At 42.1% G+C, this 72,089-nt stretch overlaps 4 protein-coding genes and 1 non-coding gene across 12 annotated transcripts in view; 1 reads left to right on the top strand and 4 right to left on the bottom strand.

Annotated features, from left to right (window-relative positions):
- LOC111952569 (vesicle transport protein GOT1B) overlaps window positions 1-12,920 on the top strand; it is a 13,329-nt gene extending 409 nt beyond the window's left edge. The window contains exons 2-5 of the mRNA XM_023971389.2: window positions 3,676-3,767; window positions 11,944-12,122; window positions 12,401-12,482; window positions 12,777-12,920. Of these exons, the coding sequence (XP_023827157.1) occupies window positions 3,676-3,767; window positions 11,944-12,122; window positions 12,401-12,482; window positions 12,777-12,815 (392 nt within the window). The 3' untranslated portion in view covers window positions 12,816-12,920. The remainder of the gene's footprint in view (window positions 1-3,675; window positions 3,768-11,943; window positions 12,123-12,400; window positions 12,483-12,776) is intronic.
- An 8,741-nt stretch (window positions 12,921-21,661) lies between these two features.
- ldhbb (lactate dehydrogenase Bb) lies at window positions 21,662-30,933 on the bottom strand. 3 transcript variants are annotated; one of them, XM_023972052.2, is made up of 8 exons: window positions 30,850-30,933; window positions 27,681-27,817; window positions 26,932-27,049; window positions 26,549-26,722; window positions 25,740-25,913; window positions 23,482-23,599; window positions 22,142-22,265; window positions 21,662-21,929 (listed from the first exon to the last, which is right to left on the bottom strand). In XM_023972052.2, exons 2-8 carry the CDS (start codon window positions 27,807-27,809, stop codon window positions 21,762-21,764), a joined length of 1,005 nt encoding a protein of 334 aa, XP_023827820.1. In that variant the 5' UTR covers window positions 27,810-27,817; window positions 30,850-30,933; the 3' UTR covers window positions 21,662-21,761. The 3 variants fall into 3 exon arrangements, with proteins under 3 accessions (XP_023827820.1, XP_023827821.1, XP_023827819.1); XM_023972053.2 differs by having other exon boundaries at window positions 30,838-30,894; XM_023972051.2 differs by lacking the exon at window positions 30,850-30,933 and adding an exon at window positions 28,369-28,509.
- Window positions 30,934-31,509: 576 nt separating this feature from the next.
- Window positions 31,510-49,645, bottom strand: slc25a3b (solute carrier family 25 member 3b). Of its 6 annotated transcripts, none has more exons than XM_023971260.3 (8): window positions 49,429-49,645; window positions 48,927-49,090; window positions 44,174-44,301; window positions 43,626-43,805; window positions 39,362-39,543; window positions 38,608-38,780; window positions 33,142-33,252; window positions 31,510-32,176 (listed from the first exon to the last, which is right to left on the bottom strand). In XM_023971260.3, exons 2-8 carry the CDS (start codon window positions 49,072-49,074, stop codon window positions 32,016-32,018), a joined length of 1,083 nt encoding a protein of 360 aa, XP_023827028.1. In that variant the 5' UTR covers window positions 49,075-49,090; window positions 49,429-49,645; the 3' UTR covers window positions 31,510-32,015. The 6 variants fall into 6 exon arrangements, with proteins under 6 accessions (XP_023827028.1, XP_023827030.1, XP_023827027.1 ...); XM_023971262.2 differs by lacking the exon at window positions 44,174-44,301 and adding an exon at window positions 46,621-46,745 and having other exon boundaries at window positions 49,354-49,442; XM_023971259.2 differs by having other exon boundaries at window positions 49,354-49,442.
- LOC111953123 (small nucleolar RNA SNORA53) lies at window positions 32,340-32,535 on the bottom strand. Its single transcript, XR_002875820.1, has one exon. It is a non-coding gene; the product is annotated as a small nucleolar RNA SNORA53 (small nucleolar RNA).
- Window positions 49,646-67,369: 17,724 nt separating the features above from the next.
- LOC111952808 (lamina-associated polypeptide 2, isoforms beta/gamma) overlaps window positions 67,370-72,089 on the bottom strand; it is a 6,542-nt gene continuing 1,822 nt past the window's right edge. The window contains exons 2-6 of the mRNA XM_023971723.3: window positions 71,091-71,208; window positions 70,656-70,826; window positions 70,279-70,391; window positions 69,991-70,094; window positions 67,370-69,795 (exon numbers count right to left, since the gene is read on the bottom strand). Of these exons, the coding sequence (XP_023827491.1) occupies window positions 69,402-69,795; window positions 69,991-70,094; window positions 70,279-70,391; window positions 70,656-70,826; window positions 71,091-71,208 (900 nt within the window). The 3' untranslated portion in view covers window positions 67,370-69,401. The remainder of the gene's footprint in view (window positions 69,796-69,990; window positions 70,095-70,278; window positions 70,392-70,655; window positions 70,827-71,090; window positions 71,209-72,089) is intronic.

Genomic DNA, 72,089 nt, shown 5'->3' with positions numbered 1-72,089 from the left:
ATCAATGTCAATGGAAACAATGTAGCTAGTTAGACTTTAATGTATAACATGTAAATAACATGATTAAGCCTACCTCTGATAAGCTTCCCAGTAAAGCATTAAAAACAATCAAGCAACCCAGAAAAGTGCTAAAAATAGCCCATATTAACATATGTAGCCTAAGAAACAAGGTCCATGAAGTCAACAACTTGCTTGTAACAGATGACATTCATATTCTGACTATCTCTGAAACTCACTTAGGTAACACCTTTGATACAGTGGTAGCAATACATGGTTATAACATCTACCGAAAAGACAGAAATGCCAACGGATGCGGTATTGCGGTCTATATTCACTATATTCAGAACCACATTCCTGTAAAGCTTAGAGACGATCTAATGTTAAATAATGTTGAAGTAATATGGCTACAGGTTCATCTGCATCACCTAAAGCCCATTCTTGCGGGAAGCTGCTATAGACCACCAAGTGCTAACAATCAGTATCTGGATAATATGTGTGAAATGCTTGATAATGTATGTGATATCAACAGAGAAGTATATTTTCTGGGTGATTAAAATATTGACTGGCTATCATCAAGCTGCACACCCAGGAAAAAACGTTGAACTGTAACCAGTGCCTGCAACCAGGATCAGGTTGTCAGTCAACCTACCAGGGTAGTTACAAACGGCACAGGAATCAAATCATCAACATGTATTGATCACATTTTTACTAATGCTGCAGATATTTGCTTTAAAGCAGTATCCAAATCCATAGGATGTAGTGATCACAATATAATAGCCATATCTAGGAAAACCAAAGTTTCAAAGGCTGGGCCTAATATAGTGTATAAGAGGTCAATACAAGAGGTTTTGTAGTGATTCATATGTTGATGATGTAAAGAATATTTGCTGGTCTGTGGTGTGTAATGAGGAGCAACCAGACGCTGCACTTGACGCATTTATGGAACAACTTATTCCAGTTACTAATAAGCATGCACCCATTAAGAAAATTACTGTAAAAACGGTTAAATTCCCTTGGATTGATGAGGAATTTAAAAATTGTATGGTTGAGAGGGATGAGGCAAACAGTATGGCAATTAAGTCTGGCAGCCCAACTGATTTGCAAATGTACTGCAAATTAAGAAATCATGTGACTAAACTAAATAAAAATAAACTACACTATGAAACAAAGATAAATTATATAAAGAATGATAGCAAAAGCTTTGGGGCACCTTAAATTACATTTCGGTAAAAAAAAGCCAACTCGGCTCCTTCATTTATTGAATCAGATGGTTCATTCATCACAAAGCCCACTGATATTGCAAACTACTTCAATGACTTTTTCATTGGCAAAATAATAACATTTAGGGATGACATGCCAGCAACAAACGCTGACACTACACATCCAAGTATATCGGACCAAATTCTGAAAGACGGGAATTGTACTTTTTGATTCCGTAAAGTCAGTGTGGAAGAGGTGAAAAAAGGATTGTTGTCTATCAACAATGACAAGCCACCGGGGTCTGACAATCTAGATGGAAAATTACTGAGGATAATAGCAGATGATATTGTCGCTCCTATTTGCCACATATTAAATTTAATCCTACGAGAGAGCGTGTGCCCTCAGGCCTGGAGGGAAGCTAAAGTCATTCCGCTACCCAAGAATAGTAAAGCCCCCTTTACTGGCTCAAATAGCCGACCAATCAGCCTGTTACCAGCATTTAGTAAACTTCTGGGAAAAAATTGTTTGACCAGATACAATGCTATTTCACAGTAAACAAATTGACAACAGAATTTCAGCATGCTTACAGGGAAGGGCACTCAACAAGCACAGCACTTAGACAAATTACTGATGATTGGCTGAGAGAAATTGATGATAAATAGATTGTGGGGGCTGTCTTGTTAGACTTCAGTGCAGCTTTTGACATTATTGATCATAGCCTGCTGCTGGAATAACGTATGTGTTATAACTTTACACCCCCTGCTATAATGTGGATAAAAAGTTACTTGTCTAACAGAACACAGAGGGTGTTCTTTAATGGAAGCCTATCAAATATAATACAGTTAGAATCAGGAATTCCCAGGGTAGCTGTTTATGCCCCTTGCTTTTTTWAAATGTATTTTTTACTAACGACATGCCACTGACTTTGAGTAAAGCCCGAGTGCCTATGTATGCGGATGACTCAACACTACACGTCAGCTACTACAGCGACTGAAATGACTGCAACACTCAACAAAGAGCTGCAGTTAGTTTCAGAGTGGGTGGCAAGGAATAAGTTAGCCCTAAATATTTCTAAAACTAAAAGCATTGTAATTGGAACGAAACACTCACTAAACCCTAAACCTCAACTAAATCTTGTAATAACTAATGTGGAAATTATAAACTGCTTGGAGTACTGTCATGGTCAACTGTCATGGTCAAAACATATTGATTCAGTAGTAGCTAAGATGGGGAGAAGTCTGCCTGTAATAAAGCGATGCTCTGCCTTCTTAACAACATTATCAACAAGGCAGGTCCTACAGGCCCTAGTTTTGTCGCACCTTGACTACTGTTCAGTCGTGTGGTCAGGTGCCACAAAAAAGGACTTATGAAAATTGCAATTGGCTCAGAACAGGGCAGCACGGCTGGCCCTTGGCTGTACACAGAGAGCTAATATTAATAATATGCATGTCAATCTCTCCTGGCTGAAAGTGGAGGAGAGATTGACTTCATCACTACTTTTATTTATGAGAGGTATTGCCTTGTTGAATGCACCGAGCTGTCTGTCTAAACTACTGGCACACAGCTCGGACACCCATGCATACCCCACAAGACATGCCACCAGAGGTCTCTTCACAGTCCCTAAGTCCAGAACAGACTATGGGAGGCACACAGTACTACATAGAGCCATGACTACATGGAACTCTATTCCACATCAAGTAACTGACGCAAGCAGTAAAATTAGATTTAAAAAACAGATAAAAAACACCTTATGGAACAGCGGGGACTGTGAAGCAACACAAACATTGGCCCAGACACATGCATACACACACACACATTTTTTACATTACATTTTAGTCATTTAGCAGACGCTCTTATCCAGAGCGACTTACAGTAGAGTGCATACATTTTATTACATTTTTACATACTGAGACAAGGATATCCCTACCGGCCAAGAGCAGACGCTCTTATCCAGAGCGACTTACAGTAGAGTGCATACATTTTATTATTATTTTTTTTATTTTTTTTTTATTTTTTTACATACTGAGACAAGGATATCCCTACCGGCCAAACCCTCCCTACCGGCCAAACCCTCCCTAACCCGGACGACACTATGCCAATTGTGCGTCGCCCCACGGATCTCCCGGTTGCGGCCGGCTGCGACAGAGCCTGGGCGCGAACCCAGAGACTCTGGTGGCGCAGCTAGCACTGCGATGCAGTGCCCTAGACCACTGCGCCACCCGGGAGATGTGGCGTGTTATCGCCACATACGATAACATACGCACTATACATACACATGGATTTAGTACTGTAGATATGTGGTAGTGGTGTAGGGGCCTGAGGGCACACAGTGTGTTGTGAAATCTGTGAATGTATTGTAATGTTTTAAAATTGTATAAACTGCCTTAATTTTGCTGGACCCCAGGAAGATTAGGCAGCAGCTAATGGGGATCCATAACAAATACAAATGTATTGACTTCTCTTTTGGCTCCACAGAAATCGGGATGGGGTTGACAGGCTTTGGCGTGTTCTTCCTCTTCTTTGGGATGATCCTGTTTTTTGACAAAGCTCTTCTTGCCATTGGAAATGTGAGTTGTAGCCTACTACATAATCATAAAGTTTGCGATAGATGCCCTGCTACGTGTATGTGCACCTCCCTTATTTACGAGAATGATCCCAAATGTACCTCTTACCGGCTGTTTACATTTTACTCATTTAGCAGACGCCCTTCTCCAGAGCGATTTACAGTAGTGACTGCATACTTTTTCTTACATTTTTTCCCCTCATACTGGTCCCCCGCGGGAATTGAACCCACAACCCTGGCGTTGCAAGCGCCATGCTCTACGGGACTGGCGTTTACACCATACAAGCAGCCAAACCCTAACGACGCTGGGGCAATTGTGCGCCGCCCTATGGGACCAATCACGTCCGGTTGTGATACAAATTGGAATCGAACCAGGGTCTGTAGTGAGGCCTCTAGCACTGAGATGCAGTGCCTTAGAGTGCTGTGCCACTCAAATCAAATTGTATTTGTCACATGCGCCGAATACAACCTTACAGTGAAATGCTTACTTACAAGCCCTTAACCAACAATGCAGTTTTAAGAAAATACAAAAAAAAGTAAGAGATAAGAATAACAAATAATTAAAGAGCAGCAGTAAATAACAATAGCGGGGCTATATACAGGGGGTACCGGTACAGAGTCGATGTGCGGGAGCATCGGTGTCGAGGTAATATGTACATGTAGGTAGAGTTATTAAAGTGACTTATGCATAGTTAATAACAGAGAGTAGCAGCAGTGTAGAAGAGAGGGGGGTGTAATGCAAATAGTCTGGGTAGCCATTTGATTAGATGTTCAGGACTCTTATGGCTTGGGGGTAGAAGCTGTTTAGAAGCATCTTGGACCTAGACTTGGTGCTCCGGTACCGCTTGCCATGCGGTAGCAGAGAGAACAGTCTATGACTAGGGTGGCTGGAGTCTTTGACAATTCCAACCCCTACTCGGGATCCCCAGTATGGGTTGGAAGCTATGGTGAGCTTCAATTGGTCACTTGAGTTGTGATATCGTGGATGATTTTATTTTATTTCACCTTTATTTAACCAGGTAGGCCAGTTGAGAACAAGTTCTCATTTACAACTGCGACCTGGCCAAGATAAAGCAAAGCAGTGCAACAAAATCAAACAACACAGAGTTACACATAAACAAACGTACAGTCAATAACACAATAGAAAATAAATATAGCGTGTGCAAATGTAGAAGAGTAGGGAGGTAGGCAATAAATAGGCCATAGAGACGAAATAATTACAATTTAGCATTAACACTGGAGTGATAAATGTGCAGATGTGATGTGCAAGTAGAGATACTGGGGTGCAAAAGAGCAAGAGGGTAAGTAATAGTATGGGAATGAAGTAGTTGGGTGTGCTATTTACAGATTGGCTGTGTACAGGTACAGTGATCGGTAAGCTGCTCTGACAGTTGATGCTTAAAGTTAGAGAGGGAGATATAAGACTTCAGCTTCAGTGATTTTTGCAATTCATTCCAGTCATTGGCAGCAGAGAACTGGAAGGAAAGGTGGCCAAAGGAAGTGTTGGCTTTGGGGATGACCAGTGAAATATACCTGCTGGAGCGCGTGGTATGGGTGGTGTTGCTATGGTGACCAGTGAGCTGAGATAAGGCGGGGCTTTACCTAGCAAAGACTTATAGATGACCTAGAGCTAGTGAGTTTGGCGATGAATATGTAGTGTGGGTCGGCCAACGAGAGCACACAGGTCGCAGTGGTGGGTAGTATATGGGGCTTTGGTGACAAAACGGATGGCACTGTGATAAACTACATCCAATTTGCTGAGTAGAGTGTTGGGGGCTATTTTGTAAATGACATCACCGAAGTCAAGGATCGGTAGGATAGTCAGTTTTACGAGGGTATGTTTGGCAGCATGAGTGAAGGAGTCTTTGTTGCGAAATAGGAAGCCAATTCTAGATTTAATTTTGGATTGGAGATGCTTAATGTAAGTCTGGAAGGAGAGTGTACAGTCTAACCAGACACCTAGGTATTTGTAGTTGTCCACATGTTCTCGGTCAGAACCGTCCAGAGTAGTGATGCTAGTCGGGCGGGAGGGTGTGGGCAGCAATTGGTTGAAGAGCATGCACTTAGTTTTACTAGCAATTAAAAGCAGTTGGAGGCCACGGAAGGAGTGTTGTATGATGTTGAAGCTCGTTTGGAGGTTTGTTAGCACAGTGTCCAAAGAAGGGCCAGATGTATGCAGAATGGTGTCGTCTGCCTAGAGGTGGATCAGAGAATCACCAGCAGCAAGAGCGACATCATTGGTATATACAGAGAAAAGAGTCGGCCCGAGAATTGAACCCTGTGGCACCCCCATAGAGACTGGCAGAGGTCCGGACAACAGGCCCTCCGATTTGACACATTGAACTCTATCTGAGAAGTAGTTGGTGAACCAGGCAAGGCAGTCATTTGAGAAGCCAATGCTATTGAGTCTGCCGGTCGAATAGCAGTTTCTGGATTATTTTGGTGGCATTCCAAAGCTAGAGTTCAGGACACGGCTAGGACATCCGGAGTTGCGGAGTGTGCTAAAGCAGTGAATAAAGCAAACTTAGGGGGAGGCTTCTTAATGTTAACATGCATGAAACCAAGGCTTTTACGGTTACAGAAGTCAACAATGAGAGCGCCTGGAGAATGGAGTGGATGCTGGGGCTGCAGGCCTGGTTAACCTCTACATCACCAGAGGAACAGAGGAGGAGTAGGATAAGAGTACGGCTAAAGGCTATAAGAACTGGGTTGTCTAGTGCGTTCGGAACAGAGAGTAAAGAGCAGGTTTCTGGCGCGGAAGAATAAGATTCAAGGTATATAATGTACAGACAAGGGTATGGTAGAATGTGAGTACAGTGGAGGTAAACCTAAGCATTGAGTACGATGAGAGAGGTTTTGTCTCTAGAGGCACCATTTAAGCCAGGTGAGGTCACCGCATCTGTGGGGGGTGGAACAAAAGGGCTAGCTAAGGCATATTGAGCAGGGCTGGAGGCCTCTACAGTGAAATAAGACAAAAATCACTAACCAAAACAAGCAATAGACAAGGCATATTGACATTTGGGAGAGCAGTCCGATATGCTCTGGGTTTGATATCGCTCTGTGCAGACTGGCAGGAATTGGCCAGGCTGAGGTTGGCTGATGTCTGAGTTAACCACTGCTAGCGGTCATCACTGTTAACCTCTAACGAGCCTCTACCCCGGGTCCGGGAGCACCCCCATCCCCCCACACACTGATTAGCATAGCTAGCATAGCTTCACAAGTAGATAGTAGCACTAAATATCATTAAATCACAAGTCCAAGACACCAGATGAAAGATACAGATCTTGTGAATAAAGCCACCATTTCAGATTTTTAAAATGTTTACAGGGAAGACAAAAATATGTAAATCTATTAGCTAAAACACGTTAGCAAAATACACCACTATTCTAACTCCATCAGTTCTTACTCCTTCAGGTGCTATCACCAATTGCGCTCAACTAAGATATTGATATCCACTAACCAAGAAAAAACCTCTTCAGATGACAGCTCTGATAACATATTCATGGTATAGGATATTTTTGTTTAGAAAAAAGTGCATGATTTCAGGTAGAAATCACAGTTTACAATATGCAGCAGCCATAACAAATCGACTAGAGAGTAGCTAAGATGCGAACGTGTATGACCCAATTTACTCATCATAAAGACATTCATAAAATAGACAAGCATGAGCAATGGAAAGACCCGAGTCTGTGGATTTCAGACCATATTTCAGATTCTAAGGCGTTTTTCAGCGAAAACACAATAATCGATAAGTTAGCATACCACATGTGCAAACGTTACCAGAGCATCGATTCCAGCCCAAAGAGCGCTATAACGTAATCACCGCCAAAATATATTAATTTTCACTAACCTTCTCAGAATTCTCTCGATGACATCTCCTGTAACATCATTTTACAAATATACATATACAGTTTGTTTCGAAAAGGGCATATTTAGCGCATACAAAACCGTGGTTACACAATAAAATACTAGGAAATCAAGCCTCAATATGTGCTGACGTCATCTATCAGAGTGATCTAGTTATTGAAAGCTAATCATATACTTGACTAAAAAAATACAGGGTTGACAGCAATCGAAAGACAAATTAGTTCTTAATGCAACCGCTGATTTACATTTTTAAAATTATCCTTACTTTTCAATACAGGGTGGCCAAGTGAAGCTATACCAAACAAAATGGCGAAATATGCGTTTAAAATATTTCGACAGAAACACGATTATCATATTAAATATTGCTTACTTTGAGCTGTTCTTCCATCAGATTCTTGGCAATGTATCCTTTCTATGTTTATAACGTTCTTTGGTCGATAGATGTCCTCTTCCTTCGAAATATCCACAACGATCGAACGGGACCCCAAAACGTGTCCAAACTTTCAGAGTGCCAACAAAGAAATTCCTCAAAATCGCACTAACGGATATAAATTGCTATATAAACGGTTCAAATTAACTACATTATGATGTTTTTAACAACATAACGACTGAAAACATGACCGGAGAAATATTGCTGTGTGAGACAACGATTTGGAACGAGGCGAGGCCGATGGCCTTCACGCTTCAGGCGCACGACGAGAAAGGGCGGTCCCTAAACATTTTTGTTTTTATAATGGCTGGGATTGTGCAATAGGTATTCATTCAAAACGGATGACGTACAGACACCAGAGGGAAGACGTAGCAGTGTCGGTTTCTTCATAGCATTCACTGTCGCCTTAAAAAAGACCCCAGATCAGGGGTAAAAATTTCTGAAATCTGAACCCTGTCATGGAAAATGTGCTGTAGAAATTGTTCTGTACCACTCAGAGACAAAATTCCAACTTCTTATAGAACTAGAAGGTGTTTTCTATCCAATAATAACAATAATATGCATATTGTACGATCAAGAATTTAGCACGAGGCAGTTTAATTTGGAGACCCAAATATGCTAATGCGGAACAGCACCCCCTATAGTTGCAAGAAGTTAACTGACTACTAGCTAGTAGCTAGTTAGCTGGCTAGCTGCTGAAGTGGGTTCCGGTTCAAAGTATGAAAAATAGCAGATCCATACCACATTGGGTGAGGCGGGTTGCAGGAGAGTATGTTCAGTCCGTAGTTGGAAATTAAAAATATAAAAAATATGTACGAATTATATACAAAGAAAACGATATATACACGGGACAAGACAAACAAAACAGACCCCGACTGCTACGCCATCTTGGAACATGGTAAATACGATGAATTATGTTCATCTTTCATTTCTATTCAAGGGGCTTTATTGGCACGGGAAATATATGTTTATATTGCCAAAGCTTTCCCCAACTTTAGTCCTGCACTGTTCAGTTCCCTCGCCCATGTTCGTATCCCTCAACAGTTCCGACAGAGAACAACGAGACAGATATTTCACTGGAAGACCAGTGGCCGGCAGTGGGAGAAGATGGCACGAGAGGGATTTTGGCTGAAATTCTGCACCTTTTCTCATAAATGAAACATTTGATATCAACGCAGTTTTCTGTTCCCAAAACTAAAATCTGTTTTGAACAGAGTGGAYAAAGTTTTGTAGACTTTACCCTTTGTCAAAGATTTTTTTAAATTGCGTTGTTTAGGAGTGCAAAGGCGAATGGAGTTATTAGACAAGCACACTTCACAGAGTAGGTGTTCCATCGCGGAAAAATGCAAATGTACGCTAGAAAAATGCAAATGTACGCTAGAACGTGCCAATAGGATCTCGCTAGCTTGTGCTTGGCTCTGCCCACCTCCTTGCTTGTTCTGCCCACTATGACTCATTTGTTCCCATTGGAAACTACAGGCTGTGGTCTATCCTAGTTCTAAAAATCTTTGGTTCAAATGTTTCAATGGTGGTGCCACTTCCTTAAACGCAGAGTTACTGTGGGAAAAAAACGTTTTAGCTAGAGTTGTGGACAGGGCCCAAAACAAACCTTTTTATCTACCAGCCAATGTAGCAGGTAGGTTAGATATTTTACTAGGGCTGGGGCGATACCAGTATCGCAATACTTGTTAGTATCCGTGGCAAGGAAACAAAACACGAAACGGATTTAACATCTTGTTGGAAACAAACATCATTATGTTGTCATCCCAAGTAACATGTATTTATTTTCCAAGTTATAGCACGCAATATTGTACGTACAGCAAGAGATTGCTCTGCTTTGTGCTTTTTCATTTTTGCCATGGAAAGAATATTGCCATGGTATCATCACAGCCCTATTTACACACAAGACAAAAAACGGATGTGTATGCATAGTAATGTTTGTAAAACAAGAACTGTATTACTTGTAAGAAATGTGGAATGTTGCGCAATGTCATTTAAATATTTTGTCACCGGAGTCTTTTAACCAAAATATCACAGGTTAGACATTTTCAGCTGCCCCTTTAAGGTTACTGTGGTAACGGGGCCATTCCAATCATCACGTGCAGTGCCTGTGAGAATCTGAGGGACGGGGCAAGTTCAAGCGGATCACTTTTGTCAAGTAATTGACCATCGTTGGTCACCACCTTTCAAAGTGTGTTGCATTATGGTTATAAAAAATGTAGACTCCATGAACTTTACAAAAATCATGTGATCAAAGGTCATGCCGTTTTTGAAGTCGCTTCTCACCGACGGCACCATGCAGCAGCCATCACCTGCATTGTGTGGGGCACAATTTGCCAACCAGTCATTATGGTGTACTTTTGTTTGACTCACGTGAGTGTGGCAAAATACACGACTAAAACAGGAACCAACTTTGTCATATCTTAAAGCTACAGGTGATACAAATAAAGTGATATTTGAGACCTTTCTAGTCTAACCAATGAATTATACACACGTTATGTTTCCAGTGTGTGATATGGGGGTATAGAAAAGTTCATTTTGACATTTATAAAGACAGACATTGATAAACAATAGCAGCTATGTTGACACTGTCATGTTGATCTGAGCCTAGCTGTTTGAAAATCACTACAGTGTCCGATTTTCGGCTGTGGCAGATGCACCTCCCCTGACTTCACTCCTTGACTTTCATCTACAGTGGGTTACTTTCGCCTTACCACTCAAATGAGCCCACACTCTTTTCACGCCACTTTGATTACAAAGGGATTTTTATAGCCGGTTAGTAGAGCATTTCCCCTAACCTTAACCTCAGTCTCCTAACCTGCTATGTTAATTCTCCTAATCTGTTATGAAAAAGTGGCGTGAAAAGAGCGTTTCCCGAGAACCTGACTAGTAGCTGAGGACGTTTCTTCTTCGCTAGCACTAGAAGCAAACATTAAAAACTAGTATGTAAAGAAAATGTAAATAGCCAAGAAACAAGAGGACAAAGTCTCACTTTAGTAAGCTTTTGAGTAAATTAGACAAATTTTATGGCTGTGTGCATTTCTTCTAGGCAGCATTTCAGCCAGGCAGTGTTGCTGGGCGAGGTGAGAGATAGGGGCGGCAGGGTAGCCTAGTGTTTAGAGCGTTGGACTAGTAACCAAAAGGTTGCAAGTTCAAATCCCCGAGCTGACAACGTACAAATCTGTCGTTCTGCCCCTGAACAAGGCAGTTAACCCACTGTTCCTAGGCCGTCATTGAAAATAAGAATTTGTTCTTAACTGACTTGCCTAGTTAAATAAAGGTTAAAAAAAATATAACATTAGGATTCATAGTTCTTTGTGTAATTACCAGATAATAAAACAAAATGGCAAAAATACTTTGAAAACAGCTACTGCAGCATTTCTTTTGCTACAGTATAAATCACAACTCGCATGTGCTCATATTTGACTTTTGAATATTCTCATGAAATGCTCACACTATACGATCCCTTAGTGTGACCACCTGCCAATGTGGCTGGTGAATTAGATATTCTACCTGCCAATGACAAAATCTGTTAATTTTAGGCCCTGGTTTGTGGAGGGCTTTGATGATTCTCTGTTGTATTGCACTGCCTACTAATCTACAGCACTGGTACTATCAGTGTCTCTGATCAGACCACTGTGTTAGTGACTTGTCTAGCTGGTATGTGTCCTCCTGTTGTTTACATAGATAAATTAAGTGAAATGACATACTGTACTGCACTAGTCTTGCATCCAAAATGCTTTCACTACTACGTTTCACTGTTGAAGTGAAATGTAGCTAAATCAATTTGGATGCCACCAGGCTAGTAGTGCAGTWGTATACTGTCATGGGATTCGAAAAATCCTCTAACCTTTTATTTCTCACCCCTGTGTTTGTGTGTCAGATATTGTTTGTAGCAGGCCTATCCTTTGTCATCGGCTTGGAGCGTACCTTCAAATTCTTCTTCCAGAGRCACAAATTTAAAGCCACGAGTTTCTTCCTGGGGGGTGTGCTGGTGGTTCTGATTGGCTGGCCTATCATTGGAGTGGTGCTGGAGATCTATGGCTTCTTCCTCTTATTCCGGTCAGTTGGTCTGAAATGGACCGTTAGCCAAATATTTTAACCAACTTATTTTTTGGCCGTGTTTTTTTCTTGGTTCCCTGCTTCCTCTCTCTCTCTCCTCCTTTCTCAAAACCTCAGAGAAGCAAGGAGAACATTGGAGGAGACGGAACTTCTCAGATCTTCTCCAATGCTCTCCTCGCTTCCCTCTAACRTTTTGCGAAGTAGGTGAGGGAGCAGGATTTGAAAAATCAAGAAATACTTTTGAGATTCACCCCAAATGTCTCTCTTCTCTTTTCCAGGGGCTTCTTCCCAGTGGCAGTAGGCTTCATCAGGAGGGTGCCTGTCCTYGGGTCCATACTGAACCTCCCAGGGATTAGTGGAGTAAGTATCACGTTTCAAGTTTATTTGCCATGTGTATTGTGATAAAGTTCACAGAATTGCCAAAGTCAGCTGTTTCCGGCTCTTTGCGCCTTGCACCATTGCCCTTTGTCTCTAGGGGCAAGTTTTCTAGACACAAATTAAGCCTAGTCCTGAACAACAAAAAAACACTTTCAGTTAAGATTATTAATTGAGCTTGCTTYTTAGTCCAGGACTAGGCTTAATCTGTGTCCGGCGAACCACCCTTAAATGACAAAGATTGTGGTTTACTGATAATACATTTGTATCTTTTTTCAGTTTGTGGACAAAGTCGGCGAGAGCAACAATATGGTATAACAGTGAACATCTTTGGATTGGAGGATATGAAATCGCTTGACTCTATTTATAATAGTTTATATTGGTGACTTTTCTCTACTGGTCAACTATTGGCCAAGACTACCCCCATGTCAAAGGTCAAAGCTGTGAATCAGAAACCTCTTTCTGGTCAAAGGAAAATAATGTTTCTTTGGGCAGGCGTATGAATACAACTGGTATCGTAAAGTTTCCTTTGACGGAAACGGCCTCATAACCTGGTTGCCATCGATGGACATTGTTACTAAGGGACTACTTTATTTCAAGGCCCAATGGGTGAATTGGGYCCTTTGTGTCACTGCCCGTTCCTGATCGACTGATTATGATGATTGACATGTGACTGGACCAACCACTGGATTGGACATCGCTCTGGRGGAGAAGTGTTGAATCTGTTACAGCAGTCTTTCTTCTAGAATGTTGTTCTGGAATGTTATCTGTACAGTCAGAGAAGTGTTTTGGTTACTTGATGGTGAAGAGTTTCTGGAATTTTTGTATGGCTGTTTAGAGTACAGTTGTGTTACACCTGTGTGCTGTTCAGGAGGATGTAGCTTTACAGAACATTCAGATAGAAATGTATTGTGTAGAACAGATATGATTGTCAGATAGGGAATTATGTCAGCTCTATTTATTCTATCTGCAATGTTCAGAATGTTTTGCATCACTAAATACTAAGCTGTTGAAGATGACTTGCCCTGTGCGCACAACGGGTCACAAATGGGTACATTCATTTAAGCTTGTCCAGGACACTGGGTGAGTTGAATTTACACATTTTAAACTATTCCTTCCTAAAAATGAAAATTTCCACCCACCTGGGGCACTGGGCGAGCTAAAACGAATGCATCCAATGCTACAGATGTGTCTCTACAACCCAGATATTGATGGTCTCACAGCAGCTGGGCTTTGTCACTTTCTACTTAATGTATTAAGAGGTTTGTCAGAGAGATGTTTTACTCAATGTATCTTTTGTAAATACATACTTGAAGTAGTGTGTTTTTAAAAACAAATGTGCCTGACCATTTTTTTTTTTTTTTTTACACAAAATTCAGATTACTAATGTAGATTAAAAGAACAGGCAATGCTGCTTTAAAAAAGAAGTGATGTACACGTAACTGTCAAAATCAAGGAAACACTTGAGTAAATGAGGGATACCAAGTATATTGAAAGCAGGTGCTTCCACACAGGTGTGGTTCCTAAGTTAATTAAGCAATTAACAGCCCATCATGCTTTGTCATGTATTTTAAAAAGCCCAGTTGCCCATTATTTTGGCTACCATGACTAAAATAAAATATTTGTGACTTAGGAAGAGGGGTTTAAAGTGTGTCAGTCCCCAGATCTCAACCCATTTCAACACATATGGGAGATTCCGGGGCGGCGCCTGAGACAGTTTTCCCCACCATCAATAAAACACAACATTTGGAGTTTCTTGTGGAAGAATAGTGTCGCATCCCTCCAATAGAGTTCCAGACACTTGTAGAATCTATACTAGCCTCTGGTTTTCAGGGGAAATGGAAGAGCGAGGCAGTGACATGACTTCCACTTTTGGATGTTAACAAACCAACACTCTTTCATTTACTGGATTGGTTGAACAGTGCAGAAGAGAACCTCAAACTTTTTTATTTTTTTACATTTTTTATTCGCGTCAAGACCAGAATGTGGGGGATTTCGTTTCAGGCTTCTTYTCTTTTTTTCACCTGGCTACGTTAAGCATTGAAGCGGTTCTGGCGACACGTGGTGGCTCAAACGCACTATTAAGACACTTGATGTTTCCTTTATTTTGGCAGTTACCTGTCATTTGAAATTGGACATTCAAGGAATTGTCAAGATTTGCAAATTGAACACAGACAACCTGTCAAAACAATCATCCACCTGCCTCAATGCCAATGTATAATAATAATGTATTCATTCTGAGAAAATACGAATAGGAAATTAAATTGTGGGGGGGGGGGGATCTGACAAAACATAGGCTACATTGATCAACCGCCCTTAGGTCCACATTCTCAAACAGAAGCGTGTCTGCCTCATCAAACTAACAATGTCTTCGGGGTCAACTAACAGGCATTCACACCAAGCGAGTAGGAAGTGTCACATTTTCTGGTCTCGTGCACCAGTGTACAGCGCGGTTAGAATACACCCCCGGGATCATTAGGAAGAACACACTGTAATCAGGTGAACACGGGTTATACATGCTGTGAAAGAGAGCGACCCGGCTCTACGTATTTGCTGACCTRGAGTTGACACACATTGACGAAGTATATGGGGATGAAAAATGGCAAAGGTTATGTAGAAGGAAATTAAAGGCAATGAATATACTGTACCTATCACAAGAGCAGTAATAAAGGACTGTATAAATATCTGATCTCTGAACGTTTACAGGTCACAAGCTATACAGAGGCAACATGCATAATGCAACCACAAACTATTAAGAACAATATATACATGTCACACAACTCACTTTGGGCATGCAAACCATCCCACAAGTCCAGAGATATGAGTGAGTCCAGTTGTTGATGGGCAGAGACAGAGATGTTGCTCTGCCACTGCTTGACTGCATTGATTGTGTAAACTGTATAGTCAAGAGGATCGGCAGATGTCTGTCCCCCTAGTAACATCCCCTAGCAACCTACCAGGGCACGGTCACACAGGTCAGTAGCCCCATTTGTACCTGGTTCTAATTTGCATAATTTGTCGACATTCTGATTGTCTACTCCTGTGTAAAAATGTGGACACAATCAAAGGACACATTGTGATGAGAACATCCTGCCCACCTTTCCCGAGGTAGTTAAGACACATTATGTCTGGATATCTTGGTAGTGTAGACTGATCTACACAGAGAAAGAATTTATATCCTCATTATTCCGCCCCCTAATTATTGACAGGTGGCACCATTGACTGACTACATCAATATGTCTTACAATAAATACATATTATTTCAAAAGAATAGCTGTGAAATAATTTGYGTAATGGAAAGGACCAGAATCTGGTCACGATGCAGACACGGTGGATGGATAAGACATTTTAATACCATGTGTTGACATATTTATGGAAATGTGGGCACAATCCGAATGTAGACAAGATCAGGACAAAGGACCCATGTTAGCACCAGGTACAAACAGGGCTAGAGAGTTTAAGGCAGGTTTATGGTACCCCCTAAACTCGAAGGCTCTGGTTGTGAGGGATAGGGAGTGGAGTGGGCAGCTCACGATTGTGAGGTGCTGAAAACAGTCACCAACCTTCAGGGAATTCGTAACATGCTCTGTTTTCTATGTAATGAAACTCCTGTGTTCAGCGAGGTCGAAACGTCACATCTTAGTGCCTTTCCATGATGCAGGGAAGAGTTGGTCCGGAAGAGAAAAAAACATATTTGTAAACTTTTAACTCTGAATCAGATATTTCGACCCGGTGGATGAACTTTGTGTCTGGAGTGATGACAGTTTGAACAGCACCTCGCTGTTACGCACAAGGTGCGAAGGAATGTCCCCGTATAATACCCAGTTCATGACTAATGGGGACCAGGGACAGTTAAGACAGTTAATAAGAAGCCATCGACTTGTTGTACAGTCGTGGCCAAAAGTTTTGAGAATGACAAATTAATTTCCACAAAGTTTGCTGCTTCAGTGTCTTTAGATATTTTTGKCAGATGTTACTATGGAATACTGAAGTATAATTACAAGCATTTCATAAGTGTCAAAGGCTTTTATTGACAATTACATGAAGTTGATGCAAAGAGTMAATATTTGCAGTGTTGACCCTTCTTTTTCAAGACCTCTGCAATCCGCCCTGGCATGCTGTCATTAACAATCTGGGCCACATCCTGACTGATGGCAGCCCATTCTTGCATAATCAATGCTTGGAGTTTGTCAGAATTTGTGGCTTTTTGTTTGTCCACCCGCCTCTTGAGGATTGACCACAAGTTCTCAATGGGATTAAGGTCTGGGAGTTTTCCTGGCCATGGACCCAAAATATATGTTTTGTTCCCCGAGCCACTTAGTTACACTTTTGCCTTATGGCAAGGTGCTCCATCATGCTGGAAAAGGCATTGTTCATCACCAAACTGTTCCTGGATGGTTGGGAGAAGTTGCTCTCGGAGGATGTGTTGGTACCATTCTTTATTCATGTCTGTGTTCTTAGGCAAAGTTGTGAGTGAGCCCACTCCCTTGGCTGAGAAGCAACCCCACACATGAAGGTCTCAGATGCTTTACTGTTGGCATGACACAGGACGATGGTAAGCGCTCACCTTGTCTTCTCCGGACAAGCTTTTTTCCGGATGCCCCAAACAATCGATTCATCAGAGAAAAGGATTTTACCCCAGTCCTCAGCAGTCCAATCCCTGTACCTTTTGCAGAATATTAGTCTGTCCCTAATGTTTTTCCTGGAGAGAAGTGGCTTCTTTGCTGCCCTTCTTGACACCAGGCCATCCTCCAAAAGTCTTCGCCTCACTGTGCGTGCAGATGCACTCACACCTGCCTGCTGCCATTCCTGAGCAAGCTCTTTACTGGTGGTGCCCCGATCCCACAGCTGAATCAACTTTAGGAGACGGTCCTGGCGCTTGGACTTTCTTGGGCACCCTGAAGCCTTCTTCACAACAATTGAACCGCTCTCCTTGAAGTTCTTGATGATCCGATAAATGATTGATTTAGGTGCAATCTTACTGGCAGCAATATCCTTGCCTGTGAAGCCCTTTTTGTGCAAAGCAATGATGATGGCACGTGTTTCCTTGCAGGTAACCATGGTTGACAGAGGAAGAACAATTATTCCAAGCACCACCCTCCTTTTGAAGCTTCCAGTCTGTTATTCGAACTCAATCAGCATGACAGAGTGATTTCCAGCCTTGACCTCGTCAACACTCACACCTGTGTTAATGAGAGAATCACTGACATGATGTCAGCTGGTCCTTTTGTGGCAGGGCTGAAATGCAGTGGAAATGTTTTTGGGGGATTCAGTTCATTTGCATGGCAAAGAGGGACTTTGCAATTAATTGCAATTCRTCTGATCACTCTTCATAACATTCTGGAGTATATGCAAATTGCCATCATACAAACTGAGGCAGCAGACTTTGAAAATTAATATTTGTGTCATTCTCAACTTTTGGCCACGACTGTAGATGCAAATACAATATTTAGTAGCGAGCAACTGAAGACATCCTATAGAAATTCAAGTAAGTAAACTATTTGCCTAAATATAGGGATAATGATGTGCTTTGATATACTGTATCGGAGAACTCTTCTATGCTTAATGCATTATTGAATGTTATTTTCATTAATAACCGGTGGTTGAAAGAGTAACAATGGCATGATTATTCTAATTCTCATTTTGTAGGAACATGTACCCTTTTACGCATGTATATTGGTTTGCTGTGGTGCTTTTACAGTAGCATAAAAATATTTTTCTCAAAATACTTAATGATATAAAGACGACATTTTATTGTTAGTTTTCAGACCTCAACGACTCTTTTGCTCGCGCTACTCTTGGTTACATTAATGTCTCATCCTTGGAGCTCGCCCCAGGTAACCACATTTTACGCATCCTACAGACCGCTCAAAACTAGAATTTGGGTTGATTAAAAGTGCATTGAATAGAAGTTACAATAACATCTATTGCCTGTACTTGGTTTCAGCGGAGAAACTGGACTCCTTGGGCGATACTGTACTTAAAAGGCGCGCGTAAGAAAGATCTTTCTCTTTTTATGCATACAGTTGTGTAACGGCTACGGTTGTCCTTATGTAACAGTTTAACTTTACGTCGTCCCCTCGCCCCGACACGGGCGCGAACCAGGGACCTTCTGCACACATCAACAACAGTCACCCACGAAGCATCGTTACCCATCNCGAACCAGGGACCTTCTGCACACATCAACAACAGTCACCCACGAAGCATCGTTACCCATCGCTCCACAAAAGCCGCGGCCCTTGCAGAGCAAGGGGCAACACTACATCTAGGTTTCAGAGCAAGTGACGTAACTGATTGAAACRCTAGTAGCGCGTACCCGCTAACTAGCTAGCCATTTCACATCCGTTACACTTATCGTTAGGCAATACAATTATGTGTGCATTTGTTCCATATTGTGAATATTTAATTAGTATGTAGTGGCCTTGTGGTTAGAGTGTCCGCCCTGCGATTGGAAGGTTGGGARTTCGATCCCTTTGCCAAGTCATACCAAAGACTGTAAAAGTGGGACCCAATGCCTCTCTGCTTGGCACTCAGCATTAACGAGAAMGATTGCTGGTTAGGCCCTGCRATAGACTGGCGTCCTCTTCAGGGTCAAGCTGCCTCGCGCTACAGAAACAGGCGATGAGCCGTTCCGGCTCGTTTGTGCAGGGCTACTTACATGTAATTACATTATTGTTGCCAAAGTTACAGAAATTAAAGGGATTTTGATAACTATGTGTAAAGAGTGGTCCACCAGTTGTATGAAAGGTTTAGCAAAATATTTAGAAGGACAGCCCATGTATGGGTCCCAATTTGTTAGAGCGAGGACACTATCGTTTCATATCAGAGGGCAGAAAAGGGGACGCTTTACAATTAGGTGAGCAATGAGCATGATTCTCTCTCCATTCTAGCTTCCTCCACAGCACATTTGTCCCAATCAGCTGAATATGTGTGGATTGTATGTGTATTGCTCGATATGAGTCGTGTGTGTGTGTGTGTGTGTTGTCTCTTCAGGGACCCGCAGTGAAAACACAGATTGGTCTCCTGTTGCATCAGCTCTACTAAAACTTCTGTCATACATATTTGTTTTCTTTCCGGTCAGGGAAACTCAGATCTATATTTTCAAGACCAACCAATGTGGAAAACCAACTATGTGGAACGATTTAATGTGAGCGTCTTTATATGTTCTGTTGATGCGTCTAATACCAATTAGTTATTTTTTTGAGCTCATTGAATAAAATTATATTCCATAACTTGCAGCAAATGTCAATTATTAAGAGAAATCATGTAATATTTGATGRTCCAATTGTATTGACAGTCTTCTGCTGGACTAATTTTTAAAGGGGTTTCCCTTCAAAGTCAACACTGACAGGTGATTAGAAGAAAAAAAACATGTCTATGCCTGTCCTCGGGCTACTTACAGTAACTCTAGTGACACAGGACTGTCACGCCACCATAATTAACAGCAGTAACACCCCTCAACACCATTCAGACCCACTTCACCATGGTCACACGATGTTTACATTCTCCTCACTGTGAGAGGTTGCCCCATCACACTGATGTGGGATGACATGACAGACACRTTCCTACTGGTCAGACTGAGGGCACACGCCATGGTGTGTTGTTAGGACAAGTACTGTGACACTCCAGTACATACTGCAATGTTTGACACCCTAGAGCTCAATCTGAGCACGAATGGGAAAAAAACTGTTGCTGTACATAGTATATTGTGTTTGTACATGCATGTATGAAATTATCATGAAAATACAGAAATTATGCTTCTAAATCTGAACCAAATAAATTGTTTATTAATAACGGTTTCAATCATTCTGAAAACAAAGATTGAGGACTTTATTCATTCCAACACCAATAAACACTTTTATTTTACACATCCAACATGATTAATAACCCTTCACTTTAAAAAGGGAAAAATGACTGAAGCATTTGCTGACATCTGAATGATACATRGTTTTTATATAGCCTAGCACTTTTCCTGGTTTTTATATAGCGCTTTTTCAGGGAAACAAAGACGCTTCCATCTGCACCTTTTCCTGTTAAGCAGCCACGTGCAAAGTAACCCTAACACCTAACGCGCTTGACAATGAGACCAAACACCCAGATGTCAGGAAAGCTATGAAGATTACAAGTGTGAAAGATAACAGCAGTGACACTGTGAAAGTGTATTTTTGGAACCGTGTCATTTAACCGTGTGGCTCAGTTGTTAAAGGGCAACTGCACTTCCTGATTATCTCTCGTTTTAGATTTGGTTCATTAGAAATGCTAGCAGCCATGACTGAATTGAAACTTGAGTTGGTTTCGGGGTCTGGTATGATGTGGGTGTCTTGTGTGTGTTTGCAGGTGGGAAGAGTTRGTCAAATTATTTAGCCAATTAGMTTCAGCCAGCTGGTGTGCGACTATGGCAAAGTTGGTTTCTCTTTGGATAGCCTATCTCCGGGGCTAGTTATGGACTGTCAACAAATTACAATGTAAAAGACAATATTTTCACATTGAACACCTTTTAGTTTTCTCATCAAATGCGTTCAATATTTGTATATACATTTATTTAAATTATAATTAGTTTGAGGTTTTTAAGTCATTGACATTTTTAGCTGTTGGAATTAACATATTGGCCCATGTACATTGTGTAATTTACTGATGGTCCCTAACTAGCCCAATATGGATATCCAAAGTAAACACAAATTTACCATAGGCATTAAGATTGGATCATTTGCAGCTTCACCTCCCGAATTGATGATTAATTGAGTGCTGCCAGCTGTGGGCAGGAACGAAACAAACCCAACCTTCATTTACGTTGTGATGCAGTCACGACCACAAGTCTCACAACATTTTGGATGAGACTGACTTTATGACCAAAAATTATCCCATTTACACTTTGTTGTAWATTTGCCACATAGGCGGTTTTATACATGAGAAGTTGTTTTATAGGGGCAGTTGCTCTTTAAGAGCGAGGCTAGCAATGCAAAAGCTGTGGGTTTAATTCCCACACGGATCAAAAACACATATTAGAACTATATGCAATCACTGTACTGTAAGTCGCTTTAAATAAAAGCGTCCGTCTGCTAAGTGGCATATGTTGAGTAATAGGTGATAAGGAGAGTTGGGGCWATGTCCCAATTATCTCTCCTTTCTCCCAAAGTGTGCACTTGATTTTAGATTTGTGGGAAGTAGTGAACGAATGCACACTAGAGGAGAAAGGAGATATTATTGGGACACACCCTAGGGGTTGAGTGGAATGTGGCGCCCCTTGGTGTTCTGTTAGTGTCGCTACACGTCAGTCAGGTCCTTCTGGATGTCCCACAGCGTGTCAGCGCTCTGTTTAATTTGGCCGATCTCGTCATCCGTCAGGGTCATGTTGATCACGCTGGCCACGCCCCCAGCATTCAGCACGCACGGCAGGCTCAAGTACACCTCGTCATCGATCCCGTACATGCCCTGTCGAGCAACGGCATCATCTTGACTTTTGTGCAAAGGTGTGCATATGTCTATATGCCTGTTTGTTTATCGGTTACATATCTGTTGTGTAAGCATTTACATACAACAGACTGTGCGTTGTCAGGGAATAACCGCACACCTCCAGTGGTGTGAGAAGGCACAAGGCCAAGTGTGCGTGTGCATGCAGTACGTGTATGGAGTGTGTCTCTCACCTTCACCATGGTGGAGACAGGGTGGATCCTGTTCATGTTCCTGATGAGGCTCTCGGTGAGGTCAGCTACACTCAGGCCAATGGCCCAGTTAGTATAGCCCTTCAACTTGATCACCTCATAGGCACTGGAACACACAATTACACTTTTTATTTTAGTAGGCTTGAGGTTTGAGAAGCGGGCCAGTAACCAGACGGTTGCCAGGGAAAAATCTTGTGGAAGTGATCAGGCTGCAGTTGTGCCCTTGGGCTCAATATATCCAGGACTCCATTACAGTGAGAGAGCCAAACTACAKGTATGAGAATGACTCAAATACACTTAGAAAAAAGTGTTCCAAAAGGGTTCTTCGGCTGTCCCAATAGGATATTTCTTGGGGGTTCCAGGTAAAATTCCATGTAGAACCCTCTGTGGAAAGGGTTATACATGGAACCCAAAACAGTTCTACTTGGTGCCAAAAAGGTTTTACCTGGAACAAACAAGGGTTCTTCAAAGGGTTCTCCTATGGCAGCGTTCCCCAAACTTGGTTCTGCGGACCCCAAGGGGTGCATGTTTTGGTTTTTGCCCTAACACTACACAGCTGATTCAAATAATGAACTCATCATCAAGCTTTGATTATTTGAATCAGCTGTGTAGTGCTAGGGCAAAAACCAAAACGTGTTGTCCCCAGGACCGAGTTTGGGAAACCATGTCCTGATGACTCCTGGCTGTCCCCAGTCCACCTGGTCGTGCTGCTGCTCCAGTTTCAATTGTTCTTCCTGCGGCTATGGAACCCTGACCTGTTTACCGGATCTGCTACCTTGTCCCAGACCTGCTGTTTTCGATTCTCCCTCTCTCCCTCACCTGCTGTCTCGAACCTCTGAATGCTCGGCTATGAAAAGCCAACTGACATTTACTCTTGAGGTGCTGACCTGTTGCACCTTCTACAACCACTGTGAATATTATTTGACCCTGCTGGTCATCTATGAACATCTTGAAGAACAATCTGGCCTTAATGGCCATGTACTCTAATAATCTCCATCCGGCACAGCCAGAAGAGGACTGGCCACCCTTCAGAGCCTCTGGTTCCTGTATAGGATTGTTGCTAGGTTACTGCCTTTCTAGGGAGTTTGTCCTAGCCACTGTGYATTGCTTGCYCTCTGGGGTTTTAGGCTGGGTTTCTGTAAAAACACTTTGTGACATCTGCTGATGTAAAAAGGGCTTTATAAATAGATTTGAATTGTCCTATGGGGACAGCCGAAGAACCCTTGTAGGTTCTAGATGACACCTTTTTYCCCCCTTAAGAGTCTATACAACAAAAGTAATAGAGGTAATAGTTTGTGTTGGTACGGTGCTGTGTACATTACCTGTCAACCACCTGTTTGTGAGTCTCCTTCCAGTTCTCCTGGTCAGCATCAGTACCGATGTCAGGGTTCAGTGTCTGCAGGTTAACACCTGCTACGTTAGTGCCGCTCCACACAGGGACTGGAACACACACCCACACACACTTAACCTTATTACCTGTTATCCCCTTAAAGGCCCAGTACAGTCAAAAAAACGTGATCCTGTGTTTTATATATATTTCYACACTGAGGTTGTAATAATACTGTGAAATTGTGAAAATTATGATAATGCCCTTTTAGTGTAAGAGATGTTTGAAAAGACCRGCTGAAATTTTTGCCTGTTTTGGTGGAAGTGAGTTTTGGCCTACCTAGTGACATCACCAGGCGGTAAATGAGTTAATAGACCAGTAAGAAACCTCTGCCCATAACAGCTAGTTCTCCCCTCCCACTCCCAGACAGTCCTAGACAGTCCTATTGCTAAGAAGCTATTTTGGACCATTTTAATTAAAAACAATTACAGTAAGGTACTTAATTGTTACCCAGAAATGATTTGATATTGATATAAAAATAGCTGCATTGGACCTGTAGGGTCCAGACAGTCCAGATTAACAGATCTGTCCCTCACCTTTATCACAGTGACCCTCAAGATTGGGGTCGCTGCTACTTATAGTCTAAGAATTCASTAGCACATTTGAATGGAATACACACTGCGTGTGTATTCTTTAACACTTTTTGGTTACTACATGATTCCATATGTGTTATTTCATACTTTTGATGTCTTCRCTATTATTCTACAATGTAGAAAATAGTAAAAATAAAGAAAAACCTTGGAATGAGTAGGTGTCCAAACCTTTGACTGGTACTGTACGTACGTATGTGTTTATGGTTAATAAATTGGACAAATGTATATTATATATTTTATATTTGAGATTCTTCAAAGTAGCCCACCTTTGCCTTGATGAGAGCTTAGCACACTCTTGGCATTCTCTCAACCAGCTTCATGAGGTAGTCACCTGGAACGCATTTCAATTAACAGATGTGTCTTCAATTAATTTGCAGAATTTCTTTCCTTAATGCGTTTGAGCCAATCCGTTGTGTTGTGACAAGGTCGGGTGGTATACAGAAGATGATCTTTTACCAAATATGGCTAAGTCCATATTATGGCAAGAACAGCTCAAATAAGCAAACAGAAACGACAGTCCATTACTTTAAACATGAAGGTCAGTCAATCCGGAAAGTGCCAAGTTTCTTCATGTGCAGTCGCAAAAACCATCAAGCGCTATGATGAAACTGGCTCTCATGAGGACCGCCACAGGAAAGGAAGACCCAGAGTTACCTCTGCTGCAGAGGACAAGTTCATTAGAGTTACCAGCCTCAGAAATTGCAGCCCAAATAAATGCTTCACAGAGTTCAAGTAACAGACACATCTCAGCATCAACTGTTCAGWGGAGACTGCGTGAATCAGGCCTTCATGGTCGAATTGCTGCAAAGAAACCACTACTAAAAGGACACAAATAATAAGAAGACACTTGCTTGGGCCAAGAAACACAAGCAATGGACATTAGACCGGTGGAATGTGTCCTTTGGTCTGGAGTGTCTTTGTGAGACGCGTGTGCGTGAACGGGCGATCTCCGCATGTGTGGTTCCCACCGTGAAGCATTGAGGAGGAGGTGTGGTGGTGTGGGGGTGCTTTGCTGGTGACACTGTCAGTGATTTATTTAGAATTCAAGGCACACTTAACCAGCATGGCTACCACAGCATTCTGCAGTGATACGCCATTCCATCTGGTTTGCACTTAGTGGGACTGTCATTTGTTTTTTAACAGGACAATGACCCAACACACCTCCAGGCTGTGTAAGGGCTATTTGACCAAGAAGGAGAGTGATGGAGTGCTGCATCAGATGACCTGGCCTCCAATCACCAGACCTAAACCCAATTAAGATGGTTTGGGATGAGTTGGACCGCAGAGTGAAGGAAAAGCAGCCAACAAGTGCTCTGCATATGTGGGAACTCCAAGACTGTTGGAAAAGCATTCCAGTTGAAGCTGGTTGAGAGAAGGCCAAGAGTGTGCAAAGGGTGGCTACTTTGAAGAATCTAAAATCTGATTTGTTTAACACTTTTTTGATTTCTACATGATTTCATGTGTTATTTCATAGTTTTGATGTCTTCACTATTATTCTACAATGTAGAAAATAGTAAAAAATAAAGAAAATCCCTTGAATGAGTAGGTGTGTCAACTTTTGACTGGTACTGTACGTATGCACGCACACACACACACTCACCACTGGTGTCTCCGTGTTCTCCCAGGATCCATCCGTTGAAGCTGGTAGCATGGATGCCCAGTTTGTCGGCCATCAGGTAACGGAAACGGGCAGAGTCCAGGTTGGTGCCGCTGCCGATGACACGGTGCTTGGGCAGGCCGCTCAACTTCCAGGTCACGTAGGTCAGCACATCAACTACAGCCAGGGAGAGATTTCTGGGGTTAGACTTCCATAACAAGTTGTTGGATGAACACTACTGTATCTGGTGTGTGAGTTTGTATCTGTGTTAGTGGTCCCGTGTGGCTCAGTTGGTAGAGCATGGCACTTGCAACGCCAGGGTTGTGGGTTCATTCCCCACGGGGGGACCAGGATGAATATGTATGAACTTTCCAATTTGTAAGTCGCTCTGGATAAGAGCGTCTGCTAAATGACTTAAATGTAAATGTTAGTGTGTATCTATGTGTGTGTAACTGGGATGTGTAAGCGTTTGCATTCAAGTGTGTGTAGGTACTACAGTATATGTAGGTGTGATTGTCTGCAGAGCCATATATTTATATATCTAAATTAATGGCTCAGTCTATGGTGTCTGTGTGTGAGAGTGTACTTGGTGTGTGTTTATTTAGGTGTGTATGTACCAGTGRAKGCTGGTGGGAGGAGCTATAGGAGGACGGGCTCATTGTAATGGCTGGAATGGAATRGAGTCAAACATGGTTTCCATATGTTTGATACCGWTCCAWTAATTCCATTCCAGCMATTACAATGAGCCCGTCCTCCTATAGCTCCTCCTACCAGCCTCCACTGGTATATACAGTATGCATATGTGAGTGTACCTGGGTTGGAGACCACGATGATGATGCACTTGGGGGAGTGTTTTATGATCTGAGGGATGATGTGTTTGAAGATGTTGACGTTCCTCTGAACCAGGTTCAACCTGCTCTCTCCCTCCTGCTGACGAACGCCCGCTGTTACCACGACGATACGAGAGTTCGCCGTCACAGAGTAGTCTGACCGTGGRAGAATATCAAATCAATGAGTACTGTATATCAGAATAGTGCATTCATACATTTCCTTTTCACCCTTTTCCCCATCTCCCTTTCATACACTTCCCCTCTCAGTGAGAGTACTTAATTTAACACACAGACATTTGACACGCAGATGGTGTCCATCTTGGTTTTCTGGTTTCCTGGTGCACAATTGCACTACACACTCTCACCTTTGCTGGCGACTATCTTGGGCGTTTTGAGGAAGAGGCTGCCRTGCTGCAGATCCATCATCTCTCCCTTCAACTTGTCCTCCATCACATCCACCAAGGCCAGCTCATCAGCCAGCTCCTGAAGAGAGAGAGAAAGAGAAGGGGGKTAAGATGTGATGAATGTACAATGACTGTGCAGTTATTCTTTCCACCTTGACTTCACCATGATGGGCATTTGAGGAATAAAACTATATTTCAAACCATTGACCCATAATGTCTTTGCATGACTTCAAAAATAAGTTACTCCTAACTCATTGGCCACATTGCTGCAAGCTATCATCCTGAGAAAGAATTATGTTGGTAACACTGCCTAGGAATAATACTCTCTTTATAACAGATTACAAACACATTTATAATCCCTTCTGAGCTAATATCAGTCTAAGCAATGATAGTCAATTACACATATTCTGCATGTCTAAAAGCCTGTTTTATAGTTTAGCAATAAAGTATTGAACATTATAATAACACTGTAATGAGGAGGGAATGGATGGACGTGTAATATTGAGAGAAGATCAGTAGGCAGAGCGTAAGCTTGCCCTGAGACATGACAGTAGACTCCTATGGCATCTGAGGAGTCTACAGCCATGTCTCAGGGCAAAGGGTAATCCAGTGTCAGTGCAATAGACTAAACACTATAATACTGTAGCACTAGGGGGTAAAGTAGGGGCAGTAACCTGACAGGAGTATAAACACAGCAGGTCTGGTCTTACCCTGAGCAGGATACTGACAGCACAGGCCATGCCCACCTGGCCGACCCCCACCACGGTCACCTTGTTCCTGGCGGGCTCAGGGGTCCCACTGAACAGGGGTGTGATGAGCTTCTGAAGGATAGAGGCCATGTTCAACGCTATGAAGAGAGAAAGGGGAAAGTGAGGTGGAGAAACAGAAGTGGTCTTTCACACGTCCAAAGACATACAACAAATGGTCATCTGTTTCCTTTCCTTTCCCTCTGTAGCTTCGTTGGTAGATCGTGACTCTTGCAACGCCAGGATAGTAGGTTCGATTCCTGGGACCAACCATACGTTAAAAAAATGTATGTATGCTAGGATGTAAGTCGCTTTGGATAAATGGCATACATTATAAACCCTATCAACCAAGCTGGCCAAACACGTTGGTCGACCTTGGTAGGGTGAATTTAGGTTTCACTAAATAAGTAATGCATTCATAAAAAAACAGCCTGCGTTGCTTTAAAACGGCAGGCTGGCAGCACTGCACGGAGATTACAGATGACGGTTTTGTACATTTGATTCTACAGCTCGTAGTCGTATGTGGCTTTCACCTCCTACACCCATTTCTTACACACACATCAACATCTGAGCCGCAACCCTTATAACCGAGCAGAGCTGATACTAGCAGGCCACCCTGAACTTCCCCAGGTATAAGACAACAAATACTTGCTTTGTTTGACGATGCTCCGAGCTGCGAGGTATAAATACCACCATGTAATCAACATGTCAGACTAGACGAGAGCTACGGTGCCTTCCCCCTGCATCCACAACACCTCACACAACGGCTGTATCCAAATCCAGACAGGGCAGGTGGGAGGAATCAGATAGGTGAGCTGCGGCACTACAATCAGTGCATGTGACACAGGCCCAAAACGAGGGTGCACTACAAAAAGCGCCACAGTGACGGCACAGAGTTCTACTGTAGTTTGCTGCGGCTCTTCCTCTCCTCCCTGTGCTCCAACGGCCTGGTGAAGGCTCTGCTAATCGGATGCCAAATTTGACTGCAGACTGTTAAAGGAGTTATCCTGTAATCCTGTAATGTCACAGGCTCCATCTGGTGCACTTGTCCTGCTTATCTGATGACTATAGACGATATGTATCCAGTATATGGGCAGTGCTAAACAAACTGGGATATATGCATAGCGCATAATGTGTTATAAAGAGGGTTTTAATTCCTAGGCAGTGTTACCAACATAATTCTTTCTCGGGATGATAGCTGCAGCAATATGGCCAATGAGTTAGGAGTAACTTGTTTTTTAAGTCATGCAAAGACATTATGGGTCAATGGTTGAAATGCAGTTTTATTCCTCAAATGCCCATAATGGTGAAGTCAAGGTGGAAAGAATAAAGTACAGGGTAGTGCCGCAAAATGGTCAATCTATTGCAAGTGAATGTTGAATGACATCGTCCTCCAGCCACGGCGTGCATAAATACATTGAGCTATAATTCGCTTGATCCTTATCCGTTTGGCAAGGTCATCCGTGTAGGCCATGAACAATGCATTGTTTCAATTATAATATTTTGGATTACTAGAAAAACAAATATAATTGTCCATGCCGTAAAGATGATACAAGGCAGGCCAATACAATAGTCAGATGAATGAGATGGGACGACCACCGTTAAATTTGCGCAATCCATAATCTCTTGGGCATGGCGCGTCGCCAACACATTCAATTTCAAAACAGTCCCACTTTCTCAAAGTAGACAGTCATTCCATTATCGCTCAATCTGCTAAATAGACAATATGGCCGAGGGTAGACAAAATACATTGGCAGAGACGCATAACTTTAAATAGATATCCAAAGAATATGACGAGGCGCGAGTACATATTTGAATCATAAACTTTATACACAATCTTAAAAGTATTTTTGTTTGGACAGGCAAGAAAATTCTAGAATGCGATGCGAATTTTATTTAGGCTTAACACAAATATTTCAGTATCTCAGCCGATTTCATCTGGGTTTATAATAAATAGGCTTTAGTCTATTAATAATCACCACAATTTTATAAAGCACGATACACTAATCGTCCATAACATGACATTCAAAACTAATTTGAAGGAAAACATCTTCAGTACACACATCSCTTTTCCTTGATAAAAATTGCCCTGTCTCAGAGAATGCACTGCGTGGGATTCTGGTTGCTCGTCAGTACGTGACGGCCTTGTCCCAGGCTGGATTTAAAGCGGAAGCTGTCGCCAAAGAGATAGATGCGACAATTAAGCAGTGCGGTAAAGTACTTAGATAGTACTTAAATACTGTTACTTAAGTAGTTTTTTTGCAGAATCTGTATTTGACAACTTTTACTTCACTACATTCCTAAAGAAAATTACGTACTTTTTACTCCATACATTTTCCCTGACACACAAAAGTACTTGTTACTAGCAGGTCAGGAAAATGGTCAAATTCATGCACTTATCAAGAGAACATCCCTGGTCATCCCTTTTGCCTCTGATGTGGCACTCACTAAACACAAATGCTTAGTTTGTAAATTATGTCTAAGTGTTTGTGTGCCACTGGCTATCTGTAAATTTAAAAAACAAGAAAATGGTGCCTTCTGGTTTAACATAGGGAATTTTAAATGATTTATACTTTTTCAATATTTTAGAAATTACATTTACTTTTGATATTTAAGTATATTTAAAACCAAATACTTTTACTCAAGTAGTAAATTATTGGGTGAATTTCACTTTTACTTGAGAAATGTTCTATTAAAAGGTATCTTTACTTTTACTCAAGTATGACAATTGGGTACTTTTTCCACCACTGCAATTAAGTAGACTTAAGTTAGTTACACCTCACATAACACCCTGTGTACTGTGTTCACACTTAAAAATACATGTTCCTGTTGCTTTTTACCGGTCCTTCTGTATTAGCCTTTTTCTTGCCAATCAATGACATCACGAGGCCTTAATCAGGATACCACGATTAATCAACTAATAGCCTAAATATCCAGGGTCAATAGGCTGATTGAAATTGCAGCAGTGCATCATATAGGCTCAGGTAGCCCATGTACAGACGGGTATTGCACACCATCATAGGTTAATAGTGCATGCTTCGCATACTTGACACCCCAAAATCAGACACTGGTCACCACTGCTCTTTCACTTGCTCCAAAATCTAAATGAAAGTATATTTACATTAAGTCTTACCCTTGGCGTGTCGTCTTCTGTCTCCTAGTCCTTTCTCCTTGTCTGCCTGCTGCCTCCTGAGTGTAGGTAATCAACTCTAAGCCCTAAACTTCCATCCCCCACAGGAAGTGTACTGCCTCTGTAATGGGTGACCTGACATGTCAGCTGTTTGAGTACTTCACCATGAGACACTCTTTCGAATACCAAAATGCTGTCCTTACCTCTTTATCTGTACTGATCTGAAAACCCACCCCAATGATGAACTTCCACCAGTTCACCTGTCAAGCCTTTTACAATAAGTGCAGAAGGAGTCAACGGATTTGTCTAGGGACTCATCTTCCTGAAGGATTCAATCCCCTCCTGGATCAAGATCCCAGTTGTCAAAGTTGTTTTGTGCAATTAAAAATGGAACCCCTTGTGCGCACTTCTGGTAATACTGTATACCCCGGTATGGTACACAAACCGGATGAAAATCTAGATACCACCCAACCCTATAAATATGTAGTTTTAGGTGACGGCGCAAAAAATCTGACTGTTGAAAGTTATCACAGCCCCATATTTAAAACAGATAACTAAAATCACAACTACTGGCAATGGTCAGTCTCTAAAGGGGCATCTAAAGTGAAATCAAAACATTACCTTCCTTATCAGCCACAATCCTTGAAAAACAAGACAAAACACTGTTGTTTCCACATTTATTAGAACATTAACCAACTATGGTGGGGTGTTAAAACCTGATTGCATTCATGTCGTAGTCTTTCCTCTATACCCCCACAGGGGGGAACCATCTTCCCTCTTATCTTTAAGTATGCCTAATGTGTCATTACCAATGACCAGTTGGGCTGGGGATAATTAAATTTCTATTCAATCAATTCAGGAAGTAAACTGAAATTCCAATTACCTTGCATTCAATTAAGAAAATGTGCATTTAAAATTAGAATTTACTTCTAGAACTGACAAGAAATTAAAATTGAATCAACCCCAAGCCTGCTGATCAGTAGCCCAGCCCAGGGTAGGTGGGCTACAGGCAGGACAGCTATGACTATAGCAGGTAGAGAGAGCCGTGTGCTAGGCGGTTGTTAACTGAAGGATGCGTTTGACAAGGCCGCTGTCTTACATCTTATATGGCTGTTGATAAGGCTGCCATTTTGAATTGCTATTTGTTGATAAAGCCGATATTTGTTTCGTTACTCGGTGAGGCCCAGCTTCTTCTTGAGGGACTCGGGCATCTCTGGGGGAGGGGGACGGGGCAGGCGGAAGTAGACCTTCACAGAGTCGTAGATGAACCACTGCAGGGCGGTCAGGGTACCGATCATGATGATACGGGCCACCAGACCCTTCCACACACCTGAGAAGGAAGGACAAACGGAGGGAAGAAAGAGCAAGAGAATTAAAAGGCAAACTTTAAACTCCGATCAAATTGATATTTTAATATCCCATTACACCATTTAAAAATATGAAAGGTCAACAACTAATGATGGTTACTCTGAGACAGGTGGTAATAGGTATTGCATGTCTGCTCCCCAGCCTGTCTGTACTGGTAGTATTCCAGCAAGGCTGCCAGTGCAGGTAATTGACTGGGGAGTAGGTAGACTGTTCGCACATGCCAATGACTCAAGCACCTCCAACTGTCCAGCCAGAAAGCTGCTGGGGGTATCTGGGCTGGAGCTGCAATCAGCCCTCAGAGAGAGATCTAAGGAGTGTGTTGGAAACCTCAGTGTATTTACTGTGAAGTTAACACCATCAATCTACATTCTAAACCAGTGGTTCTTAACTGGTTGTGCCTCAGGACCCAAATTCAACCAGGTTCTCTCAGTCGCAACCCAATATTTGCGTTGCGAAAAAAGGCCATAACACAATCTGGATTTATGTATTTTTATGCCATGATAGTAAATGTGACAACAATATGACAAAGGAAAAACATTCCCACCTTTTTCATTGTCAATAATTCAATTTTGCCCATATTATTGATTAAGAATGTTAATAAGCTTACTAGTTTGAGACCACAAAATCAACTAAACAGCGCTAATAGCTCCATATTAAAAATACTGGGATTGAAGAAAAATTGTTCAGGGATTAAATTATTCAAAAAGTTAGGTTCATTATCATTTCTAAAAACGTTCTACCTKGTTTTAGTCATTTATATTCAGATGAGTATTTTTTCCATTATATTTAAAATCAGACACCCATTCAAAACCGCCATTTGGGTCACAACCCACCAGTTGAGAATTGCCATTCTAAAAACAGTCTAGAATGGGCAATAGGATAGCCCGCCTTTGTCTGTAGAACTTCTGGAAAGAATCCAGTACTCACCCTTGGGTCCGAGCTTCTTGAGTACTCCGATGGCGCTGCTGCCACTCTCCTTGTTCAGTACAGACACCACAGAGTCAGCAGGGTGAGACACAATGGCACAGAACACACCGGCTGAAGGGGAGAGAACAAACACCAGGGATGTGATCAAGACAACATAGAAAATCTTGATTTTGACTAGGGCAGCAGTCTCAAACATACAGCCAAATATGGCCTGCTAACCGATTTAACGTGGCCTGAATTTTTTTATTACCATATCCTCAAGGATTTTAAATGCAGTACATCCACCTACAATGCATTCGGGAAAGTATTCAGACCCCTTGACTTCTTCCATATTTTGCTAAGTTACAGCCGTATTCTAAAATTGATTAAATAAAACGTCTCAATCTACACACACCCCATAATGACGAAGCGAAAACAGGTTATTTGTGTGCAAATGTATTAAAAACACAAAATAGAAATATTCAGACCCTTTGCTATGAGACTCAAAATTGAGCTCAGGTTCATCCTGTTTACATCCTTGAGATGTTTCTACAACTTCATTGGTGTCCACCTGTGGTAAATTCAATTGATTGGACATGATTTGGTAAGGTGTACACACACACACACACACACACACCGATCTATATAAAAAGTTTCCACAGTTGACAGTGCATGTCAGAACAAAAACCAAGCCATGAGGTCGGAGGAATTATCGATCTAAAGCCACACTGAAGCATAACAAAACAGCTCCCACAATCGTTTTATCATCAAKTTCTCTCAGCCAATCATCAGTAATTTGTATAAGTGCCGTGCTTGTTAAATGTCCTTGCTAATAAGCATGCTGAAAGTCTGTTGTCAATTTGTTTACAGTAAAATAGTAWCTGGTCAAACAATTTTACTAAGGGTTGGTAACAGGCTGATTGGTTGGCTATTTGAGCCAGTAAGAGAAGGCTTTACTATTCTTGGTTAGCGGAATTACTTTTGCTTCCCTCCAGGCCTACTATTATCCTCAGTAATTTTCCAGCCAAGTTGTCAGACTTCGGTGGCTTGTCATTGTTGATAGACAATTTTCACTTCTTCCACACACACTTTACGGAATTGAAATTACAATGCTCAACTTTCATAATTTGATCAGTTATACTTGGATGTGTAGTGGCAGCATTTGTTGCTGGCATGTCATGCTTAAATTTGATACTCATGCCAATAGAAGATTTTTTTACATCAATAACATAGGAATCACTACAACATTTATTGTAGAACCTCACACTATATTAGGCCAAGCCATTGGAACTTTGGTTTTCCTAGATTGTAATCACTACGTCCAATAGATTTGGACACTGTTTTAAAGCCAATTTCTGCAGCATTAGTAAAGATGCGATCAATACATGTTGATGATTTCATTCCTGTGCTGTTTTTAACTACCCTGGTAGGTTGACTGATAACGTGAACCAGGTTGCAGGCACTAGTTACAGTTTGAAGCTTTTTCTTGAGTGGGCAGCTTGATGAAAGCCAGTCAATGTTGAAAAACACCCATAAAATATACCTCCGTTGATCACATACATTATCAAGCATTTCACCAATTATCCAGATACTGCCTGTTAGCACTTGTTGGTCAATAGCAGTTTCCCACCAGAATGGGCTTTAGGTGATGTAGATGAAACTGTAGCCATATTACTCCAACAGTATTTAACATGAGATCTTTTAAGCTTTACAGGAATGTCATTCTTAATATAAAATGGCAACCCCTCCACCTTTGGCATTTCTGTCTTTTCTGTAGATGATTAAAACATGTATTGCTACCACTGTATCAAAAGGCATCTGAGTTTCAGAGATTGCATTCATATTCTGACAATCTGTTACTAGCAAATTATTGATTTCATGAACCTTGTTTCTTAATAAGCTACATAGGTTAACGTGGGCTATTTTTAGCACTTTCCTGGGATGCTTGATTGTTTTCGTTGCTTTACTGGGAAGCTTAACAGAAGTAGACATGCTCATAATTTATGTTAGTGCAGGGTGAGCTGCACAGTTGACTTCCTACTACGGCACACCACCCCAGTGCTAACAGCATAACTCTGGTTCATAGGCACGATTACTGCATACAATAGCTGTAGGATCTGCAGAGGCATTCAGGGCAATTAGAGGGACATAAATTAGGTTACTTACATTGGGTCTTCCAACACCTCTGGGATAATGTACATTTGCTAAAGTATAATGACAACTCAGTGACACAATGGTAGGGATTAACTGAGCTGGGGTCATTGATAAGTCATTGTCTCATTGCAGCCTTATAAGGCTGTGAAAGGATCCAGGACCCCAAATTACTTGTGAATTCCATCCTCCTTATAAAACCAGTGTTTCAAGAAGGTATCAAAATTGTCAATACATTTTACACCCACAGAGCTGCAAGTCTCATAGCCAGTTACGGGGGGCAAAAAATCTGCTGAAATGTTCAATGCCAAAATTTAGGGATGGCACAGGGCCAGATATGGGGCATTTGTTGGTATCAAGCAGAGACCCAATTAGTTATTTAAAATCCATCTTCAGCTGTTGTGAGCTGCCCTTCATAGTGTAATTGAATCCCACGAACTATGATAGSCAAAATTTCCTGATGCAGGTTTAAAATGTTTGAGAGCASCTTATTCATGTCCTGTACTCGTGGATAGCAGGACATTTTTGCTCCRGGGACTGAGACGTTTCYTACCATTGAACTACCCAATACAACAGCTGGAGAAGGGGATGGAGAAATCCGCCCATTCCCACCCCTCACACAATTCGTTGAACCTTTCACGGACCCAGGAGAAGCAGGATAGCACACGCTCGCTGCTCCCGGCAATAGGTTCAGAATTACCACAGCAGGCAGTGCACCGTCAAATCCAGAGAGAGGGAAAGGAGCAAAACTCAACTACGAAGCCACTGCTGGAGTCAGCATAGTTGGAGTCAGCACAGCAGTCCCAGCGATGAAAGGACAGGTAGTTCAGGCACCAGTGCGGCAAAGTTATTCCTTATGTCAATCTGCTCCGAATCACAGATACATCAGTCCTCTTAGCAGCATGCCGCTGCCTTCGGTTTCCACGCCACCTTATCCTGTAATCCTTTTTTTTACACCTTTATTTAACTAGGCAAGTCAGTTAAGAACAAATTCTTATTTACAATGACGGCCTACCGGGGAACAGTGGGTTAACTGTCTTGTTCAGGGGCAGAACGACAGATTTTTACCTTGTCAGCTCAGGGATTCAATCCAGCAACATTTCAGTTACTGGCCCAACACTAACATCTGGCTACCTGCCACCCCAATGAACAAAATAAAACAGGAAGAAAACAGGTTAAGGCGCAGGAGGTATCAGAGTTCGTGACTTGGTTTGGGATTTTGTTGGCCCCCCCCAACAACATTTTGCTTAGGGCCCCCAAAAGGCTAGGGCAGGCTCTGACTGCATGTGTGGGTAAGCAGACACAAGCCAGTATGGCTCCTCATGTTGCGTTTTGTGGCCCCCACCAAAGTTTCTGCCCATCCCTGACCTATATGGTTGTAAATCTGTTAACTTCTTAATAGGGGGGCGCTGTTTTCACTTTGGGAAAAAATCGTGCCCAAATTAAACGGCCTCGTACTCTGTTCTAGATCATACAATATGCATATTATTATTACTATTGGATAGAAAACACTCTGAAGTGTCTAAAACTGTTTGAATTATATCTGTGAGTAAAACAGAACTCATTTGGCAGCAAACTTCCAAACAGGAAGGGAAAATTCTGAAAATGGGGCTCTGTGTCAGGGCCTGCCTATTCAACTGGCTTATATTTATGGATCTGTATGCACTTCATACGCCTTCCACTAGATGTCAACAGGCAGTAGAATGTTGAATGGGGTGTCTAGCTTGATCTGAGACCGAATGAGAGCTTTTGGAGTGACAGGTCCGCTCTWTTGWCAGTWTKCAACTGCGCACMRGGRAACYCCACATTGTCTTCTGAAATGCGTTWSGTWTACACRACGAAATGCTCCGGCTCTGATTTTATTGGATACATATGAGAAAAACATCATAAAGTAGGATTTTTCAACCGAGTTTGACCAGTTTATTCAACGTTTATTGTGACTTTTGGAATTTTTCGTTCAGTGCGCAAAGATTTCTTGGACATGTGCCCTCCACATGGCTAGCCAAAGTTGCTAATTCGACAGAAGAAACAAAACAACGATTTATTCTGGAACTAGGACTCCTTGCACAACATTCTGATGGAAGATCAACAAAGGTAAGAGAATATTTATGATGTTATTTCGTATTTTTGTGTTTTATGTTGGCTCCAACAAGGCGGAGAATTGTAGGGCGCTGTCTCACAATATTGCATGCTGTACTAAAGTTATTTTWAAAAATCTAACACAGCGGTTGCATTAAGAACCAGTGTATATCTTTCATTTGCTGTACAACATGTATTTTTTAGTTAAGTTTATGATGAGTTCTTTGGTTAGATTAGGTGACTGTCCAAAATATCTCCGGACAATTTGGTGCATTGTGGCTACGTATTCACAATGTAAAACCACGATTTGTAGCTCTAAATATGCACATTTTCGAACAAAACATAAATGTATTGTTTAACATGATGTTATAAGACTGTCATCTGATGAAGTTGTTCAAAGTTTAGTGATTAATTTTCTCTATTTGTGGGTTTTGTGAAAGCTATTTTGGCGGTGAATAAATGGCGTTGTGTGTTTGGCTATTGTGGTGAGCTAATATAAATATATATTGTGTTTTCACTGTAAAACATATTTTTTTTTTTAATTTTACCCCCTTTTCTCCCCAATTTTCGTGGTATCCAATCGCTAGTAATTACTATCTTGTCTCATCGCTACAACTCCCGCACGGGCTCGGGAGAGACGAAGGTCGAAAGTCATGCRTCCTCCGAAGCACAACCCAACCAAGCCGCACTGCTTCTTAACACAGCGCGCCTCCAACCCGGAAGCCAGCCGCACCAATGTGTCGGAGGAAACACCGTGCACCCGCCCCCCTTGGTTAGCGCGCACTGCGCCCGGCCCGCCACAGGAGTCGCTGGAGCGCGATGAGACAAGGATATCCCTACCGGCCAAACCCTCCCTAACCCGGACGACGCTAGGCCAATTGTGCGTCGCYCCATGGACCCCCCGGTCGCGGCCGGCTGCGACAGAGCCTGGGCGCGAACCCAGAGACTCTGGTGGCACAGCTAGCACTGCAATGCAGTGCCCTAGACCACTGCGCCACCCGGGAGGCCCACTGTAAAACATTTTAAAAATCGGAAATGATGGCTGGATTCACAAGATGTTTATCTTTCATTTGCTGTATTGGACTTGTGATTTCATGAAATTATATTATAGGATATCCCTGTCGCGTTAGGCTAGGCTATGCTAGTCAGCTTTTTTGATGAGGAGGATCCCGGATCCGGGAGGGTGACTCGTTAGAGGTTAACATACCTATTCATCTACCAATTTCAATAAACGTCTATCCAGCATTGTGGACTCACCGATATATCCAGCCACGAAGGTGACGACCAGCTGTTCAGACTTGGAGCATTCAGCACGGGGCTTGGGGACCACATGTTTGTACAGCAGCTCTACGGTCCTCTCAAAGCAGGCAAACTTCATCATGGTGTAGGGGATCTGCCTCATCCACAGAGGTACCACACCCTTGTAGAAACTAGAGGGGACAGAGGAAGAGGTGGAGCAAATGAGTGACTTGTTGGTTTTATTGACATTTCCCACACCAGAATTAACCCTAATTTGGAACTATATTAAGCAGCCTCCAACATCGTTTTAGAGAATTTTGTAGTACGTCCAATAGGCCTCACAACCACAGACCATGTGTAACCACACCAGCCCAGGACCTCCAGATCCAGCTTCTTCACCTGCGGGATCATCGGCGACCAGTCACCCAGACAGGTGATGAAACCGAGGAGTGTTTCGGTCTGTAATAATGCCCGTTTGTGGTGAAAAACCCATTCTGATTGGCTGAGCCTGGCTCCTAAGTGGGTGGGCCTATGGTTCAGCCCCTGCCCAGTCATGTGAAATCCATAGATTAGGCCGTAATTTATTTAATCTGATTGATTTCCTTATATGAACTGTAACTCAGTGAAATCTTAGAAAATTGTTGCATGTTGCATTTATATTTTTGTTCAGTATAGTACTTCACTGATTATACAAATCCAGACCAACATCAAAGGGTTACGGCTAAGCAGGAGGTAGTGAAATGTGACCGGCTGATTTAGTTGGGATACTCACGCCCAGAGGCCCTCCTCTGCGAACATCTTGGGGGCACACTGTCTGAGGTTGCTGGCGTAGCCGGGGCAGGTCTGGATACGTACTTTACACGCCTCCATAGGGGCCAGGGCGATGTCAGCAAAGAACTCAGCACTGGCAGATGCAGCCAGGTAGAGRGAGGTCCTCCACAGATAGGTGTTTTCCTGGGGAAGGCAGACTGGGAGGTTAGGAGTGTAAGTGTACATCCTACATCCCCATCCCAATGTAAATCATAATGAGTTGTCAAAATGGGAGGAGATGAACAACTATTCTTCAGTTCTTTCTCAATYCATCTTTACTTGATTGCCTTGCATTCTCTCTCCTCGCCTCCTTTTCAAAGCGTATTATTAAAAGGTCTGATACAGTTGGGGTCAAGGATAGGATGAGATGAATCACGGGAAAACTAATTGAGATGGAGCCTTTCTGTTCCATTGATAAAAACCTTATTTCAGTATTAATTAATTAGCTGGAACTGGGAACTGTTTTGGTTTGAATGGTAACATCGACTTCAACAGCGAGAGGATTGCGGAGATAGCAGAGGCCCGTAGTGATGAGAACTACTACTCTGACAATTACAGATGTGTGGTGGGATTTCTGGTGCAAGCAGATGTCAGGGCATCACCCAAGTGGGTACTACACATTGGCAGAGCAGTTATTATAAAACAATTACGTGGCAGATCAGAATTAATATGTAAGCTACAATTTAAATCGTCTGCATCGTTTCCAATCCCCCATACTGTTTTGTAAAATAAAATATTTTTTACATTTATTTTCCTTTATTATTTCAKCCTAACCCTTCCTCTAATTGGAGTGAACTAAAACACATAGGCTTCTACTTCCAGCTTATACACTGCATTTGGAAAGTATTCAGACCCCTTGACTTTTTCCACATTTCGTTACAGCCATATTCTAAAAATAATTACATTTCTCCCCCCCCCCCCCATCTATCTACACACAAAACCCTATAATGACAAAGCAAAAACAGGTTGACATTTTTCGAACAAAAAAAAATGACGGAAATATGACATTTACATAAATATTCATACCCTTTACTCAGTACTTTGTTGAAACAACTTTGGCAGCTCCGAGTCTTCTTGGGTATGATGCTACAAACTTGGCATACCTGTATTTGGGGAGTTTCTCCCATTTTTCTCTGCAGATCCTCTCAAGTTCTGTCAGGTTGGATGGGGAGTGTCACTGCACTGCTATTTTCAGGTCTCTCCAGAGATGTTCGATTGGGTTCAAATCCGTGCTTTGGCTGGACCACTCAAGGACATTCAGAGACTTGTCCCGAAGCCACTCCTGCGTTGTCTTGGCTGTGTGCTCAGGGTCATTGTCCTGTTGGAAGGTGAAGCCCTCCTGTTCTCCAGTCTGAGGTCTTGAGCAGGTTCTCATCAAGTATCTCTGTACTTTGCAGCCCCGTTCATATTTCTCCTCGATCCTGACTAGTCTCCCAGTCCCTGCGGCTGAAAAACATCCCCACAGCACGATGCTGCCACCACGCTTCACTGTAGGGATGGTGCCAGATTTCCTCCAGAAGGGACGCTTGGCATTCAATCTTGGTTTCATCAGACAAGAGAATCCTGTTTTTAATGGTCTGAGAGTCATTTAGGTGCCTTTGGCAAACTCCAAGCGGGCTGTCATGTGCCTTTTAATGAGGAGTGGCTTCCGTCTGGTCACTCTACCATAAAGGCCTGATTGGTGGAGTGCTGTAGAGATGGCTGTCCTTCTGGAATGTTCTTCCATCTCCACAGAGGAACTCTGGTCACTCTGACAGASCTCCATCAGGTTTTTTAGACTGCTCAAGGAAGAGTTTTGGTAGTTCCAAACTTCTTCCATTTAAGAATAATGGAGACCACTGTGTTCTTGGGGACCTTCAATGCTGCAGACATTTTTTGGTACCCTTCCCCAGATCTGTGTCTCAACACAATCCTGTCTCGGAGCTCTACGGACAATTCCTTCGAMCTCATGGCTTGGTTTTGGCTCTGACATGCACTGTCAACTGTGGGACCTTATTATAGACAGGCGTGTGCCTTTCCAAAGCATGTMCAATCAATTGAAATGTACCACAGGCGGACTCCAATCAAGTTGTAAAAACATCAAGGATGATCAATGGAAACAGGGTGCACCTGAGCTCAATGTCTGAGAACCATGTTTTTTTAATTATCCAGTATTAATTATTGAAAAAAATTCTAAAAGTGTGTTTTCACTTGGTCATTATTGGGGTATTGTGTGTATTGAATCCATTTTAGAATAAGGCTGTAACGCAACAACATTTGGATAAGGGGAAGGGGTCTGAATACATTCCGAATGCAATGTACATACTATATACATTTTACGGACACAATGTATTTTACAACAGTTATTGTTATCTTCTATTTGCCATAYATTTCTAACTGTGCTGTTTCACAAAAGTTCTGAACCTACAGTGGGGAGAACAAGTATTTGATAACCTGCAAAATCGGCAGGTTTTTCCTAACTAGCAAGATGTAGATGTCTGTAATTTTTATCATAGGTACCTTCAACTGTGAGAGACGGAATCTAAAACAAAAATCCAGAAAATACATTGTATGATTTTTAGAGTAATTAATTTGCATTTTATTGCATGACATAAGTATTTGATCACCTACCCAACAGTAAGAAATTCCGGCTCCACAGAACTGTTAGTTTTTTCTTAAGAAGCTCCTTTCTCCACTCATTACTGTTATTAACTGCACTCGTTTGAACTCGTTACCTGTATAAGACACTGTCAACACACTCAATCAACACGACTCCAACTTCCAAATGGCCAAGAACAGAGAGCTGTGTAAGGACATCAGGGTAAAATTGTAGACCTGCACAAGGCTGGATGGGTACAGACAGAGCACAAACTGTTGGCGCAATTATTAGAAAATGAAGAAGTTCAAGATGACGGTCAATCACCTCGGTCTGGGGCTCCATGCAAGATCTCACCTCGTGGGGCATCAATGATCATGAGAAGGTGAGGATCAGCCCAGAAGCTACACGCAGGACCTGGTCAATGACCTGAAGAGAGCTGGGACACAGTCTCAAGAAACATTAGTACACACTAACACAGTCATGTAAAATCCTGCAGCGCGACGCAAGGACCCCTGCTCAAGCCAGCGCATTTCCAGGCCGTCTGAAGTTTGCCAATGACATCTTGGATGATCCAGAGGAGGAATGGAGAAGGTCATGTGGTCTGATGAGAAAAAATAGAGCTTTTGGTCTACAACTCACTCGCGTGTTTGGAGGAAGAAGAGGATGAGTCAACCCCAAGACACTCCCAACCGTGAAGCATGAGGTGGAAACATATTCTTTGGGATGCTTTTCTGCAAGGGGCCAGGACGATGCACCGTATTGAGGGGAGGATGGATGGGGCCATGTATCGCGAGATATGGCCAACAACCTCCTTCCCTCAGTAAGAGCATTGAAGATGGTCGTGGCTGGTCTTCCAGCATAGAACGACCCGAAACAACACAGCCTGGGGAACTAAGGAGTGGCTCGTAGAGCATCTCAAGGTCCTGGAGTGGCCTACCAGTCTCCAGACCTGAACCCAATAGAAAATCTTTGGAGGGAGCTGAAAGTCCGTATCGCCCAGCGACAGCCCGAAACCTGAAGGATCTGGATGGAGGGAGTTGGGCCAAAATCCCTGCTGCAGTGTGTGCAAACATGGTCAAGAACTACAGGAAACATATTGATCTCTGTAATTGCAAACAAAGGTTTTGTATCAAATATTAAGTTCTGCTTTTCTGATGTATCAAATATTTATGTCATGCAATAAAATGCAAATTAATTACTTAAATCATACAATGGGATTTTCTGGATTTTTTGTTTTAGATTCCGTCTCTCACAGTTGAAGTGTACCTAATGATAAAAATTACAGACCTCTACACTGTTGTAAGTAGGAAAACCTGAAAATCAGCAGTGTATCAAATACTTGTTTCCCACTGTATATACATTTTACAGACAGTATATTTTACATTAGTCCCTTTGTTTAGTCCCACTTCAACTCCTACCTCCAATTATCTTAACACCATCCAATTTGTACTTATATAGTGTAACGCAGTGTTTCACAAATCGGTCCGCGAATACCCGCAACATATTTTTTGTGTGGGCCCGGAAACCATCCTGAATCTACCCAGAGAAGTTCGACGGGTGTTTTTTCTGTGGCTACACCATAGTGCAATGAAACAAAATAAACCATTATCATTATTTTCATCGTCATCAATTACTTAGTACGACTTACCTCTCCGATAAAGTCGCTGTAGGTGATCTTGAACATTTCATAGAAGCCAAACTTGCAGAGACCCTGCATGGAGTAGCCRATGAAAGTAGGAGCCCAGCCCTTAGCCAGCCCCCGCATGCCATCCTCCTTTATGGTGATGGAGAAGCCCTTGAAGATGCTCTTGTACTTGTCTGGGTCCACCTAGACAACACATTAAAAACAGAATGGTTAATGGTTGTGAACTAGTAGTAGTGGTTTTGAGGGGGGAAATAATACTTGGAGGTCCTTGTAAAGAAAATGTACTAAATACTACAGAAATACACAACACTACAGGGCCAGCCATACCACTCAATGTTTTATCACTTTACAAGAGTTGGGGCAAATTACATTACAATTCAGGAAGTAAATTGAAATTCAARTGTCTTTTGCTTTTCAATTAGGTAAATCTACAATGGAATTTCAGTTTTACTTCCCGAATAGAAATGGAATTAACCCCAACTCCGCAATATATACATTATTCCAGTCCAGTACACTCATTACAGCTCAGAGACATTAGCTGAGATACAGACCTGCAGACGGCACTTGACCAGGTCGAGGGGTACGACTGCCGTGTGTGTAATCCCACAGCTGAGGATGCCACCGAAGCCGCACAAGGCATAGTATTTCATAGAGCCAAACTCGCAGCTAATATCAGAATCTAGAGCAGACAGAACACAATACAAACAGACAACACACCATGCACTTAGATAACAAAGGGAGCCATGCTAGAAATTTCTCACACCACAACATTAGCAATCCTGCCAAGGCTTGCAAACAAGTGACAGACTGTTTGGTCAAGTATGTTTTCTAGGCCAGCGATTCTGAACTGGTGGGTCAAATGAGGATTTGAATGCTCTGGTGTCTAAATTAGTTTAAAAAAATATATATATATATATATATATATACTCCAGTCTGAACTTGAACAACGTAAACCAGGTAGAATGTGTAGAAATGTTTTTTTTATTTTTTATTAAACTAGGTAAGTCAGTTAAAAACAAAATTCTTATTTACAATGACGGCCTATCCCGGGCCAAACCCTAACGACGCTGGGCCAATTGTGCGCCGCCCTATGGGATTCCCAATCCCGCCCAGTTGTGATACATGCTGGAATCGAACAAGGGTCTGTAGTGACACCTCTAACACTGAGATGCAGTGCCTTAGACCGCTGCGCCACTCGGGAGCTCTTACATCTTTAATAACTTAATCTCTGAACAATTCTTCTTCAAATCACAGTAATATATATATATAATATATATACATACACACACAAAACGGCTCATCACATCTGAACAGGTACTGATGCATTATGACCCTGAACTGCAGTGAAGTTGCTTGTGATGGTCTCTTTATGGCTTAGGGGCCGTCCTTTCACACACACTGAAAGATGGGTCAGTGAGGCCAGTTATTGCATTTGCGTCACGAACATTGAATGATGCAGAGAAACTACTCACAATTCGACAAAGAAGCACTGGCGCTAGTGTGGGGCGCCAAGAAATTCCACGCATACCTATATGGCAAGTGTTTCACACTGGTTACGGATCACCAGCCGTTGCTTTCCATTTTCAGTCCAAAGAAAGGCATTCCGGGAATGACAGTAGCAGGTTACAGCGATACGCCTTGTTCCTTGCCGTATATTATAAATAATAGTACATATGTATGACATTGAGTTTAAGCGTCGTCCCTCCACACAAATGCAGATGGATTATACAGACTGCCGTGTACAAGAGAAAGACAAAGGAGTGTGGATTCAGTGGACATTTTCATACCGCTCAGCTTGAGGCACTACCGGTCACAAGCACAGTTATCAAACAGGAGACAAGGAAAGATGTGACCTTGTCAAAAGTGTACACCTACACCATGTCAGGATGGCCAGCTACAGGCAGAAAGGAGCTGACTCCGTATTTCCAGCGGAGAAACGAAATTACAACGTACCAAGGATGTTTGATGTGGGGAATGAGAGTCATGATACCCCAGAAATRYCAACATCAGGTTTTGCAGCAACTACATTGAAGGTCATGTTGGAATTGTCAAAATGAAGCTGCTCGCAAGGAGCCACTTCTGGTGGCCCGGTCTGGATCAACAGATAGAAAACATGGTGAAGAACTGTAGCGGTGGATCTCTGCCCGAAACTTCTGAGTGCTATTAACATACGAATTCATGTTAATTGTAAGGTGATAGTGAGTAATATCAAAAACAAGGCATGAATACATAATATGTCCGATTTATTCCTGTACTCATACCAGGGCCTGCATTCATAAAGCCCTCCCTCTAGGAGTGCTGATCTAGGATACGTTTTGGCTTTGAGATCATAATATACAAGATTACATGGAGGGGGGACGTGGGGCATGATCCTWGATCAGGAATCCTACTCTGAGAAACTTTATGAATACAGGCCCAGGACACCAACATTCATTTAGAAAACTTTCCCTGCAAGTAGGGTAGATCTAACTCCAGGCTGGTTTTTAATAAGGAAGATGTCCTGTCCTAGCTTGGAAATTGACTGCTGTTGTTGCTAARCTAAAGGTCACTGCCRTTRAATGAATGTGGSTACAGTATCAAATTGCTGATTGGGCACAGAGAAAGGGCAAGAACAGTCTGAGGTAATAGATTAAAGGACATTGTATTAATAAAAGGCACCTTCAAGTTCTGTTAAGAAAGGCTCAGACTTCACTCCCTCCTGTTAATGTTTTAAGCTGGTTCACAGCTCACTTAACCCCCTTTGACTTATTTATTATAGCCCCTAGTGGAGCAAAGGACCTAAACAGTCTCCAGCTCAAACATGCAAATKAAATAGGCCTAATGATAATGGGTTACATTTATTTCAGCAAACTAGTTGTAACTCAAACCATTCCTGCAAACCGTTATTTGTRAGATCTTAGTCTTGGTGAAAGTCAGTTATTTTGGATGATGTCGTCTTGGTGAAATCCACAGCACAATATCCATTCCATGCCATGCAACCCCTGRCGGGCCAACAGACCTGCAACCTGCACTTGACGAGGTCAAGGGGCACCAAAGCTGTGTGTGTGGTACCACAGCTCAGGATCCCACCGATGCCACACATAATTAAATAATGTGAGGAGCCAAACTCACAACTGTCTCCCTCTGAGGAAAAGAAAGAATTGGGGTTCTTTCACAGATGTAAGAGGGAAAAAATGTGTGCACTGTAATAGTAGGCCTACTCTTTAGTAGGGTAGTTGATGCATAGACCTGACATCATAAACGTTCCGTTCAACTCAGAGTGAAGACCATAGCGGTGTTCGAATACCCATACTAACATACCGTATACTACATACTTAATGTGTATATACTACATACTATAAGTTCATTTTAGTATACTGTAAAAGAACGGATTTAAATACGCTTTTTTGCAGACGTTTACTGACAACGGCCACATTCAACGTGTGTTGCATGTTTGTAAATTCATCAGTTATTCTGCGCTCTGGTACACTCAGACGAAAGTRCTCTGAAATCAGAGTAGACAGCCAGAGAGAATTTACGAAWGCACCCGAATGTCCATTGAGAACACAACGACTATACCGCTTAGCTAAGAATGACGGGAATAATCAAGTCAATAAACTTTGGGTAGTTAGATAGATAGCATATAGTTAATATACTAGTAAGCTTGATGTATTAGTGGCCAACTAACGTTAGGTAGCTAGCTAACATAACCAGTACATACTGCTGTAATGATATGCTGTGGTCCGTAAGGATAGCGTAGCTAACAAATTGATAGCCAACATAACGTGTAAGGTAACTTATTTGAAAAGTAATTTCTTTATTACATTGCTCAACATTTGTCATAATTAGTTAACGCAATTAATTTTTTATCTGCTCGTTGGACTTTGGCTGCATATTTTCTGCTATTTACTTCAAATCTGAAAACGATGTGAAGCCACACCCATTTTGTGAAGAATTGCACTATGGGCCCTAAAAGCACAGAATGTGTCCACTGTTTGTATTCTTCGTATTTTGTGAATGTAGTACGACAYCCGGGAACTTTAGACATATGAACTATATCCAATAAGCATACTGTAACGACTCTGGGTTTATAAGCGCGGAAATCGACTCTGCCGCATGAGCATGCTTTTGCGGCACAGTCGATAGCGCGCCGGACTTCGGGCTAGAAGGTCGAGGGTTCGAGACCTGCTCCCTGCTGTTTCATTACAATACTATATACTCAATTTACGTCACAAATAGTACGATTAGTATGTATTAGTATGACTGGGCCTTTCACTGGCGCCTCACATTCTATTTAAGCGGATAAATCACATGGATACAGAGCGAAATCACCTTCATGACTGCGTTAAGATGCCGTTTAGCAACATGGACTCAAKTGAACTGTAAATCAGACTTCTGACAATAGTAAATAAACTGGTTGTAAAATGGTAGCCTATCTGCCTTATCTATTTGAGCGTGTCAAGTTTCATTACAAACACCACACATTAATCACTAACTGAGTCAGTATATGGTAGCCGCTGTAAAATAAGCACAGGCCTAAACCAAGTCAATAATTTGAGACCTTTAGTAATTGGGAGACTTCCAAACTCACATGGTAAGGCATAACACACAGTGCAGCCCMTATACTCAGCCTTATTTCAACCATGACATTAGGCCCCTATGTGTTAGTCAACTTTTTTGTAACTAAGAACTCCTAGGCTGTTGCAGCATTTACTTGGTGATTAACTACCTTTGCCAGGGGCATAASGTTAGCTAGAATGCTGACCTTAATTGAGTTACAAATGTTGCCAACCACTAACGTTCGTCCAGTGTGTGATGGGTTTTATGAACGAACGCGAAGTGAACTGTCTTATCACTCTGCTTATCAGTGATTACCTTCGTATATTGCTAACTGAAGTCACTGGTGATTACACACCAATAAATGTTAGCTTATCTGTATATCTGGCAGCATACAGTGCTCGAAGCCATTTTTGGTTTGCTTTTGGCCTCTGCGCAAACCCATTTTAGACACTACTTCGTTTTCAGCAGGGGCCCTGCAGAGGACACCGCAAGGACAACGTGTTTTAGGCCAGTAACTTTGGCAGTGCAAATGATTACTATCTAGCTAAGTTACAAGTCTGCAGAAAAATCTTGAGAATTTGAATAGGAAGCTATAGAAAATAGCTAGTATTTCTAAGGCTGTCCCCTTTATGCTGAATTAAGCTACACATTCAGTACAGCCTTATAGTAGGCCTACATTATGTAATATTATCTAACTTACGTTAGGTGGTTAAAGCCTAACTTACCCAGCTAGGTAGCATTTCTAGCATGCACCACTCGGCTTACCCGCAACTGCAGCGGCGGCCAGCGTGCGTTTGCTAAGTCCATGTTCCGCAACAAGGCTTTGTGATGGTTCCTCGACTTTTTGTAGCGTGAACAGCGGGGCGCTGAAGGGGTTCGCCCGCGCCAAGTGTGTCAACGAGTTGGGGTACATTGTTCAGTACGTGTGGCTGTGGGGCATAAATAAAGACAACGTGGTTAGCTAGCTAACGTTAAACCAATGACAGTGGCTGAAACAAAACGAAATGCATGCGTTTGTCTAGCAATCCAACTAGCTAACCCTGGAACGTAGCTAAACTAGTTAGCCAACATTTGCTAGCTTCTCCTTGTTCTCTAAACCAATATTCTTGTTTTAGSAATGTATCCAACCAAAACAAATGTTACTACACGCAAAGTATAAATTCGCAAGAAGTTAGCTACGCATTTTCCTCACGGGCAGGCTTTCAGTCGCAAAATGGCGCAGCCTCCTTTATCATCGGCGAATCGTAGAGGTTGTGAAGGTACTTACTTGACTGACAATAGTCAGCTGAGATAGAAAGATATGAGTTTTATTGATTAATTTAATCTGGTAGGCTACACATTCACAGCTAAAASTTGAATTGCCTCATAGGCCGACAGATAAAAAATAACAAAATAAAAGTAGACAACAATTGGGTAGATTAAAACAAAGAAATTGATGGAGATGAAGCCAGCTTCATTCTTCTTTGGGGTTTATGGCGAACTACAATCAAAAGGTGTAGTGTCGCTACCAACTGGAAGAAGGGGATATCAAAAAAATAAGTAAATTCCATACGGGGAAGGGACATTTAACATCAATCACCATACACTACAAAAAAATAGATTTCCAAAAACATACATTCCCACTCATTAATTTTAAAACGAAAATACCCTACTCAGGTTCTGGTGCCTGAAAAGGTGGGAACGCAGGAAATAGTGCTTCATGGAGTAAATAAACCCAGAAAGAGTTCAACTGCAGAAACAATTATGTTGATCTTTTGTGACTTTGCTTTCAATTTATTGCTATAAATGATACAATGTCCACTTTCTTAATAACATGAAGAATTTCTGGATCCTATTTTTGCCGAACTTTCAAAGCTACTCGATGTTTCTACCCTTTTGACAGCCTCTATAGGAGATTATCTCAACTGCCCTGATTTGAGCAACCTCATTCTCTTTCACCCTAATCAGCCACTCCAAAGATTACGTTTCATGCTCTCCCCCGCAGTTACATTTTGCTCCTTTGGTAGATAACCATGGTAAAGTTGGATTGAGATTCGATATTTGCCAGACATTCAGACCTTCAAATATTAATAGATTGTGAACGATTTGAGCTACATACCTCAGGTTAGGCTCTTTATGAAGTAAAGAAAGTGTACAACATTGCACAGGTCTTATTTCCCTGATTTCGAACCGAGTTTCATAATCACACAGCAAGGTGTAGGTAGCCTGGCACACCATCAATGCAACTAAACTGAACAAAAATATCAACACAATATGCAACAATTTCTTAGATTTTACTGAGTTACAGTTCATATAAGGAAATCAGTCTATTGAAATATTTCCAGTAGGCCCTAATCTATGGATTTCACATGACTGGGAATACATATGCATCTGTTGATCACAGACACCTTAAAAAAAAGTAGGGGCGTGGATCAGAAACCCAGTCAGTATCTGGTGTGACCACCATTTCCCTCATGCAGCACGACACATCTTCGCACGACACAGCCTCATCTTCTTTAGAGTCAATCAGGCTGTCGATTGTGGCGTGTGGGATGTTGTCCCACTCCCCTTCAATGGCTGTGTGTAGTTGCTGGATAATGGTGGGAACTGGAACGTGCGGTCGTACACGTCAATCCAGAGCTACCCAAACATGCTTCATGGGTGACATGGCTGGTGAGTATGCAGGCTGTGGAAGAACTGGGATATTTTCAGCTTCCAGGAATCGTGTACAGATCCATGCGAAATGGGGCCATGCATTATCGTGCTGAAACATGAGGTGATGGCGGCGGATGAATGGCATCACAATGGGCCTCAGTACGGTATCTCTGTGCATTCAAATTGTGATCGATAAAATAGAATTGTATTAGTTGTCCGTAGCTTATGTATGCCCATACCATAACCCCACCGCCACATTGGGGCACTCAGTTCACAACATTGACATCAGCAAACCGCTCACCCACAAGTCTGCCATCTGTCCGGTGCAGTTGAAAACATGATTAATCCGTGAAGAGCACACTTCTCCAATGTTCCAGTGGTGATTGAAGTGTGGTTACACGTGGTCTGCGGTTTTGAGGCAGTGTGTACGTACTGACAAAATGACGTTGGAAGCGGCTTATGGTAGAGAAATAAACATTAAATTATCTGGAAACAGCTCTGGTGGATATTCTTGCAGTCAGCATGACAGTTGCACTCTCCCTCAACTTGAGACATCTGTGGCATTGTGTTGTGTGATAAAACTACACATTTTAGAGTKCCCTTTTCTGTTTAATCAGCTTCTTGATATGCCACACCTGTCAGGTGGATGGATTCTCTTGGCAAAGGAGGAATGCTCACTAACAGGAATGTATACAAATTTGTGGGAAAATGTTGGAGAAATAAGATTTATGTGCGTTTGTAACATTTCTGGGATCTTTTATTTCAGCTCATGAAACATGGGATGCTCTGGATCGACGTGTACGGCAGCGTGTTCCAGTTCCCACCAATATCCAGCAACTTCGCATAGCCATTGAAGAGGAGTGGGACAACATTCCACAGACCACAATCAACAGCCTGATTAACTCTATGTGAAGGAGATGTGTCACGCTGCATTGGGCAAATGGTGTTCACACCAGATACCGGTACACCTGGTACACCTGGTGGAGAGAGATTGTAAGAACGAAATGTGCTTTATGCGTGCTGTACGTTACGACATGACACGTCACGATGTAACGGAGGGTCCGTTTTTTCAACTTTCTCCAATACATAGAGCCATTACCATGTTGATCAACGCTTGAATAGAAACCTAGTTCACGTCCCCGATTTTGAAGTCAACACAGTCGCTACAGTCCCATTAGTTTTCTTTGTAGCCTCATTTGAATGTTGCGGTTGTGCACATTTGTACGGAATGGGGTGAGTTTACGTTACATCCAAGTTATAATTGGTCCTACCTCCGCATGGCCATTCCAGAGAAGAAAGACGTCTGATCCAAGCACAAATTGACGTTCAGAACAAATGTAGCATGTCAGTCCAACATAATAATGATAATTTGAATACATATTTTTAAGTTGTTGGTTGTTACTTAGAAATATTTGTTCAAATTTAGCAGCATATTACCTTGGATTTTATTTGCAAATGCCAGTCTTTTTCAACACATAATAAGTACTATATTCAAAAATGTAAGTAAACCAGGAACCTATTATTTTAAGTAAAAATCATTGATTTGCTTTTGCAATATTTACTAAGACCGTGGATAATTTTTTACAGTGTATATTTAGCTTGACATTAAATTGCTAAACCAATCAGTGCGGATAGAACAGCTTTCTGTGGAGCAGGTGAGCGATTTAATTTGTATAGGAAAGTCGTTAAGAGCAAATTGTATTTTGTCTTAGCAGCATTGTTTAAACAGCGGTTTGAGAATGATGATCGCATGCAACGATGAGCAAAAAATGACTAGGTATCCCCCCTTACCCCCGTCACTGTCCATTTCTTGTTTTTAACAATGAGAGAAGTGCTACACCTGGTGAAGAGAGATTGTAAGACAGAAATAGTTGCTTTATGCGTGCTGTACGTTACGACATGACACGTCACGATGTAACGGAGGGTCCGTTTTTTCAACTTTTCTCCAATACTATAGAGCCATTACCATGTTGATCAAGCTTGAATAGAAACCTAGTTCACGTCCCCGATTTTGAAGTCAACACAGTCGCTACAGTCCCATTAGTTTTCTTTGTAGCCTCATTTGAAAGTTGCGGTTGCGCACATTTGTACGGAATGGGGTGAGTTTACGTTAGCTAGTAAGTTAGCAGTGCATTTACTCGCCTCAGCGCTGTTTCTAGCTTTCGTCATTTTTGTGTACGTTTTATATTAACCGAATTAGCTATGTAAAATATTAGTTACCTAACTTACCAAAAAAAGCATCGTCAGCAAACATTACAGTAGAACTGAACATGGTCCCCTGGAAGGTAATGTTTGCCTACTAGGCAAGCTACCCAGGAAGAGACAGGTAGGAACAATACGTAGCTAGCTAACTACACCTAGCTATCTTATTCAAAAAAAGGTGTTGAAGTTTGACGTTTAACACTGTTGTTTCTTTTAGCATATTCCCTTGTATAGAAATAATWATTTTTTGTAAGTTATCCCAAGTATATTGAGGTAACTATTTGCATCAGCTTTTAAGTATAGTTGTGAGTATATATTTGAGTAGTAGGAACCCAATTTAAATACATTTTACTAACCTGAGTACCATAAGTAACTGAGTAAAAACATTTGTAGATAAAACAGAATATCAATTACGATACTGAGTAAATTCAGCAAATTAAACTTACAATATTAGTTCTGTAACTGATTACATTAAGTATATCAAACTTAGTTCTGGGACTTGAAGGACTTAAGCAGGTAAGAAAAAAAGTTCTGAACCTGATCAAATTAAGTTGAATGAAACGGACACCTCACAAGTCTTCAACTGGCAGCTACAATAAATAGTACCCTCAAAACACCAGTTTCAACGTCAACAGTGAAGAGGCGACTCCGGGATGCTGGCCTTCTAGACAGAGTTGCAAAGAAAAAGCCATATCTCAGACTGGCCAATAAAAAGAAAAGATTAAGATGGGCAAAAGGACACAGACACTGGACAGAGGAACTCTGGCTAGAAGGCCAGCATCCCGGAGTCGCCTCTTCACTGTTGACGTTGAGACTGGTGTTTTGCAAGTACTATTCAATGAAGCTGCCAGTTGAGGACTTGTGAGGCGTCTGTTTCTCAAACTAAACACTCTACTGTWCCTGTTCTCTTGCTCAGTTGTGCACCGGGGCCTCCCACTCCTCCCTCTATTCTGGTTAGAGCCAGTTTGCGCTGTTCTGTGAAGGGAGTAGTACACAGCGTTGTACGTGATTTTCAGTTTCTTAGCAATTTCTCGCATGGAATAGCCATTTCTCAGAACAAGAATAGACTGATGAGTTTCAGATCAAAGTTCTTTGTTTCTGGCCACTTTGAGCCTGTAATCGAACCCACAAATGCTGATGCTCCAGATACTCAACTAGTCTAAAGAAGGCTTCTATAATCAGAACAACAGTTTTCAGCTGTGCTAACATAATTGCAAAATAATTTTCTAATGATCACTTAGTCTTTTAAAATGGTAAACTTGGATTAGCTAACACAACGTGCCATTGGAACACAGGAGTGATGGTTGCTGATAATGGGCCTCTGTATGCCTATGTAGACATTCCATTAAAAATCTGTCGTTTCCAGCTACAATTGTCATTTACAACATTAACAATGTCTACACTGTATTTCTGATCTATTTTATTTTAATGGACATAAAATGTGCTTTACTTTCAAAAACAAGGACATTTCTAAATTACCCCAAACTTTTGAACGGTAGTGTATTTACGTTTCATACACTAAAAGCGAAGTATATTGTACTTAAATCCTCCTTGTTGGATTTACTTAAAAGGCTGATGCAAATAGTTACCTACATTTTTTAAAAGTGAAAGGTTTACAATATTTTTTACAGTGTAAAAGAAATGCATATTTTAGAGGTTTAAAAAGGAACCGAAAGGAACAATATAAAATTATACTCCTTTGGGTTCGAACTGGTTCACAACTTTATTTTGCTGGTTGGAAACAGTGGAACGGAACGAAAAAGAATAATGGTTCAGAACAAAACAAGTAATTTTGGTTCCCAGTGGAGGCTACTGAGGGGAGAACAGCTCATAATAATGACTGGAACAGAGCAAATGGAATGGCATCAAACACCTGGAAACCACGTGTTTGATGTATTTGATACCATTCCATTGATTCCGCTCCAGTCATTACCACAAGCCCGTTCTCCCCAATTAAGGTGGTTCCAATCCCTGGTTTCACACAACAATAAGACTTTCTGCTCTGCAAATTTAGACTGGCAGGTTTTGGGCATTCTGAATAGTATTGTGTTGAACAGTTTTGTCAGATTGTCACCTCTTACCTGGACTGCTGCAACGCTCATCTCTATAGCCTTTCAGTCAACCCTCTTCAATATGTTCAGAATTCTGTTGCTTCAGTGCTCACCCTGAAGAGTACACCATTTTGGTGTTCCCGTTATGGCTAAATACACGGGTGGCGCAGTGGTCTAGGGCACTGCATCGCAGTGCTAGCTGCGCCACCAGAGTCTCTGGGTTCGCGCCCAGGCTAGGCTGGGTTCGCGCCCAGGCTCTGTCGCAGCCGGCCGCAACCGGGAGATCCGTGGGGCGACGCACAATTGGCATAGCTTCGTCCGGGTTAGGGAGGGTTTGGCCGGTAGGTAGGGTTTGGCCGGTAGGGATATCCTTGTCTCAGTATGTTAAAAAAAATGTAATAAAATGTATGCACTCTACTGTAAGTCGCTCTGGATAAGAGCGTCTGCTCTTGGCCGGTAGGGATATCCTTGTCTCAGTATGTAAAAAAATAAATAAAGAAATGTTATAAAATGTATGCACTCTACTGTAAGTCGCTCTGGATAAGAGCGTCTGCTAAATGACTAAAATGTAAAAATGTAAATCTTTTTGCAGCCATTCTGATGGGCTGGCAGGAGAGGTCAAAATATAGTGTTCTCCCTCCTCTGGGTCCTTTTCTGATGTTATGGTATAAAGTAAAGTTGCGGACTGTTGGATAACTTTGCAGGCAGGCTGTATGCAACTTCTCACCATTGTGCACATTGTCTGAATGCTATTAAACCTTTAAAAGACCATTGTTGTTCGATCTATCCTTGGATCCTTTATTTCACACCACTGGAAACCGAAACTTCCCTACATCTGCACCAAAACCTGGGAAAACATCACATCCACCGCTCACCTACAAATCTCTCCATGTCCTGGTTCTTTCTTACCTCTTACATGCTGCACACCTAAATCCCCTGTCACTCACTTTACTCATCTGACTCTGGTTTCCTTATCACCCCCAACACCAGACTCCTGGCCACTGGGAACCTTGTCTTCAGCACCTTCAGCTCAGCTGCACTCAACTCATTTGTGTATTTAAAAYCAGACTCACAAGCTATCTCTTCAGACAACACCTATGTTACCCTCCATTCATCCCCTATTATTTGCCATTTCTTGTTAAATGTTTTGACTAGAACCCAACACTTTGATCATATTACTCCAGTGCTAGCCTTCCTGTTAAGGCTAGGGCTGATTTCAAGGTTTACTGTTAACCTACAGCGCATTGCATGGACTTGCTCCTATTTATGTCTATGATTTGATCCTGCCATACATACCTACATGTACGCTACAGTCACAAGACCCAGGCCTCCTTATTGTCCCTAGAATTTTGAAGGAAACAGCTGGAGAGCTCCTCTTTTATGGGATGGTCTGCAGATCCATGTGAGAGAAGCAGATTCGGTCTTAACCTTTAAGTCTTTACTGAAGACCCATTTCTTCAGTAGGTCCTATGATTAAGTGTAGTCTGGCTGAGGGGTGCGAAGTTGAACGGCAAGGCAGTGGCGAGAGGAACCACCCTTGCTGTCTCTGCCTGGACAGCTCCCCACTCTCTCTTGGGATTCTCTGCCTCTGACCCTATTACGGAGGCCGAGTCACTGGCTTGCTCACACTCTCCCATGCCGTCCCTATGAGGGTGCATCACGTCATGCCAGGCTTTGTTCGCTATACTCGACTCCCTTGGGTGGGTTGAGTCACTGATGTAATCTTCCTGTCCGGTTTTGCGCCCCCTAGGGCTAGTGTGTTGTAGGAACGTTAGCACAATGCATTAGCACAACGACTGTAAGTCATTGTTAGCACAATGACTAAGTCTACAGGAACAGTTAGCTTGCAAGCTGTTCCTGTTCATCCGACTCTGGGAAAGTAGTTAAATGACTTCATTGACAATGTCTCATCCTATCCATTTAACATTGAGAAAAGTACAGTCATTGAAGCTGATTACAGGTTTTTTTCTGTATAGAAAATTGTTCAGCGGGTCATCTAAGTCACGTGTCAAACTCGTTCCACGGAACTCCCCTCATCTTGTTGTCTAGGTCTTAATTTAAAGGAAAAAACAAAAACCAGCAGACATTAGGCCCTCCGTGGAATGAGTTTGACACCACTGATCTAAGTGGTAATTTCTGGATTGAAAAACTGTTTCAGTGTTAACTTAAACGACCAAAACCAGAGAGAAAGCATGCAGCAAAGATATTGAGTATTGGGACAGTGACAAATATTTGATTGTTTTGGCTCTGTACTCCAGCACTTTGGATTTGAAATGATACAATGACTGAGGTTAAAGTGCACACTGTCAGCTTTCATTTGAGGGTAATTTCATCCATATTGGGTGAAATTAAGGCACTTTTTGTACATAGTCCCCCCATTTTAGAACTAACAAATCAAAAATAAAAGCTAGACAGTCATGGAGAATCGAAAATTCCAAAAACCGGSCATTCAGTCACATGCCCACTAGTTTTGTTATGTTTGAACAGAGGAGCACAGCATTAGCCATGGTGAAATGCATAGTATTGCAGGAAATTAGCTTTAAAACTGCAAAAAACTGGACTCTCAGCTCCAAGCCAAACTGTTAATTAATTGCTGGAAATAATCTTTACAACAGCAACATTTTCTCTAGCCTGCCAAGTTGCCTTTATAGCTAATATAACATGTTAAGAGTTGACTCTTCCATTTAACTGTTGGGAGGTCAAAATAATGAAATTGTCTACCAAATCGATTCACTTTAAAACGTTGATTACTTCTACTTCATATTAGCATTCACCTGATGATAAGATGTCAAAGATGGACCTTCTTGATATATTGGTGCATGGCACGAGCCCGGATGTTTTGGTTCTCACAGACTTGGCAGTGTGGCTCGATCCCGGATAAGGCAAAATGGCTCGATCCCGGATAAGGACATTGGCATTGCTGATTACAATGTCTTCAGGTGTGACAGACTGAAAAAGTGTGAGGGATGGCTATATATGTGAAATCAATTATTGTGGCATCATGCTCTTTAATTCCCCAAAATGTGAGCTTTTGGTTATAGATGTGGCCATAAGCCAAAAAACACATTTATCTGTTGCAGGGATTTATCCCCCATGATTTTCTATAGAACTTTCAGATCTTGTTATGATGAAAAATCATACTACTTAATAAAAAAATATAGCCTTTTCTTAGTAAAACTCAAAAGTAAAAATGAAATAAATACAGTAGCTATCATTATGTTTACTTGATAGCTACCTACACAAATAGCTAGCTAGAACAAAGTGTTAATAAGATAAAAATTCATTAAAACGATTTAAAAGCAATACAAATAAAAGTTGTCTATGTGTGCAGAGGGCCTCCTTTTCCGTAGCAACCAGTGATCAGGGTCAACAGCATCAATGTCACATTATAGCTTCCGTCCCTCTCCTCGCCCCTACCTGGGCTCGAATCAGGGACCCTCTGCACACATGGACAACAGCCACCCTCGGAGCATCGTTACCCATCGCTCCACAAAAGCTGCGGCCCTTGCAGAGCAAGGGGAACAACTACTTCAAGGTCTCAGAGCGAGTGATGTCACCGATTGAAACGCTATTAGCGCGCACCCCCTAACCATTTCACATCGGTTACACTGATCTTAACTTTTTTTGTACATAATGTTTCCACCATCGTTTCGACCAAAAAGAGCTTCTGGACATCAGAACAGCTACATTGCTGTGAAAAAGTATTTGCCTCCTTTCAAATATTCTCTACTTTTGCATATGTTTTTATACTGAATGTTATCAGATCTTCAACCAAAACCTTATATTAGATAAAGGGAACCTGAGTGAACAAATAACCCAACAATTACATACTTATTTCATTTATTTCATCAACAAAGTTATGCAATTCCCCTGTGTGAAAAAGTAATTGCCCTGTTACACTCAATAACTGGTTGTGCCACCTTTAGCTCCAATGACTCCAACCAAACGCTTCCTGTGGTTGTTGATCAGTCTCTCACATCGCTGTGGAGGAATTTTGGCCCACTCTTCCATGCAGTGTCATTTGTGGGTTTTCAAGCATGAACTGATTGTTTCAAGTCCTGCCACAACATCTCAATTGGGATTAGTTCTGGACTTTGACTAGGCCATTCCAAAGCTTAAAATGTGTTGCTTTTTAGCCATTTTATGTATACTTGATTGTGTGTTTTGGATCATTGTCTTGCTGCATGACCCAGCTTCAGCTTCAGCTCACAGACGTATGGCCTGAAATTCTCCTGTAGAATTCTCTGATACAGAGCATAATTCATGGTTCCTTCTATTAAGGCAAGCTGTCCAGGTCCTGAGGCAATAAAACATCCCCAAATCTTCACATTACCATCACCATGCGTGATCGTTGGTGTAAGGTTCTTACTGTAGAAATGCTGTGTTTGGTTTTTGTCAGGCGATCCGGACCTCTGTAATTTTTGGTCATGGCTAAAATAATAATAATATATGCCATTTAGCAGATGCTTTTATCCAAATTCTTAAAAAAATATATATTGTTGTAATTTTTACCTCTTTTTCTCCCCAATTGGTAATTACAGTCTTGTCCCATCGCTGCAACTCCCGTATGGACTCGGGAGAGGCAAAGGTCAAGAGACATGCGTCCTCCAAAACATGACACTGCCAAGCTGCACTGCTTCTTGATACACTGCTCATTTAACCCAGATACAACCTGTATTCGAATACTCATACTAACTGTGCTATTTGTGACGTGACTTGAATATATAGTATGCTTATTGGTCATAGTATGGATAGTTAGTATGCCAAAAGTTCCTGGATGTCGTATAAATTTGTAAAAATACGAAGTATACAGGCAGTGTACACTATTTCTGTGCATTTAGGGCCCATAATGCAATTCTTCAGAAAATGGGCGTGGCATCACACCGTTTTCAGATTAGAAGAAAATGGCGGAAAATATGCAGCCGAAGTCTGACTAGAGTGGATACAAATTCATTGCTTTAACTTATTATGACAAATGTTAAGAACATTTTGAGCAATGTAATAAAGTCATGACTTTTCAAAAGAAGTTATATTGGTTGACAATTTGTTAGCTACGCTATCCTTACGAACCGCATAGCATTACAGCAGTATGTGCCGGTATGTTAGCTAGTGTCGTATATTAACTATCTGCTATCTAACTAACTACCCAATGTTTATTGACTTGATTATTCACATCATTCTTAGCTAAGTGGTATAGATGTGCGTTTCAATGGATATTGTTAATTCTGGATATCTAATCCGATTTCAGAGCACTCTCGTCTGAGTGTGCCAGAGCGCAGAATAATTGATGAATTTACGAACGCTCAACACCCGTTGAATATGGAAAACATGTTTTGTGATTGTAGTGAAAGATGGTAGGGTAATTTGTTTTTCAAGCAAAGTATATGGGAGTTGTACTCTAGTCTAATAGGTGGCGCTCTCCCTCCTTTTGGCAAATCTGACCATATTTCTATCCTCCTGATTCCTGCTTACAGCACCAGTGACTCGGTCAATAAAAAAGTGGTCAGAGGAAGCAGATGCTAAGCTACAGGACTGTTTTGCTAGCACAGACTGGAATTTGTTCCCGGGATTGTTACGATGACATTGACACCCTCAGGTGTTAAGGGTAGGTAACAACACATCTGCCACACTGATCCTCAACACTGGGGCCCCTCAGGGGTGCGTGCTCAGTCCCCTCATGTACTCCCTGTTCACTCATGACTGCACGGCCAGGCACAACTCATTAAGTTTGCAGACGACACAATAGTGGTAGGCCTGATCAACGACGAGACAGCATATACGGAGGAGGTCAGAGACCTGGCCGTGTGGTGCCAGGACAACAACCTTTCCCTCAACGTGATCAAGACGCACCCCATCTCAAGGAGATGATTGTGGGCTACAGGAAAGGAGGAGCGAGGACGCCCCCATTCTCATCAATGGGGCTGTAGTTGAGCAGGTTGAGAGCTTTAAGTTCCTTGGTGTCCACATCACCAACAACCTAACATGGTCCAAGCACACCAAGACAGTCGTGAAGAGGGCACGACAAAACCTATTCCCCCTCAGGAGACGGAAAAGATTTGGCATGGGTCCTCAGATCATCAAAAGGTTCTACAGCTGCACCATCGAGAGCATCCTGACTGGTTACATCACTGCCCGGTATGGCAACTGCTCGGCCTCTGACCGCAAGGCACTACAGAGGGTAGTGCGTACGGCCCAGTACATCACTGGGGCCAAGCTTGCTGCCATCCAGGACCTCTATACCAGGCAGTGTCAGAGGAAGGCCCTAAAAATTGTCAAAGACTCCAGTCACCCTGGTCATAGACTGTTCTCTTTGCTACTGCACGGCAAGCGGTACCGGAGCGCCAAGTCTAGGTGCAAGAGGCTTCTAAACAGCTTCTACCCCCAAGCCATAAGACTACTGAACATCTAATCAAATGGCTACCCAGACTATTTGCATTGTTATTAACAATGCATAAGTCACTTTAATAACTACCTACATGTATATATTACATCAATTACTTTGACTAACCGGTACCCCCCTGTATATAGCCTCACTATTGTTATTTTACTGCTGCTCTTTAATTATTTGTTACTTTTATTTCTTATTTTTCTTTAGGTATTTTTCTTAAAACTGCATTGTTGGTTAAAAAGGGCTTGTAAGTAAGCATTCCACTGTAAGGTCTGTTGCATTCGGTGCATGTGACAAATACAATTTTATTTGATTTTAATGCAACATTTATTGGATGCCAATTGCCGTTAAACCTCATCCAAGAAGAATCATTCAGTCTTTGTGAAAATCACTACAATCAAGGTCCTTTAGCTGTCACGCATATTGGCTACACTAGCTAATGCTAGCTACTTTTGCCACACTGCAAACAATGTAAATGTTACCTGTATTGTATTAAGATAATGAAGTTGAAATGTCATGTTTTCGAGTTGATCCCTCTGACCAAGAAAGTGCATTTGCTTGTTTTGGGTTGATTTACCTTACCCAGAAAATGCAGTTTGTATTGTTTAAAAAATATTCTGACTTGTTTCAATACTTTTTTAGGTTAAAGTAAGATAATTCTAATTGTAAGAGGTATGTAGGTAAGATTTWAAAAAAATGTGCAGTGCGTACTGCGGGACAGCAGTGCTGGGCAAGCGGGAACGACACCGTTCCCGGGCGATGTGCTGCCGGCTTGCCATGCATGCTCCCCTCTCCCCATTGATTTAGTAGACTGTTGCAGCGTTCAAAACAACTGGGAACTCGGAAAAAACGGGCTCCCATTGGGGAAAAATCGATTTGAACAGTCATCCAAGTCGGGAACTCGGCTTCTCTCTAGAGTTCAGACTTTTCAACCTGAAGATCACTGACGTCATGATTTGATCTTATATTTTTTCTAGTTCCCAGTTGTTTTGAACGCGGCATGTATCATGGTACCAACCAATCATGGTACCAATATTATAATTAATTTATTGTGGGCTACTATCATACTCTAAATAAATAAGGGCTCCATTCAATCTGTATCGCTGAAGCGTTACATATTGCGAGATAGAAATCTAAAGTTGCACTCGGCAGATATTGCTCTGCCATTTCCTTGTTGCTAAAACGCTAATTTTATTTACATTTTATTTCACCTTTATTTAACCAGGTAGGCCAGTTGAGAAGAAGTTCTCATTTACAACTGCGACCTGGCCAAGATAAAGCAAAGTAGTGCGACAAAAACAACACAGAGTTACACATGGGATAAACAAATGTACAATCAAAAACACAATAGAAAAATCTATGTACAGTGTGTGCAAATGTAATAACGTTAGGGAGGTAAGGCAATAAATAGGCCATAGTGGCGAAATAATTACAATTTAGCATTAACACTGGAGTGATAGATGGGCAGAAAAGCAAGAAGAGATGCTGGGGTGCAAAAGAGCAACAACAACAAAAAATAACAATATGGGGATGAGGTAGTTGGGTGTGCTATTTACAGATGGGCTGTGTGCAGGTACAGTGATCGGTAAGCTGCTCTGACAGCTAGTGAGGGAGATATAAGTCTCCAGCTTCAGTGATTTTTGCAATTTGTTCCAGTCATTGGCAGCAGAGAACTGGAAGGAAAGGAGGCCAAAGCAGGTGTTGGCTTTGGGGATGACCAGTGAAATATACCTGATGGAGCCCGTGCTACGGGTGGGTGTTGCTATGGAGACCAGTGAGCTGAGATAAGGCAGGGCTTTACCTAGTAATCTAGAGCCAGTGGGTTTGGTGACGAATATGTAGCGAGGGCTAGCCAACGAGAGCATACAGGTCGCAGTGGTGTGTAGTATATGGGGCTTTGGTGACAAAACGGATGACACTGTGATAGACTACATCCAATTTGCTGAGTAGAGTTTTGGAGGCTATTTTGTAAATGACATCGCTGAAGTTAAGGATCGGTAGGATAGTCAGTTTTACGAGGGTATGTTTGACAGCATGAGTGAAGGAGGCTTTGTTGTGAAGTAGGAAGCCGACTCTAGATTTAATTTTGGATTGGAGATGCTTAATGTGAGTCTGGAATGAGAGTTTACAGTCTAACCAGACACCTAGGTATTTGTAGTTGTCCACATATTTTAAGTCAGAATCGTCCAAAGTAGAGATGCTAGGCGGGAGGGCAGGTGCGGGCAGCAATTGGCTGAAGAGCATGCATTTAGTTTTACTAGCATTTAAGAGCAGTTGGAAGCCACGGAAGGAGTGTTGTATGGCATTGAAGCTCGTTTGGAGGTTTGTTTACACAGTGTCCGAGGAAGGGACAGATGTATACAGAATAGTGTCGTCTGCGTAGAGGAGGATCAGAGAATTACCAGCAGCAAGAGCGACATCATTGATATATACAGAGAAAAGAGTAGGCCCGAGAATTGAACCCTATGGCACCCCCATAGAGACTGCTAGAGGTCCGGACAACAGATGCTCCGATTTGACACACAGAACTCTATCTGAGAAGTAGTTGGTGAACCAGGCGAGGCAGTCATTTGAAAACCAAGGCTATTGAGTCTACTGATAAGAATGTGGTGATTGACAGAGTTGAAAGCCTTGGCAAGGTCGATGAAAACGGCTGCACAGTACTGTCTTTCATCGAAGGCGGTTACGATTTCGTTTAGGACCTTGAGTGGCTGAGGTGCACCCATGACCCGCTCGGAAAGCAGATTGCATAGTGGAGAAGGTACGGTGGGATTTGAAATGGTCAGTGATTTGTTTGTTAACTTGGCTTTCAAAGACTTGAGAGAGGCAGGGCAGGATGGATATAGGTCTGTAACAGTTTGGGTCTAGTGTCTCCCACGTTGAAGAGGGGGATGACCGCAGCAACTTTCCAATCTTTGGGGATCTCAGACGATACGAGAGGTTGAACAGGCTAGTAATAGGGGTTGCAACAATTTCGGCGGATCATTTTAGAAAGAGAGGGTCCAGATTGTCTAGCCCAGCTGATTTGTAGGAGTCCAGATTTTGCAGCTTTTTCAGAACATCAGCTATCTGGATTTGGGTGAAGGAGAAGCAGGGGGGGGGGGGGGGGGGTTGCTTGGGCAAGCTGCTTCGGGGGTCCAGAGCTGTTGCCCAGGTAGCCAGGTGGAAAGCATGACCAGCCATAGAAAAATGCTAATTGAAATTCTCGATTATAGTGGATTTATCGGTGGTGGAAGTATTTCCTAGCCTCAGTCACGTAGGCAGCTGGGAGGAGATGCTCTTATTCTCCATGGACTTTACAGTGTCCCAGAACTTTTTGGAATTAGTGCTACAGGATGCAAATTTCTGTTCGAAAAAGCTAGCCTTAGCTCCCTAACAGACTGTTTAGATTGGTTCCTGACTTCCCTGAAAAGTTGCATATCGCGGGGGCTATTCGATGCCAATGCAGTACGCCACAGGATGTTTTTGTGCTGGTCAAGGGCAGTCAAGTCTGGAGTGAACCAAGGGCTGTATCTGTTCTTAGTTCTACATTTTTTGAAAGGGGCATGCTTATTTAAGATGGTGAGGAAAGCCCTTTTAAACAACAACCTGATTCCATACTGACGGGATGAGGTCAATATCCTTCCAGGATACCCGGGCCATGTCGATTAGAAAGGCCTGCTCACTGAAGTGTTTTAGGGAGCGCTTGACAGTGATGAGGGGTGGTCGTTTGACCGCGGGCCCATTACGGACGCAGGCAATGATCGCAGAGATCGTGGTTGAAGACAGCAGAGGTGTATTTAGAGGGCAAGTTGGTCAGGATGATATCTATGAGGGTACCTGTCAGGACCCGGTGCGAGAAACAGTCACTAAATCGGCAGAACCCAGAAGATGAGGCAGACACAGCAGTACTAGAGATGGTGGTTTAATAAAAAATAGATATCTTCCAAAATACAAAGAAATCCACAAAGTGGTAAAAACAGCAAGGGAAAAAACAAACCTCAAAAGACTAATCCAAAATACAAAAGAACAAAACCAGAGAACCTCTGGAAAATCCAACAAGAGAAAAATATATGTTCACAACAAGGCTTGGGCTGGGGCTGGGTGCTAACATACAAACACTGAGCAAGGAACTGAGGAACACACGGGGATTAAATACTAACAAGGGAACGACATACAGGTGCAAACAATAATTAGAGCAAGGGAAAAAGGTACAAAAAAGGTACAAAAGGTACAAAAAAGGTGCAATGGGGACATCTTGTGACAAAAAACCAGAACAGTCCTGGCCAAAACCTGACAGGTACCCATGTTTACAGATTTAGGATTGTACCTGGTAGGTTCCTTGATAATTTGTGTGAGATTAAGGGCATCTAGCTTCGATTGTAGGACGGCCGAGGTGCTAAACATATTCCAGTTTAGGTCACCTAACAATATGAACTCTGAAGATAGATGGGGGACAATCACAGCTGGGGGCTAAAGGGGGTCTATAACAAGCGGCAACAGTGAGAGACTTATTTCTGGAAAGGTGGATTTTAAAAAGTAGAAGCTTGAATTGTTTGGGCACAGACCTGTATAGCATGACAGAACTCTGCAGGCTATCTCTGCAGTAGATTGCAACTCAGCCCCCTTTGGCAGTTCTATCTTGACAGAAAATGTTGTAGTTGGGGATGGAAATTTCTGAATTTTTGGTGGCTTCCTAAACCAGGATTCAGACACAGCTAGGACATCCGGGTTGGCGGAGTGTGCTAAAGCAGTGAATAAAACAAATTTAGGGAGGAGGCTTCTGATGTTAACATGCATGAAACCAAGGCTTTTACGGTTACAAAAGTCAACAAATGAGAGTGCCTGTGGAATAGGTGTGATGCTGGGGGCTACAGGACCTGGGTTAACCTCTACATCACCAGAGGAACAGAGGAGGAATAGGATAAGGGTACGGCTAAAGGCTATACGAACTGGTCGTCTAGTGCGTTGGGAACAGAGAATAAAGGGGGCAGATTTCTGGGAGTGGTAGAATAGATTCAGGGCATAATGTACAGACAAGGGTATGGTAGGGTGTGTAAGTACAGTGGGGGTAAACCTAGGCATTGAGTGACGATGATAGAGCTTGCATCTCTGGAGCCACGAGCTAAGTAAGCCAGGTGAGGTTTCCCTATGTGTGGGGTGTGTGACAAAATAGCTATCTAAGGCATGTTGAGCTGGACTAGGGGCTCTACAGTGAGATAAAACAACAACTAACCGAAACAGCAGAAGACAAGGCATATTGACATTAGAGAGAGGCATGTGTAGCCGAGTTAGCTAATAGGTTGACTAATTGCAGTTTATATAACAAAATAAGCTAGTATACACCATCTAAACCGCTGTGAAATATATTTTCCATAACCAACCATATTGTTTTAGCTGTTTGAAGCTGGTGTACAAAACCTAAATTAAAAAGATAATAACGCTAGTCACTGTGACGTCCAGATGGTGAAGAATATTATAAGTTCTCTCCCTCGCCCATCGAAGTAAGCATACCTTTCTTATGAAAATTGTAATCAGTGCCTGGCTGTTGTTGCCAGCGTAACTAGCTGGCTTGTTCAAAGTCGAAGTTAAGAGCGAGTGTGACATCCCTTTGGCATACTCTTCTTTCACCTTTCAGTTGGATGCTYATCTCACTATGCATTGCATGTCTTCAGGTTCTGTTGAATTGTTCTCAGACGAGCATTCGGAGATGTTCTTATGCATGTGACCAACGGGGTTCGACTGTGGGTGTCTGCACAGTGCGCACCACAAGACTGTTAACCAGCTGAACTAAATCCCAGGCATTACTTCAGAGAGCCAACACAAGTCTTCATGTTGAGAGAAGGGTTCTGATAATCGTCATCAACAGATATCATCAGTACAGTAGCTGTCTTCTTTTCTCAGACGACCAAGAGTATGGAATCTCCTCATAAAAGAAAACCATGGGGAGAGAATTGACTTACCGCATTTATTTAATGGTATTATCTATTAGAAATAAAAACAGATAAAAAATCTTAGCCCCACCATATACTTTCATCCTTGCTTGGGAAGCTAGCTGCCTGATCAAAGTCAAAAACATTGAATCTTTAATATATTCACTTGTGTAACAAGTAAACAAAGAGGTTCAGATTTAGGATAGCACTTTAAAAAAAATATGACATCCTACTTTCACCTATGGTACTTTATTTCTCTACAATAAAAKAATAAAAAAGCTCACAATTCACATTAGAAAAATACAGAAATAAATAAATAACCGTTTTCCCCCCCAAACAGTGTGGACGAACATGTCAACTTCTTGACAAGTAAAAGTCAGTAAATGGTCAACATAAGTTAAGTGGCTAACACTTTTACTAGTAGTCTCCTCAGGCAATTATTGTCCCCATTAGTATTACCTCTGCTATCAAGATGAAGTGCACAAGAGGCAAACTCTATTTGAGTTTTTGACTCATTCAAATTAGAATAGTATCATGAGCCATTTTACTTGCTCAACTTTCTTTTGCCAAAATAKAATTCTTCCAAGATCCGTAGTAGTATGTATGGAACCATTAGGAAGGGCTGTGTGGATGCACTAAATATAAAGACAGCCGGTCCTAGGTCGTGTTCATTCGGCACCACACAGGAAAAAACACAGAATCAGGGAATATTTGTCCAATAAGGAATACCCATTTGTGTTTTCCTGTTTCAAAACGTTTTGCTACGGTGASCATGCCCTTTAGATAGGACTGAAGGATCTTGAATCTTCAGAGCAACAAAGCACTAAAGATTAAACACAAACTGGGATGTAGTCATCACACTTCAACTCTGGAACTATGACGAGCCATTCAACTACCAGACCACTTACCGCTAGACTGGTCCCAAATCTGATTTGGCCGTCTTGCCAACTCCTCCTGACAATGACCAAGAGAGTTGGCGAGATAGCACAAACAGATCTGGGACCAGGCTTACTTACTGCAGTTAATCTTCCCAACAGCTYTTCAATGTACTGAGGGCTCTACACGAGCAGTTTAAAAACAACTAATAGTTTTAGCAATCAAACTCATAATTTATAGCATGAAAAAGTGCTTCTCCTCATTCAGTGACAAAACCTTATTTAACACTATTGGACAGTATTATGACTCCKCGCAGCAGTGATCCAATTAACTTAGAGCAAATTAGAATAGACCTKAGCACCATTCAAATCATAGTTTAAAATCATTATTCTACCTATCTCTATTATTAATACTACAGTGTATATCCAAAATCCAAACAGAAATACTTGTAAATAATTGTAGATATTTCTGTAATTAGTAGCAGGTTTGGGGTCAATTCCATTTCAATTCAGGAAGTACACTCCAATTCCCATTCTCTTCAAAGCTTTTTATGTGGAACGTTTGGAATTTGAATTTTGTTTACTTTCTGAATTGACTGGAATTTAAATGGAATTGACCTAAACCCGGGCACTATGCATGTTCTAACAATGTGCCTGGCACAACAGACACCCCAAAAACTACAACCATGTCCTTCAAAAACTACAACCATGCATGTGACCTGTCCTCACCATATCACATGGGAGTTCTATCGACACACAAATGAAAAATACACACAAAGAATACACAAAAAGCACTTCACACTATGATTAAAAACAACTTAATAAAAACGAGTCTATTCAGACTGTCATGACAAGACAGTGTTGGTTTGTTTTCCAGGAAGCTGGTGTTGGTTAGGTTGAATGCCCCTCCTTTCTCTCCTTAGCGGGGGCGAGGAGAAGTGAACAAGGAGGGGACAGGGTGAGACAGTCTACCAGCCCAGATTAAATGTCAGTCAGCCCTCCAAGATAGGCAACCATGTATAAATAGATGAAGATTGGGTTGGTGACCAGATGAAGGGGGGGTGGGGGGTCGATGGCAAAACAGGGCATGGCCAGGTCTTTTGACCTCAATTGGACAGCCTGGTAAAATAGTGGGAAAAATGATAATAAAAGAGAGCAGGGTGGAGTAGGTGCATTGCTTACTTGCCTCCACCCTCAGCTCCTGCAATTTGGCTGCTGCTGGCCATGATGCCCAGCGGCACAATCACATTATCGACCACGGCATCTACCACCTTATCAACCGTGCTACACAGGTGACCCTTGGCGTCGTTTATCAAACCCTTGACGGACTGGACCTGATCTGCATCAAGGTGCTGGATGACGAAGTAGATGGAACCGGCTACAGTGATGAGCACCATGAGCTTTAGTAGGACAGAGAGGAATCCTGGCCTGGCCGGTTCTGAGCCCAGGGAGCTGCACTCAGAGTGAGACTCTGTGTAGATGGAGCGCCCCAGGAGAGACTCGTTCAGCCAATAGTTGCTGAGTTTCACCGGTCGGCCAGCCGCACCACGGATCGATCTCCTGCAGGTGGCGCTGGGGAGAGAGGAGGATTAGAGGATGATGTGACAAAGTCATGTTTAACAACTGCTGGAAAGATGTTACTGGTAAGTGCCGCTGTGTTCTTGGAGCCATACACATAAAAAAAAAGATCAGGAGATGGGATCTGTCTTAGTTTTACCAAAAGTGAAAGCTTCCACATACTAGTGATAGGGCCTAAAAAGGTCTTACCTGATGCCTATGGGTGAAAGGATCTCATTAGCGAGAATCTCCTCAACATTCTTCCCCGTCTTCTTAGGGGTCTGGTCACCAGTTGCTAGACTCTCATCCACCACCTGTGAACATTGACAGTGACAACAGATAATTGAGAGGTTGAGGTTTATAGGTGCAAGATAAGATTACTTACATATGTGCTGAACTGTCTTGCTGTTGAAGACGAACGCTGTTTTAACGGGAGGGCTCTGGTGAGTGTGATTTTGCATTGTATTTATTTAAATAAACTTGAACTTAAAGGCTTACCTTGTTGCTCCGTCTGCTGCTGGTCCTGATGGTGACAGGAGTCTTCCCTCTGCTCATCACAGGCTTCTCCACAACAGGAGCTGGCTCTGGTTCAGGAGCAGCCGTAATCTCATCTGACGGAGGCAAAGCGAACACAAGTCAGCGAGAATCAAGGCATCTAAACTGACAGTCAAATATCAAAGTAAAAAGGATCCATTCCATTTCAAATCTGAAATTCCAATTTCCTCATTGCTTTTCAGTTTAGGCCTACTTCCTGAAATTGAAACCAACCCTGAATCAAATCAAATCAAAATCTATTAGTCACATGCGCCGAATAAGTGTGCTGCTTAATTAATGGTGCATGTTCTTGTGCAGTTGTAACTAATATCTCATCTCACCTTCGTCCTTGTCACTGTACTGGTCAGAGAGTGTGTTGCCGTTCCGGTTGCAGTCTGCCTTGACTGCTGCAGCGGTAACTGTGGCAGTCTCAGATAGGCTAGGGGTAGCCTCAGCGGCAGGTCTATCCAGTAGCTTCTGAAGCTTCTTCTCATAAAGAATGCGAGTGCAGCCTGAAGACAAGGGGAAACAAGTTAGAAGTGAAGGGGGTACATTTAGTCAAGGATCTCTCACTGACTGTTTGAGTCTGTTGGTGCCTCTCAATAGTCTAAAGTGGCTTCCTCTCCTGGTCTCATTTCCATCATCTGCACAGATGTACAAGAACTGAAGAGGTGAAAGCGTATCTTCTCAGATCAATGCAGATGAAGTAGCGGAGCGAGGAAAGGAGAGGAAGCCATTTTAAGACACACCCTGAGTAAAACATAAGGAAGACTCACTAACTATGGGTCCAACATTGACGCCATGCTTCAACAGCTCATCGTTTAAGCCTGCATCTGTAAGGTCTGTCACTTCCACTTCTTCTGACCGAGGCTTGTCAGTCTTCCTGGTGGATTTCTGTGGATGGATGGATTATGGGTGTCAATTCATAGACCTGGGTAAAAAGCTTATCTAGAGACCGAAGACTAGCCTACCTCAAAAAGAAAGGAGGACCAAGGCACTCTTCATATAATTAATTAAAATGCCTTTATTAGTATGGCATGTTCAATAGAAACAAAGTTGTTTAAAAACCGACGCGTTTCGGCTGCATGGCCTTCGTCAGGGAGTACAGAAAAAGTCTCCAACAAGAGACTACTCTCCTTTTTCTGTACTCCCTGACGCCTTTTACCAAAGAGCACCTTCTATCTACCAAAATATACTATAGTGTACCTTAGTAGCGCTTCCCTTCCTCCTCTTTCTACTAGCCTACCTCTGTTTCAACTAAGATTATCTAGAAAGAACACAGACATTAGAGCACCAATGAGTAAAGCCCTATTCAGACGGGATTCGTTTTACTGGGGGGGTCAGGTAATGTAATTATGTGCACGAGCACAAAACACCACATCTGTAATTTTAGTCCCGCCCGAATCGGCCCTCTCAGTCATTTGTACATGGCAGGAGAGTAATAATTCCAGCCAGAATAACCTAGTGTTTTTTGGCAAAGTCCAAGGTCCTCTGAAAATACTAGTCCCGTGCGAATCGCCATCCCTATTTTATGGGAGAAATGTCTGTGTTTGACAGGTGTTACTCGCAGTTTGAGCAAGAAAACAACTGCTTCGATAAATCGAAAGAAGTGCTGCCTATAGGCTATATATGAATGGACTACATGTATCAACTTTCACAGTGAATGCTTTTGTTTACGTTTCGTGTGTATGAATTGAATATTGCCAAATTAACAGCCCTTGCTGTTAATACATCGCAAAGCAGCAGCACAACCGATCTAAACATTTGGAAATGAT

Source organism: Salvelinus sp. IW2-2015, linkage group LG26, assembly GCF_002910315.2.
Source record: "Salvelinus sp. IW2-2015 linkage group LG26, ASM291031v2, whole genome shotgun sequence".
Classification (NCBI taxonomy): domain Eukaryota; kingdom Metazoa; phylum Chordata; class Actinopteri; order Salmoniformes; family Salmonidae; genus Salvelinus; species Salvelinus sp. IW2-2015.
The sequence above is the reverse complement of the archived record's forward strand: the minus strand, read 5'-3'. Positions and strand labels throughout refer to the sequence as shown.